The sequence below is a fragment of the Lycium barbarum genome, chromosome 10 (assembly GCF_019175385.1).
Source record: "Lycium barbarum isolate Lr01 chromosome 10, ASM1917538v2, whole genome shotgun sequence".
NCBI lineage: Eukaryota > Viridiplantae > Streptophyta > Magnoliopsida > Solanales > Solanaceae > Lycium > Lycium barbarum.
In genome coordinates, this window is record NC_083346.1 from 52,908,856 (window position 1) to 52,980,944 (window position 72,089).

The 72,089-nt window shown below is 37.0% G+C and overlaps 2 protein-coding genes across 2 annotated transcripts; one reads left to right on the top strand and one right to left on the bottom strand.

Annotated features, from left to right (window-relative positions):
- Positions 1-18,865: 18,865 nt before the first annotated feature.
- On the bottom strand, positions 18,866-29,372 carry LOC132615994 (patatin-like protein 6). Its single transcript, XM_060330591.1, has 4 exons — positions 28,241-29,372; positions 27,271-27,606; positions 23,673-24,001; positions 18,866-19,581 (listed from the first exon to the last, which is right to left on the bottom strand). Exons 1-3 carry the CDS (start codon positions 29,012-29,014, stop codon positions 23,717-23,719), a joined length of 1,395 nt encoding a protein of 464 aa, XP_060186574.1. The 5' UTR covers positions 29,015-29,372; the 3' UTR covers positions 18,866-19,581; positions 23,673-23,716.
- Positions 29,373-33,178: 3,806 nt separating this feature from the next.
- LOC132612999 (uncharacterized) lies at positions 33,179-35,555 on the top strand. The gene is made up of 4 exons (XM_060327062.1): positions 33,179-33,698; positions 33,786-33,860; positions 33,948-34,072; positions 35,420-35,555. Exons 1-4 carry the CDS (start codon positions 33,492-33,494, stop codon positions 35,553-35,555), a joined length of 543 nt encoding a protein of 180 aa, XP_060183045.1. The 5' UTR covers positions 33,179-33,491.
- Positions 35,556-72,089: the final 36,534 nt, after the last annotated feature.

The window sequence follows — 72,089 nt, forward strand, 5'->3', positions numbered from 1 at the left end:
CTGATCATTCGTTTGAAATTTGGATTAATCTTGTTCTCGCCGTTTACAAATTGATACGTATTTGTTCTTATTTTCGAATTCAACTAATAAAGTTATGAAACTATTTAACAAAAAAAAAAATCAAAAGTGAAAATATGTATGAAAAAATGTTTAGAATTGCCCCTGTGAATTACGAAATGGTCAGTTTTAACTTTTGTTAAGTAACCTAGGGTAATATTGTCCTTTTCTCTAACGGTTCCATTTTGTATCTCAATTTGTGCTTGTTAAAATCATAAAATGCCACTTATCTATTAGCATTTTCACGTTGAATCATCATGCTTTTTATAATAAAAATAATACAAACATAAGAATTATACTGACCGAGTAGCTCAGTAATTAATCAATATGTTATACTTAACAAATTTGCAATGTCACGAGTTTTAATCCTAAATGTTGACTTATCGTTGTCGTCATTTCGCCTTGCTTATTCTCATATTTACTATGTGAAAGAAAGAAAGAAAAAACCTTAAAAGCCGGAGTTAGACGCCCCATAACATGATGAGGTAGATACTCAAAGTATGGAAGACAAGGGCAGTAGTTCAAGTGATTCAAGGTTGAAAAAGGATTCTCCCATGAGGCATTTACATGATCTGGTTTCTCACAATATATCAGAGGAGGAGAGGAGGCAATTATCAGATGACAATGCAATTGCTTTGATAGAAGACAAAGAAGAGAGCATTCAAGATTCTCCAATTAGAGTTACAGCTTTGTCTCCAAACTCTGTAGTAAAGGGTGGAAGAAAAGGGAAAAAGCAAGTGGAAGCACAAGTTTCAGTCAGAGTGATGCCAAAGAGGGGTGCAGCAAAATCCAACTGTAAATGATGATAAAAGCCTTTATATGGATTATAAGATCTGTTAGAACTCAGCAAGCATTTCACAGGCTTCAAAAGCTGCATAGACATCATAAATTCACTTTCATAGCTCTGATGGAACCTTTCCAACAGGCTAGGAATGTTGAAATCTATAAGAGGAAATTGGGAATGAATATTGTTGGTGCAAATAGTACTGGCAAAATTTGGTATTTTATTGAGGCCAATGTAGATTTGCAAGTTTTGTCAGATACAGCACAACAAATCTCTTTAAATTAGTGCTTCTTGATCAGAATAAATCTTTGGTTATTACTTTAGTTTATGCTAAATGTAATGAATCAGAGAGGTTGCAATTATGGGATGACATTTATCAGGTGGCAGACTCTATTAATCTTCCATGGCTAGTTAGAGGGGATTTTAATGTGGTTTTACATGAAGATGAGAAGATAGGTGGGGATTCCAGTCCAACCTCAAGACTATGAAGATTTTGCTTTTTGTGTAAATTCCTGTGAATTGATGGAGATCAGTTTCAAAGGAAGTCATTTTACTTGGTGGAATGGTAGAGGAGGCTCAGACTGCATCTTTGAGAGGTTGGATAGAGTTTTCATTAATAAACAATTTCGGCAATGGTTTGCACAGGTAGAAGTTGAACATCTCACAAGGAGAGGTTCAGACCATGCTTCTTTGTTCATTACTTTGGGAGAACAAAGTCAGGCATATATTAGACCATTTAGATTTCTGAAGTTTTGGACTGAGCATCAAGGTTTCTTAAACATAGTTAGGGATAATTGGTCAAGTAATTTGGATGGAAACCCTTGTTGTTTAAACAGAAATTGAAGCACGTAAAGAAGATTCTGTCAGCATGGAGCAAAGAAGTTTATGGAGATATTTTTAAGTAGCTGATTATTAGAGAAGAAATTGTGAGGATCAAAGAAGAACTATTTGAAGGGGATCCTTCTCATTTGAACAGAACGGTGCTATAACAAGCAGATGCTGAACTAAAGAAGTATTTGCATTTTGAAGAAGAAATCTGGAGACAGAAGGCTAATGTTACTTGGTATGCTGAAGGGGATAGAAATACTAGATTTTTCCATAATCTGGTAAATGGTAGAAGGAAGAGGTTGTAGATTAAAAGAATTCCGAATTCAAATGGAGATTGGGTAGAAGATGCTACTCAAGTGGCTGTGGAGGCTGAAGAATTTTTCAAAAAAAAATGTTTTCTCAGGAGCAAGAAGCTACAGATTTTAGTTTACACAACCATGTTCCTTCATTGGTGATTGTAACACCTCGTAAATTCGGGTTAGGTGTGAAAGTGTAAAACTAGTAATAAGATGATATTTTAGCCATATTAATCCATTCCGAGGACATGACCTTAGATAGGAGGTTGTGGAGGACCCAGATTAAGATAGAAGGCTAGGTGGCTTATCCTTTCACCATAGTAGTCGTAGTTTTGCTCATTTGTCTATTACTATTTGATTTCTGCATTTGATTGCTGCTTATATCTGTTGGGCCGGTATACTTTGGTTATCTTATTTATCTATAACAGTTAATGCTCTTTTCTTTCCGGACTGTCCTACCATTACTTTCTCGCTTTCGTTATTCCTTAGTTTCATATTGTTTTCGATATGATTGGTTCTATCTGACCTTTGCCTTGTTTTCCTTGTTTCCCTCTCCTGTTCTCCTCTCTTGAGCCGAGGGTCTTTCGGAAAGAGCCGCCCTACCTTGCAAGGTGGGGGTTAGGTCTGCGTACACTTTACCCTCCCCAGACCCCACATGATGGGATTATACTGGGCTTGTTGTTGTTGTTTTTAATCCATTCAGGATGAATTTGGGTGATAAGTAGTCGTTTTGAAGTCAACCTAAATAGTGAAGTTAATAAGAGTTCCAAAACTTGTCTAAATTTCAGTAGGTTTGACTTCTAAACCATTTTTGAGAAAACAGGTTGGTAATTTGGGAACACTTCCTAATGAAAGTTGTAGATCTTTGAAATGCCTTTCCAACGGTTGGTCGCCCAGCTCCAATGGAGCTCTGTGGTAGGATTTATGCCTATTTTACTGAACATTATGTGTGCAGTGTAAAAATTAGGAGTGCGCAGCACCCAGGGCAGCGCCCCAGGCCAAATTTTCAGGAAATTCAAAATTTTGACGCTGTCGAAATAGATTCACTGTGTACGCCACCCTGGGCGACGCCCCAAGCGACGCACCAGGCCATTTTATGCCTGAAGCGATTTTTCCCGAATTTTATAAAAGCCTAACTTCGTTATATTCATTCCCACTTCGTTTTGGCTGACCTTTTTAGAGGAATAACCCTAGGGTTTCCCCAAAACTTATAAGGTAAGTTGTTGATCAATTCCCATCATTACTTCATCAATCTAGCATCAAATTAACACTAGTTCGTCTTCCAAAAACCCTAGATTCTTGAAACCCAAGAAAAAGAAAAAGAAAGGAACGTTTGGAGACATTGAGATTCCTTCAATAAGGTATGATCCTTGACTCTTCATATGTTATTGAAAGGGTTAGACTGGCGTAGGTTATCCTATGGGATTAGAATCCATGATTGATTCATGAAGTGTTCAAGAACACGTTCTAGTCATGAAAACCCTAGTTTTTCTATAAAGGGGGTATATGGGTAGAATTAGATTAAAGCTCTAATCTTTCTCATCTAAAACCATTGTAGTGTGATTGTAGAACCTTGGGAATAACGTTTGAGCGGGATTTGAGGTATGTCTATATTTCAAAAATCGTCTTCTCAAGTATGTCTACTTTTGAAGTACGTTTATATTGTGAAAGCATGATTTGTATTTGAGAATCCTTCCTTGATTGTTTGTATAAGTTATAGCTCTTGTTTGGTGGGAGTTCTTTTGGAATTAAAGATAATTTCTTTTAGACAATGTCATGCGTGTTTAGCGTCAAGCCGGCATCGAACCTTATATGAACTATACTACTTTGTGAAACTCGCTTTTCCCATTATTGGATGATTGAACTTATTTTTCTAAAGGTTGGACCTTAAACTTGTTTTGTTGTTGAATGGGTTCTTGAACTTGAAATTGAATAAGAGATTTGAATAAGATTCTAAATCGTTTATGACTTGAAATACCTCTATTTTGAGATGATGACTTAAGAAGTGAGATTCGGCTCTAAGCCATGATTGATGATTTGGTAATATGCCATAATTTGTATTTTGTTTGTGTTTGGGCCTGTATGGGCAAGCTGTGCTAGTCCAGAGGATGATTAGCCGTTATGAATCCTAACATATCAATACGAGTATTACTATGTCAGTCCAGAGGATGATTGACCTCCGTTGCATCCTAGACCGGAGTATCTATTGTTGTGTCAGTCCAGAGGATGATTGACCTCCGTTTCTTCCTAGTCCGGAGTATCTATTGTTGTGTCAGTCTAGAGGATGATTGACCTCCGTTGCTTCCTAGCTCGGAGTATCTATTGTTATGCTAGTCCAGAAGACGATTAGCCTCTGTTATTTCCTAGCCCGGAGTATCGACTGATTGATTTGCCTGTGAGTGGCTTGTTTTGTATCTTTGTCGCCTGTGAGTTGCTTGTGGAAACCTTGAGTTCGTAAATGAAACACAGAATGATGTGAACGATAACATAAGTGGAACTTGATATATTCCTGTATGTTGACTCTTATTAGTGATTTCCCTAATTTACTAGCTTACTTAATCCCTGGAGTTCGAACTGTTTCTTTTGATATCATTGTATTGATTTTACTACCTTATTTTGGTTTTTATTAACTATTGCCCCTTAGACACTCACTGATTACCCAGTACTCAGGCTTACCATTGTTGTTTTTGATGGTATGTTAGGTATCATTGAGGAGTAGGTTCGCGATACGCCTACGAATTAAGAGAACTTGCTACTTTCGAGACTATTCGGCGAGCCCACATGATTGTTCGTGTGGCACCATTCTATCTTTACTTTTTGTATTTTAGTTTTGGGCTGTGTCCCGATGTTTTTAGACACTCTTTATTATCTTAGAAGCTCCATAGACAGTTGTCAGATTGTGGGTAGTGTGTTGGAGTCCTGTGTGACTCGTTGGGTATTTTTCCATATTTATTTACTAAGTTTCTGATTTGACTTTCGCTGGATTATATAAAAGTATGATCGTTCTTTTATCCAATTTATTAATGAGTGGTTTTCATAATTATTAAAAGATTTTCGAAGTAGATTAGACGTTTATTGATTTTATAAGGTGTTTCTAGTGTTGTTCATTGTATCGGATGCCTGTTACGCCTAGGGTGGGTTTTGGGGCATGACAAGCTTGGTATCAGAGCCTAGGTTTATACGTGTCCTAGGTTGTGTCTGTGTCTGTGGAGCTACGTCTAGTGGAGTCTTCTTCATGCAGGCTGGCCACCTATATGGATGAATGACTACCAGTACATTTTAGGTGTTTCTCATTCTTCTTGATTCTAGATTGTGCTGTAGAGCTTGAACTTCCTTTAGGATCATTCTGACGTGTTCGTTACTCGTGTTTTATGGAGATGACTTTAACTCGTGTTGTAGATGTTAACCAAGTGAACAATGGTGTTATGGAGTGCACATTATTGTGATGTGTAATTTGATGGATGGTACAGAGTCATTGAAATTGTATTATAGGGGCTTGGTATATATGGACGATGTAGAGTTTCGTTGTTGATAAATTGAGACAGGTATAAAGACAAAAGTAGTCCTTGTTACAATGAAAACTCTGCCGAAATCTTGTTAGGATGAAAGGAATAATTAAGATGTGATATGTTTCAAGTACTGGAGGTTAGTATAAAATGAACAATTGAGGGTCTCTTGTAGTGAATTAAGAATTATCGTACATTGATATTATATTCTTATTGGGTTAAAGATCTGTGTTATTTTGATGTCTAGTGGAAGAACTATATTTTACGCTTGAAACTCGAAAACAACCGCTTGTGGAATCATCATTTAAGAAGATGATGGAATTGATTTAGGTTTTAATTTGTTATTCTCGGTTTTGGCATGAGGTAATTTAGGCCTGAATCATGTGTTGTTGAATTAGCCTATTTGTTGGAGTATATTGTCTAGATTGATATATTGTGCGCTTCCTAGTCGAAGCATATACATGTTGAACCTTTTGGGTATCTAACTCTTGGAAAGTGAGATGAATGTAGAAACCCCCTTACTTCGTGTTGAGATTTGAGTGTTCCAGTCGTTAGAATCCCCGTGAGGACTATGTTGTTCTTATTTGGTTGTTAGTTGTATTTTTGTCTTTCCGGGATCATTTAGTACAAAGGAAGCTCGACTTCATGAATTGGCTCGTAGGGAGGTGGTTGAAGCCTTAGATGTGTGGTCACAGGTATTAGGTATTCTCACTATATGTTCTTTTGAAGCATATTCGCTGATCAATTCGAGTTCGACTCTTTCTTATATAACTCAGCATCTTGCCCTTAATTTTGGTGTGGAACTCAAGCGATTGTTAGAACCCTATACTATGAATACCCTACTAGTATTCTCGTTATTGCTTCTAGAATCTATAGAGATTGTGTAGTCGTAATTAAGGGCCGTGAGACTACCTGTGAATTATTGGAAATAGGAATGGTGAACTTCGAAATGATTATAAGGATAGACTGGCTTTCCAAATGTTTTGAAATTTTAGGCTGCCGATTAAAAATAGTTAGGCTTGCATTTCTAGATGAACCCGTTATGATTGGAAGAGTAATATCGTTAAATCTCGAGGTAGACTACCTGTGTAAATCCCATATTCCATGCTTAGGTTTGTCTGGTGTAGTTGTGGGAGTCTCGGTGAGGGTCATATGGTTATTGTTATGGTATTACATGAGTTTTTTTTTAGATAGCTTGCAATACAAAGGAACACTAGCGAGAATATTGAAGACTTGAGGTTTAGTGAAAAATCTTAGGTCATGACTTTCATTCGGGGACGAATGATCCTAAGGGAGGGATAATGTAACACCCCGTGAATTCGGGTTAGGTGTGATAGTGTAAAACTAGTAATAAGATGATATTTTATCTATATTAATGTCACACCCCGACTTTACTAGGGTGTGATAGGCACCCGACCCCATATCTGGAACCGAGCGAACCCGCTGACTCTTATTACATAGATAAACTCTTGTATCAATTAAGAAATAAATACATGGTAAGCCCTCCAATATTTTTTTTCATAAGTAATGTCTATCATCATATGGGACCCGCGACATGAAACGTAATAACATTGTGACGGTTGAAGCCGTCTACCAAGCTGACACTCTATACTCATGACTCTGTCTGCAAAGTCTCTAACATTGAACAAACACCATAGCTCATATACTCTGACTCGGTAGCACTCCAGAACAAGTGGAGCCCGCCAACTCCGCTGGAACATCTTCTATGATAACTGTGGCTCAGCTGGTGTACCTGCGCGGCATGAACGCAGCCCCCGAAGAAGAGGGGTCAGTACGAGTAATGTACTGAGTATGTAAGGCATGAATAGTGACATAATAAAGGAATATACAGTATGAATAATAACGGAATAGACATATGGAGCTTATCTTGGGACAGAAGTAACCTGTACATATGAATGCCTTTCAGGCAGATGCCATGCATGCTTCGTCTTTTTTTCAGAAAACAATACTTCTTATTTACATGTACAGAAAACAGAACGTTTCAGAAAACGGTATCCTTTATTCACATTTGCAGACGCCGAGTACATCGGCTCTCCCACCCCCCTCCCCAACAGTGTCCCAACATATCATATATAAATATATATAACATATACAGACGCCGTATCCGGCTCTCCCATATCCCGCGTCCGGGCATCCCGCGTCCGGGATGAAATCCAGCTGAATCAGGTGGTGATGTAACAGTGGCCCTTCCTCTTTTCCTCATATACATATACATATACATATTCACATTCATATACATATGTCATACAATTGGCATGCATGAGAGCCCAAAGAAAGTCATGTGTCCATCGGAGTGACGTAAGGTCGGTGACCTCCGATTACATTATGGAATAATCATGGTTACTTTGTCTCACCTTGAAGGAACGAGTATTTTAAGGCGAGACTACCAACGGAAAATAGCCTTAAGAGAGAGCATAGAATGAAATCATGGACATTATAACCGCCAACTAATATGCTTTGAAGTCTTTTAGAAACTAGTGTCATAGCTAAGGAATAGAATTGAGGTTCAAGAACTAGTATAACACTTTCATATTCACATAGGATTCTTAGCTCAAGACTCTTAGTCATGGAATCATTCTTGTCGTACTTATCGTAGGCATATTCTCTTTCTCAACATCATCATTATCATTGTCATCATAGGAGTATCTTCGTTAGCATAGTTACAGTACTTGTCATTCGGTGAACGGAATACGGATCAAGGGTTTCTTTGGATTCTGCTTCAAAATAAATCAAACGGAACAATAAGGAAAATCCGGGGACCATGGGCCCACCTCGGGTCAAATGAGGCGGCGTACCAAATTTACATATGTTACATGTCATGGCGTTACTTGTGAGGGTTTTAGGGTAGTCGGGTCCTATTTATGCGAGTTCTAGAGGTTTAGGAAATTCTTCCAACATTTTGCACACTTTTTAGTTCAATTCTACTGATTGAAAAAGAGAAAACTTTAGGCGCGGATTCGGGAGGGTAGAGTTATTCCCGAGGCTCATATCCAACATATTCCGTCTAAGACATGCCATAGAAAGAAGGGTGAAGCCTTATATACTTTTTCTGCTTCTTATGCGACTCCAAATTCACGTTCCAAATCCGCCAAAATCTACAAATTGGTCATGTTTACCAAAACTTGATTAGAGCCTTTAGAAGTTGATTCTTTAAAGTAACACTTTGTCTGCCGAAATTTCGGCAGCATTTACCCTGTAAATATGCCACCCCGAGAATATGGCTCGGCCCAATTCAACAGCAACCCAACCAACAACCAAGCTATAACGTCAATAATCAATTCAAGAATACATTCTAACATTAAGCGCTCTTCCTACATAGTCTGACAACATTCACAATATTCACAATGATTTAATGCTACCCGAAAACTTCAACAAAAGTGTAACCACACATTTTTATTCTAGATTCATAACCCACATTAAAACCATGCATTGCTAATATCATATTCATACAAATATAAAGAAGCATACTAATATTACATTAACTTCTCCACCAATCTACAACCAATTTCCATTTCGTTCCAACCCTTTAATCCTTCATATAATAACATAGAATCCGCAACAACATCGACTAGAATATTACATGAAATCAATTCATCATAGCTTACCACACAATAACATTCTAGACCACAACAACTACACCCCTATTTTCATGAATTTCCATCCTTTTCCATACATTGCAACAACAACTAACATACTACATATAATTAATCCATTCTCTTCCAAATCACACTATGACCACACGGCCACAACTACATATACACGGACAACTATTCAACATCCATATTTTCATAATCTTCATGAGTTCCATTCACTCCCACACACCACAACATACACAACCATACATAACATATAAAAGAAGATTAAGTTTTTACCCTTTTTCTTCAATTTCCCACTTGGCTAGAATGTTGATCTTGCAACAATAAATGTTCTACTTGTTCCAATGACCTCTTCTCCTTGCTAGGGACCTTCCAATTAGTAGAGAGTAATTTTTGAGAAATTTTTTCCAAAGTTCTTGTTTCCTCCAAGCTTGGCCGAAATTGGCCCTTTGTTTTTCTCCCAAAGTGTCTTCTTTTTTCTTTGTTACTTCAACTCTCCAAATTGATGAATTAGTCCTCTCCTTTTATATATATATATATATATAGTCTCCTCCAATCTTATGTGGCCACCTATCCATCTCTAGATTCTTCTTAATTTGGTGGCAAAGATGACTTATTTGTCAACTTTTTTTTTTTTCTAGAGTTTTCTTGAAATTTTAACAAAGAAGACTAATGTCTTCTTTGGCAAGCTTTGCCCCTTATGTTGTTATAATTTACCATTAGCCCTTATTAATTAATAAAAATGTGGACATATAGGGGCATGCCACACGGCCAAGAGCCCTTCAAGAACATTCTTGATATTATTTTTTTTGTGAAATTCCCATTTTGCCCTTAGTCCTTCGCAATATTTCCATACTACCAATGTTCGTAAATAATATTCACAACAACTTATACATTATAATAAATTTTTGAAAATGGTCATTCCCTTTACTTCGTCACGACTACTTTGGGATATCCGAACGTACGAAATACGGGATATAACAATTAATCCATTCGGGATGAATTTGGGTGATAAGCAATCGTTTTGAAGTCAACCTAAGTAGTGAAGTTCGTAAGAGTTCTCAAACTCGTCTAAATTTAAGTAGGTCTGACTTCTAATCCATTTTCGTGAAAATAGGTTGGTAATTTGGAACACTTCTTAAATGGAAGTTGTATACCTTTGAAATGTCTTTCCAACGGTAGGTCGCCCAACTCCAATGGAGCTCTGTGCTAGGAGTTATGCCCATTTTACTGAACATCATATGTGCAGTGTAAACATTAGGCGTGTGCGACGCGGCGCCCCAGGCCAAATTTTTAGAAAATTCAAAATTTTGACGCCGTCGAAATAGATTCACTATGTGCGCCGCCCTGGGTGACGCACCAGGCCATTTTATTCCTGAAGCGATTTTTTCTGAATTTTATAAAAGCCTAACTTCGTTATATTCATTCCCACTTCGTTTTGGCCGACTTTTTGAGAGGAACAACCCTAGGGTTTCCCCAAAACATATAAGGTAAGTTCTTGATCAATTCCCATCATTACTTCATCAATATAGCATCAAATTAATACTAGTTCATCTTCCAAATACCCTAGATTCTTGAAACCCAAGAAAGAGAAGAAGAAAGGGACGTTTGGAGACGTTGAGATTCCTTCAATAAGGTATGATCCTTGACTCTTCTTATGTTATTGAAAGAGTTAGTCTAGTATAGGCTATCCTATGGGATTATAATCCATGATTGATTCATGAAGTGTTCAAGAACACGTTCTAGTCATGAAAACCCTAGTTTTTCTATAAAGAGGGTATATGGGTAGAATTAGATTAAAGCTCTAATCTTTCTCATCTAAAACCATTGTAGTGTGATTGTAGAACCTTAGGAATAACGTTTGAGCGGTATTTGAGGTATGTCTATATTTCAAAAATCGTCTTTTCAAGTATGTCTACTTTTGAAGTACGTTTATATTGTGAAAGCATGATTTGTATTTGAGAATCCTTCCTTGATTGTTTGTATAAGTTATAACTCTTGTTTGGTGGGAGTTCTTTTGGAATTAAAGATGATTTCTTTTAGAAAATGTCATGCATGTTTAGCGTCAAGCCCGCATCGAACCTTATATGAACTATACTACTTTGTGAAACTCATTTTCCCATTATTGGATGATTGAACTTATTTTTCTAAAGGTTGGAACTTAAACTTGTTTTGTTGTTGAATGGGTTCTTGAACTTGAAATTGAATAAGAGATTTGAATAAGATTCTAAATCGGTTATGACTTGAAATGCCTCTATTTTGAGATGATGACTTGAGAAGTGAGATTCAGCTCAAAGCCATGATTGATGATTTGGTAATATGCCATAATTTGTATTTTGTTTGTGTTTGGGCCTGTATGGGCAAGCTTGCTAGTCCAGAGGATGATTAGTCGTTATGGATCCTAACATATCAATACGAGTATTGCTGTGTCAGTCCAGAGGATGATTGACCTCCGTTGCTTCCTAGACCAGAGTATCTATTACTGTGTCAGTCCAGAGGATGATTGACCTCCGTTTCTTCCTAGTCCGGAGTATCTATTGTTGTGTCAGTCTAGAGGATGATTGACCTCCGTTGCTTCCTAGCTCGGAGTATCTATTGCTGTGCTAGTCCAGAAGACGATCAGCCTCTGTTGTTTCCTAGCCCGGAGTATCGACTGATTGATTTGCCTGTGAGTGGCTTGTTTTGTATCTTTGTCGCCTGTGAGTTGCTTGTGGAAACCTTGAGTTCTTAAATGAAACACAGAATGATGTGAACGATAACATAAGTGGAACTTGATATATTCCTGTATGTTGACTCTTATTGGTGATTTCCCTAATTTACTAGCTTACTTAATCCCTGGAGTTCGAACTGTTTCTTTTGATATCATTGTATTGATTTTACTACCTTATTTTGGTTTTTATTAACTATTGCCCCTTAGACACTCACTGATTACCCAGTACTCAGGCTTACCATTGTTGTTTTTGATGGTATGTTAGGTATCATTGAGGAGTAGGTTCACGATACGCCTACGAATTAAGAGAACTTGCTACTTTCGAGACTATTCGGCGAGCCCACATGATTGTTCGTGTGGCACCATTCTATCTTTACTTTTCGTATTTTAGTTTTGGGCTGTGTCCCGATGTTTTTAGACACTCTTTATTATCTTAGAAGCTCCATAGACAGTTGTCAGATTGTGGGTAGTGTGTTGGAGTCCTGTGTGACTCGTTGGGTATTTTTCCATATTTATTTACTAAGTTTCTGATTTGACTTTCGCTGGATTATATAAAAGTATGATCGTTCTTTTATCCAATTTATTAATGAGTGGTTTTCATAATTATTAAAATATTTTCGAAGTAGATTAGACGTTTATTGATTTTATAAGGTGTTTCTAGTGTTGTTCATTGTATCAGAGCCTAGGTTTATACGTGTCCTAGGTTGTGTCTGTGTCTGTGGAGCTACGTCTAGTGGAGTCTTCTTCATGCAGGCTGGCCACCTGTATGGATGAATGACTACCAGTACATTTTAGGTGTTTCTCATTCTTCTTGATTCTAGATTGTGTTGTAGAGCTTGAACTTCCTTTTGGATCATTCTGACGTGTTCGTTACTCGTGTTTTATGGAGATGACTTTAACTCGTGTTGTAGATGTTAACCAACTGAACAATGGTGTTATGGAGTGCACATTATTGTGATGTGTAATTTGATGGATGGTACAGAGTCATTGAAATTGTATTATAGGGGCTTGGTATATATGGTCGATGTAGAGTTTCGTTGTTGATAAATTGAGACAGGTATAAAGACAAAAGTAGTCCTTGTTACAATGAAAACTCTGCCGAAATCTTGTTAGGATGAAAGGAATAATTAAGATGTGATATGTTTCAAGTACTGGAGGTTAGGATAAAATGAACAATTGAGGGTCTCTTGTAGTGAATTAAGAATTATCGTACATTGATATTATATTCTTATTCGGTTAAAGATCTGTGCTATTTTGATGTCTAGTGGAAGAACTATTTTTTACGCTTGAAACTCGAAAACAACTGCTTGTGGAATCATCATTTAAGAATATGATGGAATTGATTTAGGTTTTAATTTGTTATTCTCGGTTTTGGCATGAGGTAATTTAGGCCTGAATCATGTGTTGTTGAATTAGCCTATTTGTTGGAGTATATTGTCTAGATTGATATATTGTGTGCTTCCTAGTCGAAGCATATACATGTTGAACCTTTTGGGTATCTAACTCTTGGAAAGTGAGATGAATGTAGAAACCCCCTTACTTCGTGTTGAGATTTGAGTGTTCCAGTCGTTAGAATCCCCGTGAGGACTATGTTGTTCTTATTTGGTTGTTAGTTGTATTTTTGTCTTTCCGGGATCATTTAGTACAAAGGAAGCTCGACTTCATGAATTGGCTCGTAGGGAGGTGGTTGAAGCCTTAGATGTGTGGTCACAGGTATTAGGTATTCTCACTATATGTTCTTTTGAAGCGTATTCGCTGATCAATTCGAGTTCGACTCTTTCTTATATAACTCAGCATCTTGCCCTTAATTTTGGTGTGGAACTCAAGCGATTGTTAGAACCCTATACTATGAATACCCCTAATAGTATTCTCGTTATTGCTTCTAGAATCTATAGAGATTGTGTAGCCGTAATTAAGGGCCGTGAGACTACCTGTGAATTATTGGAAATAGGAATGGTGAACTTCAAAATGATTATAAGGATAGACTGGCTTTCCAAATGTTATGAAATTTTAGGCTGCCGATTAAAAATAGTTAGGCTTGCATTTCTAGATGAACCCGTTATGATTGGAAGAGTAATATCGTTAAATCTCGAGGTAGACTACCTGTGTAAATCCCATATTCCATGCTTAGGTTTGTCTGGTGTAGTTGTGGGAGTCTCGGTGAGGGCCATATGGTTATTGTAATGGTATTACATGAGTTTTTTTTGAGATAGCTTGCAATACAAAGGAACACTAGCGAGAATATTGAAGACTTGAGGTTTAGTGAAAAATCTTAGGTCATGACTTTCATTCGGGGATGAATGATCCTAAGGGGGGTATAATGTAACACCCCGTGAATTCGGGTTAGGTGTGAAAGTGTAAAACTAGTAATAAGATGATATTTTATCTATATTAATCCATTCGGGATGAATTTGGGTGATAAGCAATCGTTTTGAAGTCAACCTAAATAGTGAAGTTCGTAAGAGTTCTCAAACTCGTCTAAATTTAAGTAGGTCTGACTTCTAATCCATTTTCGTGAAAATAGGTTGGTAATTTGGAACACTTCTTAAATGGAAGTTGTATACCTTTGAAATGTCTTTCCAACGGTAGGTCGCCCAGCTCCAATGGAGCTCTGTGCTAGGAGTTATGCCCATTTTACTGAACATCATCTGTGCAGTGTAAAAATTAGGCGTGTGCGACGCGGCGCCCCAGGCCAAATTTTTAGAAAATTCAAAATTTTGACGCCGTCGAAATAGATTCACTATGTGAGCCGCCCTGGGTGACGCACTAGGCCATTTTATTCCTGAAGCGATTTTTTCTGAATTTTATAAAAGCCTAACTTCGTTATATTCATTCCCACTTCGTTTTGGCCGACTTTTTGAGAGGAACAACCCTAGGGTTTCCCCAAAACATATAAGGTAAGTTCTTGATCAATTCCCATCATTACTTCATCAATCTAGCATCAAATTAACACTAGTTCATCTTCCAAATACCCTAGATTCTTGAAACCCAAGAAAGAGAGGAAGAAAGGGACGTTTGGAGACATTGAGATTCCTTCAATAAGGTATGATCCTTTACTCTTCTTATGTTATTGAAAGGGTTAGTCTAGTATAGGCTATCCTATGGGATTAGAATCCATGATTGATTCATGAAGTGTTCAAGAACACGTTCTAGTCATGAAAACCCTAGTTTTTCTATAAAGAGGGTATATGGGTAGAATTAGATTAAAGCTCTAATCTTTCTCATCTAAAACCATTGTAGTGTGATTGTAGAACCTTAGGAATAACGTTTGAGCGGGATTTGAGGTATGTCTATATTTCAAAAATCGTCTTTTCAAGTATGTCTACTTTTGAAGCACGTTTATATTGTGAAAGCATGATTTGTATTTGAGAATCCTTCCTTGATTGTTTGTATAAGTTATAACTCTTGTTTGGTGGGAGTTCTTTTGGAATTAAAGATGATTTCTTTTAGACAATGTCATGCATGTTTAGCGTCAAGCCCGCATCGAACCTTATATGAACTATACTACTTTGTGAAACTCGTTTTTCCTATTATTGGAAGATTGAACTTATTTTTCTAAAGGTTGGAACTTAAACTTGTTTTGTTGTTGAATGGGTTCTTGAACTTGAAATTGAATAAGAGATTTGAATAAGATTCTAAATCGGTTATGACTTGAAATGCCTCTATTTTGAGATGATGACTTGAGAAGTGAGATTCAGCTCAAAGCCATGATTGATGATTTGGTAATATGCCATAATTTGTATTTTGTTTGTGTTTGGGCCTGTATGGGCAAGCTTGCTAGTCCAGAGGATGATTGGCCGTTATGGATCCTAACATATCAATACGAGTATTGCTGTGTCAGTCCAGAGGATGATTGACCTCCGTTGCTTCCTAGACCGAGTATCTATTGCTGTGTCAGTCCAGAGGATGATTGACCTCCGTTTCTTCCTAGTCCGGAGTATCTATTGTTGTGTCAGTCTAGAGGATGATTGACCTCCGTTGCTTCCTAGCTCGGAGTATCTATTGCTGTGCTAGTCCAGAAGACGATTAGCCTCTGTTGTTTCCTAGCCCGGAGTATCGACTGATTGATTTGCCTGTGAGTGGCTTGTTTTGTATCTTTGTCGCCTGTGAGTTGCTTGTGGAAACCTTGAGTTCGTAAATGAAACACATAATGATGTGAACGATAACATAAGTGGAACTTGATATATTCCTGTATGTTGACTCTTATTGGTGATTTCCCTAATTTACTAGCTTACTTAATCCTTGGAGTTCGAACTGTTTCTTTTGATATCATTGTATTGATTTTACTACCTTATTTTGGTTTTTATTAACTATTGGCCTTTAGACACTCACTGATTACCCAGTACTCAGGCTTACCATTGTTGTTTTTGATGGTATGTTAGGTATCATTGAGGAGTAGGTTCGCGATACGCCTACGAATTAAGAGAACTTGCTACTTTCGAGACTATTCGGCGAGCCCACATGATTGTTCGTGTGGCACCATTCTATCTTTACTTTCCGTATTTTAGTTTTGGACTGTGTCCCGATGTTTTTAGACACTCTTTATTATCTTAGAAGCTCCATAGACAGTTGTCAGATTGTGGGTTTTACAAGAGGTGAATTTCCATTCAAGTATCTAGGATGCCCAATATCTCATAGCAGAAAGAAGAAGGCATATTACAATGATCTGATAAAGAAGGTGAAAGATAAACTCCAGAATTAGAAAGGCAAGTTGATGTCTTTTGGAGGTAAAGTTGTGCTCATCAACAGTGTTCTTCAAAGGATGCCAATGTATTTGTTTTCTACCATGGTCCCTACAAAGTATACTATTCAAGAGCGACATAGGATATTTGCCAGTTTTATTGGAGTAACAATGAAGATAAAAGGAATAGCCATTGGTCCTCTTGGTTAAATATGTGTTATCTAAGACAGGAAGGTAGGATGGGATTCAGATCACTATTTGATGTTTCAAAAGCACTCTTTGCTAAGCTATGGTGGAGGTTCAAGACTAGCTGCACTCTATGGTCCACCTTTATGTGGAACAAATATTGCAAAAGGAAAATTCCTAGGATCACAGCTGTGGCAGAAAATGATAGAAGCCAGGGATGATATTGAACATGCCATTTGGTGGGAGCCTAGAAATGGAACATCTAGTTTCTGGTTTGATAACTAGACTAGATTAGGTCCTTTAGTTAAGTTGATTCCTGCTAGTTTTCATCTCAATGAAGATATTGAAGAAGTGAAAGTAGTTATGACAGATGGAACATGGAACTTTGATCTGCCGCATCACACATTAGCTGAAGATATTGTTGAGCATGTCAGGTCTGAGTTAATTATCAATGAAAGGGGGATGATAAGTGACAAGGCTTGGTGGTTATTGATAAGTACAGGCAAATTCATAGTGAGTAGTGCTTGGGAGGCAATTAGACAGAAAAAACAGCATAGCTGGTTTTTCAAAATGATGTGGACCAAGGGCTTACCATACAAGATTTCTTTCTTCCTATGGAGGGTCTGGCATCACAATCTACCAATGGATGATGTTTTGGCAAAAATTGGTATAAATATGGTTTCAATATGCAAATGTTGTACCTTTCCCCAATAGGAGACAATGACTCACCTGTTCCTAACAGGTGAGTTTGCATCAGGTATCTGGCAGATTGTTTTTCTTCAGCAGCTGGATTACAAGGGCCATTTGTGTAGATCAATCAAACAGTTTCTAAATGGTGGACAGCAAAATGTGGTGCTAAGTTGAAACCTATCTATCAGGCTGCTCTTGCAATCATATGTGGTAGATATGGAAAAGAAAGAACACTATTATTCATGGAGGGGTGATGTCAAGAAATAAGGTGATTTTTTAGATCAACAGGAATTTATGGCAGCAGAAAAAGTTCAAGTTCTCATGGTTAGATATCCCTCACAGTTGGCCTCTTTTGGTTCAGTTTTTGGAGAAGTACAAACCACAAGTAACAAGCAAAGCAGTAGCATGGAATTGTCCTCCTAATGGTTGGTATAAGTCTAATACAGATGGGGCATACAAGAGCAGCACAGGTCAAAGTTCATCAGCATTTTGTATCAGGAATAGTGAAGGAAACTTAGTGCATGCATAGGCAAGCATTATACCAGAAATATCCTGCATTGTTGCTGAAGCAAGAGCAATCCTTGAGGGGGTAGAGTATTGTGTTACAAATCAGTTGCTTCCTCTGATAGTGGAAATAGACTCACTCTTGATGACAAAAGTATTGAATGATGAATAGGAGATACCTTGGAGGATTTCTATGATGGTGAATTTGATTCAAGATTGGAGGAAGAAAGGCACCATACAGATTGTCCATGTACTCAGAGAAGGCAACAAATTGGTTGATTTTTTAACTAACATGGTTGTTCATTTTGCAAGTACTTTTCACATAGCAAACTATCAGGAACTTCCATCAGAGGCTAAAGGAATTCTAAATGTTGATAAACATAATATGCCTAGCTTCAGATTCAAGAAACAGCATGTTAGAGAACCAGACTGAACTACAAAGGAGTTAGAAAATGCATGATCACTAATATCATGTAGACAACAGATAACAGTCAGGTTGGAAATCTTCTGTCATCAACTCATAGCTGTAAACTTAGTTGCGAGTGTAGTTCTATCCAATGTGTGGTATTAACTTTCAGTTCAGCCTATTGGAAGAACTTCCTTTGCAGCCTAGAATATGGAATTTAGCTAATTGTTCATAATCCCCTGGCCAGACAAAGAAGTATTCAGAAACTACACTTGACACTGAGATTGACTAACACAGCCTAATCCATGTTGGAAGGATTCTTCTGTTGGTATACTGATTCCATAACCACCTGGTGAGAGCTTTGAGGTGATTTGAAATGGCATAAAACCAAGACTGGATTAGCAGCAGTAATTAAGTCAATATTAGTGTTTAGATTAATGTTTCTAGTCTATTGTGAGGCACTTTTGGCCTTTGTTGCATTATTGCTTTTTTATTTTTTTTGCTTCTGTACAGATTTTTCTTATGAATAAAACACAACCAGTCTCATGTTGGTTGCTTTGATTAAAAATTTAAAAAAAAATAGATGCCCCATAACAAAAATTACAAAGAAAACGGAATTAAAATGCTTGATATTTCTTTATACAAAAAATCACATCAAGTATGGAATGTAGCATCGGCCATTCATCTACCCAAATATTAGGAGATCCATGGTGGTGCTATTGAAAAGAGAGAAACCAATCTCCATATCTTTTCTCCCATACACTAATTTCTATAATGAAGTTCATCTCATTCCAACCCCTACTTTCCAAAACAAAAAGAAAACAAGAGGAAAAAAGACAACTTTCTTTGGACTTTTTCCCAATAATGCCCTCCGTCCACAGAACAGACAAAAAGTAGATCCAACCACAATATTACTCTATCAAAAGAAAGAGTAATAACACTACTAAACCAAGGGCAAGAGAGGAAATCAAAGGAAACAACCCTTCCTAGCCCCAAATTCTAAGATATAAAAAATCAAAAAAAAGGATTTGAAATGGGACTCATTTTGTCCTTTGATCTTTTTCAAGAAGGAATGGCCAACAACAATGCCTGTCCTCCGGCAAGCATAAGAATCCCACAAAGATCATTTAACCCCTCCATCTTCCCCGCGCCAACCCCCCCCCCCCCCCCTTTTTTTTTTTTTACAATTGAGTGTCTCTATCATTTCAATACTGGCTTTCCCGTCTTACAAAACCAAAAAGTAAAAGCTGCTATTTTACCATCTTCTTCAATGCTTTTTCTTGTCCCAACCATAAATCAAAACATGTTTTTCTTTCCTGCAGAGGAAGATAATGTTATATTAGTTGCATATAATAGAAGCCTAGTGAGACGTATAAAATAAAATAAGAACTCATGCAAACATCTTATACAGGCACGAGGATTATATACTTGAGCTATTTAGCAATTGCGGCAATGATAATGGTTAGTTTTCAAGATAAAAAATACCAGTCCTAGCACTTAATACAAAATCACTCTGTTTCGTGGGACCCAAATCACCCAATTAAATAAAGTACTTAGAAGAAAAGAACAGTACGACGTATTATTTTATTTTTACGAAATTTTTTGTTTATCTTTTACCAACACAAAGCAATGTCTAGTAGTCAGACAATAATGCTCGACAACCAAAAGCACGGAGCACAAAGCAGGTCCTTTAATCCATGAATTTCAAACTATTCCAGGTGAATCCTGTTACTTCAATTAACTTCACAACTTACTAGTAGGCCAACCACTAATATTTTCACTCAAAGCAGTACCAGTAAATTACTTCCTTTTTCTTCACTTCTGTGCATTACGTATATTTTATCCTGCTTTCTCTTCTTTTTAATAAGACCATTCTTTTGACCCCTTCTTCCCTGTTGAATTTGGCTGGAAATATTTCACAGTATACATGCCGGCTCGCCAGTAACAGATAACTCTATCCACCAAGACTAAGGCAGATGGAAATAATTCACCTAGTGTTTTTGCCTCTATCGAGATTTGAACTGATCTCATGATTCTTAACCACTTTTTGACCATTAGACCACACCCTTGAGTGCGGCTCAAACCTTACATTTGTGTTAAAAAATTTATTCATATAAATAAACTATTTAAAACCCAATAAACAAAAAAAAAAAATTATGATTTAAAACCTCAACCAAAAATCTTAGCTCCGCCCCGACAGTAACCATTGAGATAGCAGGATACGGTAGGGATTGCAAGTCACCATCTGAATAGTGACTTGTATAATTTGTTGGGCCTTAGCTAATAATTTTGTCTAAAATATTATGCAATTGTTTATACCACCTTAACTAATTTTAATCATTGCACCCACGCTTCAATTATACACAGTTGCATAACAATTCTTCAGTCAAAACGATGTGACCATAGTAAATCAAATTCAAATCAATCAGTTGACTTCATCGGGACCCTGTTTTATGCAAGATTTGCCCGGTTCATAATCATAATACGGCCATTTTCAATCTTGGAAACAAATTTTATACTTAAATAATTCAAGATGTAACTTTGTACATGATAGTTATCAGGACCCATTATTTTGGATAAACTAAAACCTAGCCCCCTTAGGCCATCTCTAACCTTGCACCATTTTTTACACCAAATACTATTTTGGTGTAAAAAAATGATATTTTAAAGCTCCAACCTTGCATTATTTTTGCATGAATAGTATTACACCAAATTTAATGCAACACTATTCATCTACACCATTACTATTCATTAATATTTTATTTTTATTTTTTTATTATATAACACTTTTGATTTAACATATTATAATTTTAATTTTTACATTTAGATTCCTAATATACCTATTCATCTACACCATTACTATTCATTAATATTTTATTATTGTTTTTTTTTATATAACACTTTTAATTTAACATATTATAAATTTTAATTTTTACGTTTAGATTCCTAATATACCTAATTCTTTTTTATGTAATATCTTATAATATTAATTTTGGAGTATAAGTTTTATAAATTAATTTTCGCATATATTATTTTTATATAAAATTGTGAGTTAATTTTATTATAAGTTATAATTGTATAAAAAAATATAACCATCACAAAAATGAAAAGTGCAAATATAAAATATAATATGATGTTAATAATATGCCGTCGCGTTTTTGGAGAAAAGAAGTGCTACATGATATATTAACTACATGTATTATACTGCACAACATGGTAATCGAGGATGAGCGTGATCTTAATGCACCAATTCAAGATGCTTGGGAAGGTCCAACTCCAACAGAAGAAATGATGGTAAATGAAAATTATCGATTTGAACAATTTTTAGCTCGACACAAAAAAATTAAGAACAAAGATGCTCATTTTGCACTTCGTAATGCATTAATAGAGCATTTATGAGAGCAACATACTAATCATGGAAGTTGAATATTTATGTAGAAATTAAAATAAATTCTACCTTAATGTAATATTTATCTAATTATATTTTATCAATGATTTCACTTTTATTTGAATTATCCATTAATATGTATAACGTATAATATTTGCTTATAATTTATATTATTTAAAAATTTATGGTATAAAATAATTTTATATTAAATGGTTATATAACAAAGGATTATGAATTACATGGGATGGATATGTAAAAAAAAAAAGAGAATTTGTTTTATGAAATTAAAAAATAAAATTGAAGTAAAAGAAAATAATATAGTATAGAAGAGAGAGAAGAATATTCTTTTTTGGTGTAAAAAAGAGTGCAATGGATTGAAGTTAATTTGCACCATTTTGGTGCAAAAAATGGTGCAATGAGTTGGAAATGCCCTTAGGGATAAGAACAATGAAATAGAGAAATGCACAAGTTTGTTGTTGAAAAAAATGTTTTAACTGTCATGCTATGTAATCTCTACATCCAAGTTTGGGCTTAACTGACATGCTATATAAATACTTTATGTCACACAAATAGTTGAATACTTGTTCTTTCCAAATTCAAGAGAATAATCATCTAGGAGTGTGGTGACATGAATAATATTTCTTTACTCTTAATTAACGGTCTCGGTTTGAATTCTAGAATGGAAAAACTCATGATAATAAGCTCTTCCCATTTGATGAGCAGCCTTACATGACACGAATCTAGATTAGCTAAGCCACTGAATCGTTAAACTGAAACGAAAGTGAGAATAATGCAAAAAACAGATCCTTAGAATGTCAAGTCTATATTTACAAGTTCAATGTAATGATAGTGACAATTTACTCAAACAGTGTCAATTTAGTCAATGGCCATAAAGTCAAACGAGATAAAGGGGATTTGTGATTTATTCTATACATCCAAGATGATCCAAGTGATTCTAAAATATATCAACCCGACTAATATACCAAAAGCTAAAGGAAGGAAAACAAGAAGCAGAGGGAGTAGGTAAAAATAGTGACCACTCTGAAATCACATTTTAGTGGAACTTTGAGCTCTAAAAGCAAAGGTGAAACTGTGAAAGGCACATAGCATAGCAGAGAAAAAGAAAGTGCTTTGTCTAACAGTCAACCACAACATGATTTCAGGGTACAGAAAAAAAGTAGTGAGTAGGACCCTTTACTTTAATTCCTTCCGGACTACGGAGACTGTCCATGAACCCAAAGTGATCCCAAAATGACCACAGGGTCCCCCCACAACCTTATTACTACATCTGTCTCAATTTATATGGTCCTTTTCCTTTTTAGTTCGTTAAAAAAAAATGTCACATTTCTATAATTAATAATAGCTTAACTAAAAAATTCTCCATTTACTTTTAATGAAATGATTTATAATCATACAAATGTTTAAAGTTTGATTTAGAGCATGTCACATTTCTATAATTAATAACAACTTAACTAGAAAATTCTCTATTTACCTTTAATGAAATGATTTATAATCATACAAATGTCTAAGGTTTGATTTAGAGCACAAACTTCAAAAGTCTTCTTTTTTTTCTTAAATTTTGTGTTAAGTCAAATGGTGTCACATAAATTGGGACGGACGGAATAGTAAAATGACAACAAAGGCCTGAAAGAACCAACTGTCGGTGGACTAACACATTTCCTTACAACCACCAGCCAAGCTAGGCCTGGATTGAGTTTGATCTTTTCAAAGACAAAGAAGAAAAGGACATATGACGGAGCCCACTGATGCACACAAAAAAACAACACCCTATTACCCATATTACGTTCTCGTGATCCATGATTTTAATTAGACAACCTAACGTATTACTAAGGCAAAAGGGTTTTTGATTCATATCATTAATAATGTACCAATTATTAGTATTATGGGTCCTAGTTGATATCATCATCAAGCTTAGGTCACACAAGCTTGGAATTTTAAAATATCAAATGCACAGAAGAATTTTACAAAGTGGAAGGGTATAAGGAAAGAAGAATTTACCAATTTATTTGTCTTTTTTGTAATTTTTTTGCTCGTCTTGGTTACTATTTGAGAGATGTTTGGGAAGCTTTTGGTGTAGCTTGCTTAAACGCAACAGTGGGAGCTATTCGGCAACTCCTTTTCTGATGCTCTTGCACAAGTTCTCCAGCAAACCAGTCAAGTTTCTCAAAATTGCTTTGCTCTGCAATTCTCTTACCCCCAAAAAGCACGGACTCTACATTTTTCTGTTTCAACATTTCATCTGCTATTCTTACGAGCGTTTTCACATTGCTTGGACTTGGGTTCGCGTCTACATTCACCCCACAACGACCAAAGCTTGATCCGTTAGCCTGCAACCATAAACACTAACTGCTATGACCATTTAATTTTACTAATTAAGAAATCCAAGTTTAGCACATATTATAACACTTGAAACCAGCAAATAATTCTCTACTTTTACATGTTAATTTGAATTTACAACTCTTTAAGATTAAGAATAGAAAGTAAATATTCCTTGACTGGAAGAAAGCATCAGTGGATGACGAACTCAATAGTTTTCTGCCTGACATTTTATAAACCATGTGGCACTTGTTTAACTTATCCCTTTATTCTTCAAAATGATCAGTCTACTAAATTATTATATATTTCATTAGGCCAATTATCTCCACATAGTAGTCTCCTGCCACACATTCTATTGGTCAATTACATATCCCTAACATCCACTACACCATTTAACATCAACTGAACTGAAGTATATACTGTAAGCCTGCTGAAATTTACCCTCTTCAGTAAGTTATCTGTAAAGGGTAAAAAACCAGACCCCACCTTTGATAGCACAGTAATAAATAAAGCAAGCTCTCAAGGACAAGGAATTTGGTAAGAGAATAAATGGGAAGGTCTAAATAGTTGGGAGAGAGGTACTTGGTAATCAATGACTGTGAGGACCATCCTTGAGCCTTTTCTTTAACATACAGATGTAGGTGACCCAAAAAAAGGTTTTTTGAAAAAAAAACTTAAGTAACCATGTGGTCTCTTTCTATGAGAAATTTTTAAGTCACTAAGACGGTGCTGATTATGAATGATCACCCCTAGCTAGTTACAGCTCTGTACATATTTGCTGTACTAATTAGCATTCTTGATTTAGCAAATTGCCATCATCAGATATTACCAATTTCTCGTACCAAATTATCCAGTGCCAGTTAGACTTTAGTAAAGTACCCCCTCCCCTTTATTCTCAGGTGCAAAAATTCAATCTTTATCATTATTATCATCAATCACTGTAAAAGCTTACTTCATTCCAACAAATTAACTACTATATTCACAAAGAAAAAGAAGAAAGACACTCCTTCCAATTACACACATTGTGTGTGTTTAAGTGTTTTTGTGTCTTGAGTCTCGCCAACCAATAGGTTTTGTCTAGTTGTTAACTAAAGACAACATTGTTCCTAGTGGCCTCAATTTTGACTGCACAGTTTCTCTAGTAGCATACAAAACAACAACACTATCAATGATCTTAGCTTATAAAACCTGTAAATGAATCAATATTCTTCAAGAAATTAAATTGCATGCGCCCACAAACATCAAACGGCGCAGGTTAGAGGTTAGACCCACCCCTTCCCCTTTCCCATACCAAGACACCTTTCCACAGCCTGTCCCCTTTCTCCAGGCCCCTATTGATGAACTTTATCTAATACTCCTCCAGTGTCAATTTATGTGACATTTTTTTTTTTAAGCTAAAAAGAAATAACACCTTTCTAACTTTAAGCATCCCATTTTAAAGTTAAAATTCTTATTTTATCCTTAATAGAATGATGTACAACCACACAAATATATATGGGTTTATATTAGACCACAAGTTTCAAAAAAAATCTTTTTTTTCCTAAAATTTTGTGCCCAGTTAAACATCATCACATAATTGGAACAAATAGAGTACTCCCTCCATTTCAAAATGAGTGATGTTTTTAGCTTGGGCACACCCCTTAAGAAAATTATTTATTCCTGAAAAGTAAAATGTATTTTTCTTAATAAATATTTTGAAAAAGATATAGCTCTTGGTTATGTAAAACCCTTCTTATTTAAATAAGGGCAAAATTGAAAGAACATCGTTAGTGTCTTTTTGATTATGTGAAACACCATTTATTTTGAAGGGGAAGTTACATAATACTAGGAAATGAGTAACATATTTCATAATGTACAACTATTAACTATATTACATAATCTACAATATATACTTTATAAAAATATAGCGTATATATGATTTTGTACCATAAATCAAGAATGTTGCTATTAATAAAAGGCTAAAATTAAGGAGTTTCAACAATTAGTGATAACGAAATTAAATATTTATCAAACACATTAAATACTATTCTAAAAAGTTCCAACATACTCTGCTAGCCTTCTAATCCATAAACAAGTATATTATTATTTTTATGATATATATTATACTACAATTCTTCAAACAGGAGAGTATGGAGGACCCAGATTAGGGTAGAAGGCTAGTAGATAGTATCGTTTATCCTTTCATATTAGTAGTCGCATTATCGCGATATAAGTTCTTGTGCTTTGATTTCCGCGACTATCTGTTATTTCCTGTACTTTGATTATCTTATTTTATCTGTGATAGTTACTGCCCCTTTGCAAACTGCTTCATCATGGCTTAATCACTTTCGTTATTCTCATTTCCATATCGCTTTGAATTTTTTGGCCTTATCTGACCTCTTTTTATGCTTTCTATTGAGCCGAGGGTCTTTCGGAAACAGCCGTCCTACCTTGGTAGGAGTAAGGTTTGCGTACGCTCTACTAAGGTCTGCGTACGCTCTACCCTCCCCAGACCCCACGTTGTGGGATTTCACTGGATTATTGTTGTTGTTATTGTACAATTCTTCAAACAAGTATATACATTATTGTACTTATATATTATGTATATTGCACTATTATATACTATATATAATATGATTTGTTATATACCTTATATTTTTTTAGGTATATTTTCATGCACTTTTCTTATACCATATACCATATATCATATATTTTCATGTACTTTTCTTAATATTAATAAATTCAAATAATTTCTTTTAGTCACAAAAAAAAAAAAAATTGCATCAGTCATCAACTGAAAAAAAAATAAAGAGGAGGAAACGAAAGAAAAATAATCTTTCTAAAACGATAGATGGAATATGGGATTTGAAGTTGATTTGTTATATTTATTTTGAAAAAAATATTCTCTCTCATGCCTTTTTCATAGATTTTGGGAGGAGGGGTGTGGGGATGGGTGGGGGGTGATTTTGATAAAAAGAGGAAGTAAAAAGTGGATATGCATTAATAATAGTAATTCCTAAAATTAAGTATTATAGATATTTTAGGACTCCAAAAGTTGTATTTTTGTAATTAAAAAATTAAAATTTTGAATAAATTGTATTTATGTAATTTTTAGAAAATAATTGTAATCTTTTTAATTATCATTTTAAAAAGTTATATTTGTGTGAGTTTCCCTATTTTGAAATAAAATAAAAAATAAAAAACAGCACTTATTTTGAAATATCGAAATAAGATTTTGGAACAATTTAGAGAGTTAAATGCACATCCCCAACTCACTAAAAAAAAAAAAACAACGGTATACCTGAACGCGTACGTAATTACTGCTACGGTATTGTCCAAAAGCCATAGCGACTGAGTGGTCGACCATATCAGCCGAGCCATCCCCAGAAATTCGAGCCATTGGTCTAGCCCAGTCTTTTGCTTTCCAATTCTTGACTTGCTCATATTCAAAGCTTCCTTCTAGAAGCTGACCTGTCCCTAGTGAAAGTACCAATATATCCTCAACACCTCTCACGAACGGAAACTCCTGCTTATTGTGAAGCACGTGTGTAATCGCCGCCGCCGTAGGATTGCCCATAGCTAATCCGCCGTCAACCGCCACACACTTAGTTTTTCCGTCGACCGACTTCATACATACCTAGAGGTGACAAAATTAGCCATGAAAACATAATCTGTCCGACCCGTTCTAGTTTGGGTGGTGGGTCATTGATCGGCCTATTTATTAGCTCGCCCCATAAAAAATTGAGTTGATATGTAACCTAAATTGACTCATGAGAAATTTAGACCCGTTTGGCCATGAGAATTATTCATTTTTTTCTTAAATTTATTAAAAAATTGAGGTTTAGCCATGAAATTTTTTAAAGTTTGAAAATTAAAATACACCTAAAATTATGTTCACTTTTTTTTTTTTTTAAATTTTAATATATTTAAACAACAAAATATTTATTGTAAGAACTATAAACCACACACAACTCTATATTAACTAACCTTCAAACATTCCTAATAAAGTGAAAATATTTGATTTCCATAACCAAACGCCTAATTAGTCAAAATATTATTTTTTTTAAAAAAATTATTTAATATATTATATATAACTATAATTAAAAAATATTATAAGGTAATACTAAAAACTTAGAAAAGAAGAAATAAAGTAATTAAAACTTTTATTAAGAATTGATCGGATTGAGTCATCACATTTATTTATTAACTCAATCCATTTTGACTTGTTCAAATTTTAACTCAATCCGCCCATTTAACGCCTCCATACTTACCGGCTCGAACACTCCAGGCTCGGCTGACGTGGCTCTGCAAACCTCCCATAGCCGGAAATCAAAGCTGTCGGTTTCCAAAGCATCAGCTCTCGAAAACAAAAACGGCGCCGTAGATGAAAGGTCGTAGCATGGTATCAAAACCGGTTTCACCGTGTCCTTTAACGTTAGGGCTCGACCTGTTTTTTTATCTACAAACGCTTCCTTCATCGATTTATCCAAACCGGTCGTGACTGAACCGGTGTTGGACCGGAAAATCCGTTTAAACAACCCACCTTTGGTAGGGTTAGGGTAGAATTTCTTGGATTGTTCGGTTAGAAGCTTCCACGTGTCACCAGCGTGAAATAACGGGCGGTTTTGGTCATTTAAGGAGAAGAGCATGGCGGTGAATATACCTCCAAAGCCTGAACCGGCTGCCACATCGAAGTAATCAGCGATTCTTGCATCTGGATCTCCTGATTTAACCTTGAGTGCTTGTTCTAAATAGGCTAAAGATTTTCCTGATAGGATGCTTCGCATTCCACCACCATCTATGCTGAGGATGCAGATTTTGCCTCTCTGGTTTTTTATTGCCTGAACCGGTGATGACGTGTCTTTGTTGTTATTGTTGTGGTGTTCAACAGATGGAGGAGGAGGAGGTGTTTGTTTAGGAATCCATAGCTTCTGATCATCGTAACCGAATAAAAACTTGCTTTCTAATATCGAGAAAAGCTCGTAGCTCAACTTATCTGTATCTATGCTTGGCTCTTGCATATCTGTTAGATTATTACACGCCATTAATGGGTGGTTCTTGTTTTTGTATATATGAAATGGGTTGATGTTATTTATATATATATAACTTTGTAATCTCCGGTCTTCCACTAAACGTGTTTCTGGAAGAGCGGGAGGAGAAAATAAAGAAAGAAATTAATCTGAAAAGTGAAAAAGAAGGTTGACTAATCTTCTTTTATTTTTTTTGTGTATGTGTATATACGAAGAAAAAGTAGGCAAAGAGGAATAATAAAGAAAAGTGGGTAGTGAAGATCCTGTATTGAATATAGAAATACTATATGAAGACGTCAATAAGAGATGAAGAACAAAAGAAGACAAAGGAAGTGATGAAGAGGAAGCAACAACATAGCAGTTGCAGAGGATGTCTGTTTGCTTTAAAAAAAAAAAAGAAAAAAAAAAAAAAAAAACTCTCCAGGTCGCTTAATCCCACACTTTTTCCAACTTCCTCCATACCTCATTTCATTGTCCATATTTACGAATACTCCAAATATCCATATTTCTCTCTCTTTCCTCTTAAACCCTACCATCTTTTTATTTTACCTTTTATGGGTAAACATGTACTTTTCCCAAAGTATTAATTTTGCCCCCTTTCTGTAACTTGAATTGTTTTTTTTGTGAGTTTCATCTATTTCATCTGTCACAATTTAAGTATTTTTTTTTAATTTGTTTCAAAAAGAGTATTTTTGTTTACATTTAATAAGTTATCAATTCAAATATCCTATACGTTAAGTTTATAACCACAAGATTCAAAAAATGTTTTAGTACATTATACACATTTTTAATTTAAAATCATAAAATTTAAAAGTTTTTTTTTTAATTTCTTAAACATATACTTAGTCAAATTAAGATACTTAAATTGGGACGAAGGGACTACATCTTTATCTTCCTTGACCCCCGAGCATCGGATAATGTAATTGTGGATAAAACCTAAATATTTGTATCCCATAATTTTACATAAATTTTTTACCCAAGGGAATTGTTTTTTTTTTTCCCCTTTCTATAAAGATGGTATCAAGATTAACTTGCACGTATTTCAATTATTTAATTTTGTCCATCAAGATTTAAGAAAATGAGAATTACCTATTGTTTGGTTTTTCTTATAGAATTTAACTTTGTCCTTAAAACTTACACCCGCTACCAAATAAGCATTAGCTTAAACATACCTAAGCAAACTGTAAAGTTGGTAAGGAATTTTTTACACGGATGGTAAACTTAATTAACATGTGTACTTATGATCATTGATTCATTGAAAAATTATTTATTGGGTTACTTGAATGAAGTATGTTTTTTGTGCGAAATAATTGGTTGGCTATTTAAACTTTCACATTATCAGTGTGAATTAGCTTCTCCACCTTATAATACCATCCCCGCTACACCTTCTTGATATATTATTAAAATTTAGGGATAATTTCAGAAACCTCCCTTCACGTTTGGCTCTATCACATTCACCTCCCTTGTGGTTTACAATGTTACGCATACCTCCCTTATTTTGATTTTCTTGTAACCATACTTTAAACCTATTTAAAATAAATATAAATGAATTACGATTTGACAAATTTACCCTTCGTAATATTAATTTCTTCATATTAATGAACAATATCAAAAAATATCTTACTTAACAAATACTTCAAAAATAAACCAGCAAAAAAATCGCATTTTCCTTAAAATAAAAGTCCTCTTCCCTGCAAACTTCCAGTTATCATTACGGTTCAATTCCTCTTCATTCTTCTTCGCAAAAGTCAGCCATCTTTCCTGCAAAAGAAAGCAAATTAGGTATTCTCTGCAAATCTCATATCTTTGCTAATGCAGATTAAGTATTCTTATTTTGTGGGTTTTGATGCTACATCACATATATATTAGAAGTACAAAACCCTATAGATTAACCGTGGCTTTAACCCAATTGTTAAGAACTACATTTTGTATTAGCACGTCAATTGATGCAACCAAATATTAAGGAAACGGCATTCGAAAGGGATATCATGAACAAAAATTCAACCAATTTAATTGGCTAGTATATTATGAACAACAATTCAACAGGTATATTGACAGAAGTACCCTGAATTTTCTTCATCACTTTGCTGGCTGGATCTTCCATTAGGATCACCTTTGACATGTTTTTTACACCAGCAATGTGAAGCATTCAGTCTCATCCTTTTCTTTTCCTTGGAACAATAGTCTCTACACATTAGGATGTCGTGACTAGATTTTGTTCTTGTTTACTTGTTCTTCTTTTTCATTGTTTGTTTGTGTGTGTTTTTTTCCACTGTAGGATGACACCTCCCATGGTTTATCATGATATAACTGTTCACTACGAGAATCATGAGCACAAGATCTATGGTGTGAATCCATCAAGTTACTTGTACTCCCATCTTTTGAATGATGCATGTGAGAAAGCACTTCATGATGTTCCCGAACTTGAGTAGTTTGATATCTACGAAGTGTGAAATTCCTAATACTTATCTCAGTATGGATTTGAATTGTGATGAAGATTTGAAACACATGTTCAATTTTTATGCAAATCACAGAAGCATACATATTATTCTTTACAGTATAGATATAATTCCTTCTCCCCAACAAGTACATGATGACTCAAATGGAGAATTTAGCAGTTTGGCTCCTAGTGAATCAGCGAACATGAGTGACGATGCAGAATGGGAATCATCGGGTGATGAAGACTGTAATGATGATGTAGACCCATTTGACCTTTTTTCAGAGGAGAAAAATCAAGAAGTTGATGAATATTTTGAGGTAGATGATAAAATAGATGAAGATTCTGATTTAGATGATCAAACCCCTATGGAAATTTCATTGAGAGGGAAAAAGTTCGCCTATGATCCTTCTCAAAAAATTAATTATGTAAAGGGAGACTTGTTTACCTAAGTTGACGCCTTTAGGGCTGCATTGAAAGATTATGCTATCCAAGAAGGAATTAAGTTAATGAGAAATAAGAATGAAAAGTCTAGATGCACAGTTAAGTGTGCACTGCCCGGATGTTCTTGGAGAATACATGCTTATCCTCTCCCAGATGGAATCACATATAAGATTAATACCTTAACGGATCAGCATGGCTGCATAAGGGAAATGGAGAGAATCTATGAAGCTAATTCTACTTGGATTGCAAAAAAGTTGGTGGATATTCTTAGGGAAGACCCTGATATGACTAATAAGGGTATAATGGCAATTATGAAGATCTATGGATTAACACCTCACAGGATGCAACTTTGGAGAGCCAAGACCAAAGCATTAGAAGAGATTGAAGGAAGCCACAAGGAGTCATATGCAAAGCTTGCCAAATATGCTGAAATGTTCAGAGTATCAAACCCAAGAAGCATTTTTAAGGTGCATTATGAGAGGCCTGACTTTACCATTAGCCCTAAATTTCTGAGATGTTTCTTTTCATTTCCTGCTTCAAGGAATGGATTATTGGGAGGATGTAGACCTTTTGTTGGTTTTGATGGATGTCATCTTAAAGGGCCATATGGTGGAGTTTTGCTATCAGCATTTGCAATAGATGCAAATAATGGCCTATTTCCAATTGCATTTGCTATTGTTGAGAGTGAACAAAATGAAACATGGAGATGGTTTTTCTACTGGTTAAATGACTTTGTTGGTGCTTGGCCGCGTAACAAGCCATGGACATTTATGAGTGATAGACAAAAGGTGAGTAAAATGTGTTATGTATCTGTATTACATTTTTAGATATGTTTACATTCACAATCTGATTATTTATTCATTTATTTATTTATTTATTTAGGGACTCCATCAAGCATATGAAGAGATCATTCCATTTGTGAGTGGAAGATATTGTGCTAGACATATATATGCCAACTTCAAGGCACAATACCAGGACTACTTCTAGCAAACTACTTTTGGCAGCTGCCAAAAGTTATGAAGTTAAGTACTTCAATGAGGCAATGGAAATGATCAAGCAAATTGATCCAAAGGCATGGGAGTATTTATCAAAAATTGAGAAGCGAACTTGGGCAAGACATGCTTTTGACCCCAGGGTAAAGTCTGATCACATAACAAACAATATAAGTGAGTCTTTAAATTCTTGGGTAGATGAGTTGAGGGGAAAGCCTATTTTGGCGCTTGTAGATGGTATTAGGGCCAAAATAATGACTACACTTCAGAAAAGAACCCAGAAGGGTCGTGGCTGGGAAAGTGCAGTACCACCATCTATAATTGAGAAATTGAATAACGCCAAAAAGTACTCAAGGAAATGCACTTTGCAGGTTGCTGCTGCTAATGAGTTTGAGGTTATTGACAAAGATAGACATTATATAGTTAATCTTGACACAAGAACATGTCAGTGTGGCGTATTTCAGATTTCAGGCTTACCTTGTAAACATGCAGCTCTTGGCATTGCCCACAAGAGAGATAGGATGGAAGCATACTGTGATCCAATGTTAAAGACAGAAGCTTATCTCAAATCATATTCTGAACGCATACATCTGTTCCTGATGAAACTTTTTGGCCACCAATGAATGAAATCCTTCCTACAACCATTCTTCCTCCGGATCTTAGAAGGCGGCCTGGTAGACCAACTAGAAACAGAAAAAAAGCAGCTGATGAAGGTGCAACTTCCCAATCGAAGAGATCATGCACAGTAAGGTGTTCGACTTACAAACATTATGGACATAATAGAAGGACTTGTCAGGGAGCTCCAGTAAGAGCAAAAGAAAAGAAGGTACATAAATATCATGCCTTAAATTAGAACATATAATAGGTTGCATATGTATCAAGTTTACTAATTCATTTTCTTTATGACTCGAAGGGGAAGGGATATGGCCAAAAACAAAAAGGTGGCCCTGGGTTATCTACTGCTGGTTTAAGTGGAGCTGTTTTATGGGTAAAGTGTTCATTCAAGATTCTTTGTTCTTTTTTTTTTCTTCTGTTTTGGACAATACATAGATCAGCTAATAATAATTATTATCAGGAACATGCTACAGGAAATATTCCTATTGTTTTCTCTACTCAAGGAAATCAATCTAGTAGCACTCCTTTGTCTACAAATAAAACAGCTCCTAATGCATCACTTAATGGAGATACGATTCCTCCCAGGCAACCAAAGCATGTTGCCAAAAAAAAAAAAAAAAACTGTTGCAACTGGACAACCTAAAAAGGTCATTCTATATCGTCTTTGTCACTTAGTTTATGATACTTTTATTTGCTATTTCCGAAACATTTTTCATTTTCTAGAGAGGAAGGCCCTTGAAAACATCTACTTCTGAATTCTGATACTCAAGTGGAGCAAGGAAAGCGTGGAAGATTTGGAGACTATAATGCAGCTTGACAAAAAAATAGCTAGCTTAGGAGAAGATAACCTCGAGCATGAATAGAACAATTTGTGTCAGCTTGTTGCTAGAGTGAAATATCAAAACACATTGGTTTTATCACATGTTCCAGGGATGTTCTATGAACATTTTTCTTGACTCATGTACTGACAAAGTTTCATTTATTCCATTTCACTCCTATTTCTAATACTTTTACTTCAATACCAGATGCTTGCAGATATCAATCTTAAAGAGGATATTTGGTGATTGCTTTCAGATTTTTACAATCCGCTAAGAGTTAAGCTGGCATTTCAGATTGACTGATGTAAACAAAAACTTGCACTTAAACAAAAAATATTCCTATATAAGTAATTCATTCGATATTATAATGGCCCGGTTGCTCCAATGAAGAGAAGAACCTATGATTAGCTTTTCGGGAAATTTCCAAACGAACAATTTTAACAAAATCTCCCGGGCCAATGGCAGTTGAACTGTTCTTTCTAGCAGGTGCAATAGCGCACTGGGATTTCCAAATCTTAAAAACTAGAACTCCTCGGCTTGCGAACTGCCTAATCGGAAAGAGTGGGTGCTATCATTAAAGCTTTGTATTGGTTTGAGATCCACGAGCTACTCATTACTAATATTATCATTTCCGTTAAAGCCTATCCAATCTAAACAATATACGTAGCCATTAATCGTCCTACATGGTACTCGCCCAAGATGGTTAATGTTGTAGCACTTAATCTTCAACATACTAGAGACGTTTGGAGTATTAAGAGTGAAAGAGAGATGAATTCACTTACCTGCTGCAGCCAACAGTTGTGTCGTTGCTTTAGAACTTATAAATTCAATTGCTTTGACCAACAACTTCCTCCAATATTGACCGGTCCTGCAAGCTTAGATCTAATCTTGATTCTCCTCTTTCAAACCCGACTGTATTTTGTTGCCACTTAGCTGAAATTTTTGATTTCTTTTTACGTATACCCGTCTTTCATAAATGAAAAAAAAAACATATAGAACTCAAACTCGACTTCATTCGCTGGAAATTTTGGGATGATTTATCTCTATTTCTTGAATCCTTTTTTTCTCAGCTCACGCATATCTTTCATAAATCTTTTTTGATCGTTCTCATCAGCTTCCTCTTTTGGGGAGTCCATTTTTACCTTCAATTTGAAGAACTTGTTGCTGGAAAATGGTGGGTTGCCGTGAAAGTTCTATTCGCGGATGAATTGGTAAAGGTGCAGATGAAGAGTTATTACCTGGGTTATTAGTTCACTTACCTTAATGCCAAGACACGTGAGATTTGTTTTGTAAAAAGAAAAAGAAGCAAGTTGGCTTTACACGTGTAATAGTATTAATTTATTTTTGCTACTTTATTCTTAAAGTATTGTTCATTAATATGAAGAAATTAATATTACGAAGGGTAAATTTGTCAAATGGTAATTCATTTATATTTATTTTAAATAGGTTTAAAGTATGGTTAAAAGAAAACCAAAATAAGGGAGGTATGCGTAATATTGTAAACCACAAGGAAGGTGTGATAGAGCCAAACGTGATAGGACGTCTCTAAAATTATCCCTAAAATTCAAATAAGCTAGACAAAACAATTTAGAGAATTAGAATGCTGCTCACCGATATAGAAATAATTAGGGCGAAGCTAGAGCAGGAAAATTTGGGAGGGGGTTGGAGTTAATTACTTTTGGGAAAAGTGGATTATTAATTCCATTAAGCAAATTAAGTACGTGCCAAACCAGTTAGCCGATAATTATTCCGTTGATTATAGATTAGTACATGTTCAGGTGAAAACAAACAATCCTTTCAAAACGTGTGAACAAAATCTGTAGACAGGAAACGAAAATGGGTCAACTTTGAAAGAATTGTAATACTTAAGCATTCAATTCTCTATTAAAGAACTTTATTCATATAATATCTATAAAGGATTTAATTTAATGGGATGTAACTGTTTTCAGGGTTACAACTAGGGTGTCAATGATTTTTTAAAAAACCGGCCAAACGAGCCTTATTGAATAGATTATTAATTTTTAAGAAATAAATTCTATGTTTTGATATAAATTGATTTATAATTGTATTGAATAACTAGAATAGGATTTTATTTTTCAAAAAAACTAAAAAAAAAAAAAATACTGTATGAAATCGTAAATTGAATAATACTCTATGCAACCCTGGACCAATCTCTACTGCCTTTTGCATAAGAAATTATCTTGGAGACTTTGTGTATGCTAGTAAAATCTCATATACTACCAGCATATGTGTAGAGGAAAAAGCCATTCATCATGGAATTGAATATTGTGTGTGCAAGCAGCTTCTGCCTTTACTGATTGAAACTCTTTTTTTTTTTTTTTTTTAACTGATTGAAACTCATTCCCTGACAATGAAGAAATTGTTGGATGGCACTTGGGAAGTACCATGGAGCATTAGAATGGAAGTAAATGTTATAAACCACTGGAGGAGAAAGGGACATATACACATTGACCATATTTTGAGAGAGGACAATGTAATAGCAGATGTTTTCACTAACATGATTTTTGATTTTGCAGGTACAATTCAATTTTTATCTTTCTAGGAACTTCCAACATGCAAAAAAGTTGATCAATGTTGATAAAGCCCAAATATCAAATCTGAGGCTCAGAACTATCAAGAGAAGGGAACCAAATTAACATCAAGGGATTATTGCTACATTCCTGACTACAACTGATCAAATTTTAAGAAGTCAGGAATCATACAGTCACAACATAATTACAGAACATTCAGCAGATGACTTTGAGGATATGAACACTACGGAATTAGATTTCCTGAGTTGAACATAAATAAAACAGATGATAGATCTTCTACTCCTCTTCTATCCAATGTGTGGTATTAGCCTTGTTTTCATCCTATTGGAAGAAGATTAATAAGGGATAACATTCAGTAAAATATTTTTTGTTCACAGAAGTTTCACTTGGAACTATAAGTTGGCAGAGAGGCTGTTGGTTGATGACGACAGAAAAGATTTTGCACTATCCATTTTGCCTGAAGATTTCTTCTTATGGTCATTGATTCCATAGCACCTGGTGAAAGCTTTGAGGTGACTAGAAATGGTATCAAACTAAGGAGGATGGACTTAGCTGCAAATTCTCTTCAGAATCTACCAATTAGCATACATGTTCCTTTTGTTAGAACACTTTTGGTCTCTTGTAGTTTCTTTAGCTTTTCTTTCCGCCTTTTGATTTTGCAAACTCTTTGTTCTCTTTGATTTTATTTATGATAATGACATTTAACCTTGGTGATACATCCAAGTGCTTTTTATTTTGATGATTTTCAAACTGATTCAGAACCAGATAGAGACCTGGTCTGTGATCTGCTCTCTGTGCATCTTGCACGGTAAACCGAGACAGCTGTAAAGCCGAACTACTCACTGCACGCAAGTACAACAGTTAAGCTGGCCCATGCTTTAGGTCAAATATTGAATGAGTGGTCTCTATTCATCCCACATGCTTCCCACTATATATACAACATGTTGCAACATATTGTGCATCACTTGGAAAATCTAAAATCACTTTAAAAAGTGCAGCCGTCACAAGACTCTCCAAGTGTTCAACAAAGTTAATCACAAACTTAAGGATATGTTTCCAACACTGAAGATGCTTTATTCTCTTAGTTTGTTTTAAGTTTTGTTTCATGTGCTTTAACTTGTAAACCTACTCTTCTATTATAAGAAGCTGTTGTAAGTATTTCAAATTCTTAGTAGCTATTAGGCAGTTTGCCTTTCAATATATTAAGTGGTACCCTTGGCTAGTGTTTAGTCTAAGGTGTATTAGTTAGGTTTGGCTAGAGGTAGTCAACCTTAGTTTTCTTGGCTAGAGTTAGTCAAGTTGAGGTATTTACAATCGGTGTATTGCAAAAGGTTGAGGGACTACGGGAGTTAGTTCCTAGGTTACATAAGTGTTATTGTAAGGGTGAGCGGTTATGAGAGTTAATTCCTGGCTTACAATAGAGTTGTAATCTGAAGTTGCTCGGTAAGTGGAGTTGAAATCCTAATGGGGTAGGTTTTGATTTTTAATCCCTTAAGAAAGGAGTTTTCTACGGTAAAATCTTGCCTTCTATACTTACTGCATTTCATCACGGAACTGATACACAACCAGGTCCCTCATATATTGTTTGGTGGATGCACAGCCTCTAACATGTGGTATCAGAGCTGGTGCTTTCTAAAAGGTTAACACCTAGAAAGAATCTGTGAAATGGCAGCCCCACCAAACCTTGAAGAAGGTCAATCATTCACCAGACCACCCAGATTCAACGGAAATTACTATGGGTGGTGGAAGGCTAGGATGCATGACTTAATTATGGCTAAGGACTCAGAACTGTGGGACATTATTTGTGATGGTCCTCATGTTCCTGTAAACAAGGATGAAGCTGGCATGACAACCACTCCAAAAAGGAGGCAAGAATATAATGAGGCAAACAGGAAGGTTGTGGAGAAGAACTACAAAGCAAAGAAGATCTTGTGTGTTGAATAGGAGCTGATGAGTACAATCGAATTTTAGCATGTACAATTGCTAAGGAGATCTGGGAAGCTCTCCAAACTGCCCATGAAGGAAAAACTCAAGCAAAAACACTCCAAGATTGACATGCTCACTACAGAGTATGAATTATTCAAAATGAAAGAGGATGAATCTATCCATGACATGCACACTAGATTCACCTCTATAATCAATGAACTCAGCTCTCTAGGAGAGATCATCACATCTATCAAACTGGTAAGGAAGCTACTTGGAGTTTTGCTTGATTCTTGGGACAGCAAAGTAAATGCCATCTATGAAGCCAAAGATCTCGCTAAGCTGACTGTTGATGAGCTAATAGGAAATCTCAAGACATATGAGATGAAGATGACCATGAAGAAGGCAGAAAATAATGAAGTAAAGAAAAAGAGAAATCTTGTTCTTAAAGCTGCAAGAGGGGATTCAAGTGACGATGAATCTGAAATGGCCTATCTTACTCGGAGATTTCATAAGATAACAAAGAAGAATGGTGGATTCACCAAGACAAGAAGCTCTAGCAGAAACTTCAGAGGAAACGACAACTGCTGTCACAAATGTGGGAAATCTTGCCACTTCATGAAAGATTGTCCTCAAAACAAGTAGGACAATTATAACAGGACTGCCATGAGGAACCAAGTTCCCGACAGGAGATTCAGAAGAAAAGAAGTTGCTGACGAGCTGGTGAAGCAAGCGCTTGCTGTATGGGGAAATTCCTCTAGTGAATATGAAGATGAAAATGACCAAGGGGACATATGAATGATGGCCATTGAAGATGGAGTAACTGAAAATGAGTCAATAAGTTCGCTCATGGCTGAGTCTGACACGCATAATGAGAATAAGGAGAGAAACTTTCTTGACATAAAGAAAAACTTGAAAGTTTACTCTCAAAAGAAACTGATATCACTAGCAAGCGTGTTAATTGATGCGTATCACGTTCTGGTTGCTGAGAAGGGTGAGCTAAATCAAGTAATTGATGAGATAGAGCAAGAAAGGGAAGACATGTGTATATCCTCTGCAGAAATGAAGAAACAAATCCATGAGACAAACCAACAAAACATTTTGTTAGAAAGCCAAGTAAGAGAAGGGGTGAAAATGTCCTTCAAGGGAAAAGGTGAAGCAAATGAAACTGTTACACCTCGCAGCTTGGCACATTGAGATTTGCTAGGTGGTAGTCGTACTGTTGCGGACGCGGGGTTATAGTTAAGGATGTATGAGGTTATGTATGTTCATCCTATGATTATCAAGGTTAAGTTCATATAATAGGTCATGGAAGAGTTGGAGGACAAGTGAATCAGAGAGTTAAAGTGGGGCCCACATGATGAGGTTTTATAAAGGACATATGAAAAGTAATATGAGTAGTACATGGGAAGTTGAGCAAGTCTTAAAAAGGACCCTTAAGCCAAATATGGCATAAGCCCTCCAATGGGATTATTTAAGGGTACGTTTTCGGATGATCTGACTTGGAGAGGACAAAACGCCATTGTAAGTTTGGAATTTGGAATCACACCAAAAATAAAAGTTGTAGATAATTAAAATATCTTTCCAACCATAGGTCGTGGGCTCTCATACGATATCGGGATCACACGTTATGCACGTTTTAAGATCGGCTGTCACGGCAAGATATTAACCCTGCGCAAACGCGCTAGAAGGTGGCGCGAACACGCAGGGCAAGACCCCACAACTCAGCGCGAACGCGCCACATGGAGGTGCGAACGCGCTGAGTAAATTTTAAGTTGGTCCAGGCAGAACCTGGACCGTTATAAAAAGGAGGTCACCCCCCCCCCCCCCCCCCAAATTCTTTAGCCAAAAACACCCCAAATCCTCTCAAATTTTCTGGAAATTTCCCAAAAGTTCCCACACCCACTTTTAAGCCAAAATCAGGTATAATTCCCGAATTTCGGCCCGGATAGCGTATAGTTGCGGTTACAAAATCGTATAGCGGCATGTTGTGGCCTAAGCTTAAGGTGGAGAAGTGAAGATACAACAATATTAACGGGAGAAAGGTATGAATCTTCTATTATTAATATTAATCTTGGTTCCTTTACAGAGATAGAGCCACTAAATAGTTATAAAATAATTTGGTTGATGGAAATATGGGATAAACACCACATGGGATGCTTATGAAGTATTTTGGTATTGAGAATATTATGGTTAATGTTGGTATTGTTTTTGTTGTTGTTGGTTGCTGAATTGAGATTTCGGGCTAGACATATAAACAGGGGAGATGCTGCCCGACTTTCGGCAGGATATAAAATAGTTTGATTTGAAAACCTGGCATAAGTATATAACAATGAGTCTAATGATAGTATGCGTCCTATTGGATGTAGGTTTATGAGTTTGGGCGATTAAGCGTAGATAATAGGAGGCCAATCAGGTATGTTAAGGCTCGTCCCTTTCTTTCAAAAGCATGATTCCTATGGTATGATTCCATAAATGTTTCCATAACCTCATTGATTTCAAAAGCTAGAAGTTCATAATTCTTAAAGCTTCTCATGATATTAAAGATGAGAATGATTCTATGATGATTACAGTGAAAATGATGATTTTATGTTCAAAGGTCTCAAGTTATGATTTCAACGATGATATGAAAATGTTGAGCTATTTCATGATTTTCTCGATTTATTTCATTGTTGTTGATCTCACCTTATGAATTGTTCGTTCGAGGTGAGATATAGCGATAATGGTTGTTCCATAATGTGAATCGGAGGTTACCGACCTTACGTCACTCCGCTAAAGTAGTAGCTTTTATTTGAACTCCCATGCATGCTATAAGTATAATATATGTATATAGCTATTTTTTGACATTACCGAGTTCTATTATTTCATTTTGCTCATGCACTGCACTCATTCTCATTCTTCATGTGCATACAAAAGGCACAGCTGACAGGGGGTGACGCTGTGGCCTTTGTTGTGATGTGTGTATATATATATATAAGGCACAGTTGACAGGTGTTGACACCCAATTTTGTCCCTCCTTTATTTAATTTTATTTACTCGGGCTTCTAAATTTATTGACGAGCTAAATATTTTATTTTCAGTTTTTATCGCTACTACTATTAATATCGCTACTTTTATTTTCAATATTATGAGCATTACTTTATCACAAATTTTAAATGGTTCGCCATCGTTTCATTTTCGGGTGGATTCGTTAAATTAATTATAAGACAACATTTTGTTAAATCCTTATTTACATATTAATTATTAATTATCTTCACATAGTATATATTATACCAGTTATTAAATTAGAAGCCCAAAAATAATTAAATAGAGGAGGAAGGACCAATAATTTTCAGCCAAATTAATGGCCCAAAATACAAATACAATATTATTTCCCTACCCAAATAAACAGCCCACATTTTTTAGCCCACTATCCATTCAATATCAGCGGCCCATTACCAAAAAAAAAAACTACCCGGTCCAGCCCATACCCGAAATTGACCCGACCCGGTCCAACCCAATTCCCCTATTTTTCTTCTTACCCTAATCTTTTTCTCTCTTCTTTCCTTTTTCCCGAAAACCCTTCAGCCGCCCCCTTTCTTTGTTTTCTCTCATCTCTCTCATCTCCACTCATCTTTCCTTCTCCCTCACGTTCTCTCCACCCGCTTCCCTCCTTCCCTTCTCTCCTCACGTTCCTCTGCACCTCCACTCACTGCTGTCCCCCCCCCCCCCCCCCCACGCTTGTCTCCTCCATCCCTCTCTCATACGCTCCTTTTGTTTTTTTTTTTTTTTAAAAAGTACAGATGAAACCCTATAAAGGTAATTCTAGTTGAATCGTTTTAGGGGATTTGTTTTTGGGAGCAAGAAACCTAAGGAACTTAGATAAAAGATCTGGAATCTACAAATTTTCCTTACAAAAACACAGTTACTTTAATCGGATTCGTTCGAGTTCGAGTAGAGATCCGAGATTCATACCCCACTTCACTGTACCCACAAAAGATCGGTAAACTTATTTCCTGTCTTTTATTTTTCATTTACAGTTCTTGCTGTTTTCCGTATATATTTTTTTTAGTTTTCTTCGTTTGGTTTTGGTTTGCTGTTCAATTATTAGTTTAGTTGTTACTGTGTTTAGGCAGTACTGGATACTATGGCTGCATTTGGTTTAGTTGTTGTTCTATGATAGTTTTTTAACTAGTTCATCTCTGTTTGGATTCCGCATTGGTATTCATGCAATTCATGTGATCAGTGAGTCTCAATATTTATTTGCTGGGCTATTTGAAATAGGATAGATTAGAGTATTGAAATAGCTTATCAAAAAAAAAAAAAAACTGTTGTTTATGCATTAATTCGATGTACTGAAAATGTCAATATAGTTTAAGTGTCGACGAGAAATGGCTATCCGCACCATGTGTCCAAACTGCTAGCCCGTCCTCTCTGTTATATTCTCATTTGTTAAGCTCTGTGTGTTTTCGATTTTATTAGCTTAGAGAATGCTGTTAGAATTAGACAAATAATGTTCCTTGTCCATGCATTTTTAAGATTCCGTTTTCTTTCGTATGATTAAAGTTTATTGGCTATGTGATTAAGGTTAGAATTTCTTTAAGGATTCGTTAGTAGAAAATATGCAATTATGCCTACACTCTCTCAATGTATAGTAGTATGAGTGATGTATGCTTCATATTATTATGTTTTAGAAGGACATCGAATCTGTTAGGGTCTGTGATTATTAACATGGCATGGTTTTGAAGATCAAACCTATTAGAAGTTAAATAAATAGTCCGCACTCATTTTTCTTTTGCTGTTTACAGCGAGTTATAAGACCCTCAGGTTTAAGTATTTAATTTGTCCAGAATATTGGCAATACCCTATTTTAGGAAGGTTGTAGTCATTTGAAAACTGTCAATGTTGTCTAATGAGTAAAACATGCTTTTCTTTGTCTCATTTACACAGTTTTTCTCAGATATTAAGAGAGGATGAAGTTTCTGTTTTCTTTTAGTTTTTTCTAGTCTATCTACTCTGCTTTCAGTCAATCACCCTCCTCTTCATAGTTTTAGTTTTTGTTTATCTCTAAGGATCTGTTTGGTCGATATTGTGTTCGAATACCAGCTCCTATCATTGACTCCAATAATTCATCATGCTTAGATACTTTGCCACTGATTTCAGTCTAGTAACTAAGATATATTAGAAAGACAGGTCATGCCTCGTGTTATTTAAATCTGCTGATTTTCCATTTCTTGAGCTGGTGTATTTCACATCCAAAATTACATTTTTATTCGGTCCTCCATATCAATTAGCTTTGGCTTCTTGTTGCGAGTGAAATCTACGCATCAGAATTGATAGCTTTGTTATCCTCCATAAAAGGAAGGAAACAAGAATAAGACAGATTAAGAATAAATTTGATAATTTATTATGGAAATCTCGAAAAATAACTTACTAGTTCAAAGTTTGACAAATCTGATAGATAAACTTTCGTACATGGAAGCCACTGTTTCATAAAACGTGTTTATTACATGAATTAATAGTGTTTGCCTATTGAGGAGCAAATCCACTTTAAAGCATGCCTTTGGGGTGTTCGTTGTCTGCTACTTAAGATCTGAGCTTTTTTTTAAAAAAAAAAAATGTTTTCCCAATCAATTATAGCATGCTATTTTTTACATCTGTTTGGGTTTCAAAGTTTGAAAAGCTTCATGAGTTGATCTCTATCCTTTTACTATACAACATGGTGACTGATCTAAATTTGCAAGTTGACTGTTGCTTTATTTCAGCTTTCGTGTATTATTGGTTAAGGTTATAACTCCTAATCTTCTTTATTTCTCCTTCTTTTGCATGTACTATGGAGCCGAAGAGTCTCCAAGTGAGACTCGATGACATCATCACTAAGTGAGGGCCAACGTCTCCTTCTCATTTCCCTTCATCTAGTGTCCTTCGCGCCCTCATACGAATCGAAACTAAAAGAGGGGCGAGGAAGATGGCGAATGCTTCTCAATATTCCTTCAATCGCTAAGCGCATCATGTTTGCTTTGACGATATCTTTCGCTGGAATTATGTGACTATTGCTTGTCTTCTGGTTTATTTGTTTAAGGCTACTTTAGTTAAACAACAGGGTAGTTTTTGATCATATATTTTTTTTCATTTTATTAGCTGGTTTAAATACATTAGGCGGCGCTAAAGATATACTCGCATCACGTCTACTAAGTTTATTTTTATCAGGTCAAATCTTTGCTGGAAAATATTTTGCTCTAGTGGTCTGGAAGCTCTCACTTTTTGTTTACATCAGTAATCAAGAGTTTTTTTTTTTTTAAATGGAGATTTTCCTTTTGTTTATCAAATTTTCTACATATTTTAAGTTTGAGAGTTTGAACTAATATATTAATCCTATTTGAAGTAGTTTAATAAAACGTAAGCTTAATGTTTTCATCTGAAGTAGTTTTTCTTTTCGAACGTTTACCTCCCTTTTTTATTACCTTGAGTCTTTGAATACTTCATAGTTAGTTAGTCTTGTCTAAGTTAACTCGAAGCATATGAACGTTTTCTGATTTACTATCTTTTTAAAACTTTAAACAATAAATTCTACAACTTTACAACTCGCCTTTTAAATTAATCCTACAAGTTCTCTTTTAAACAACATTTTTATATATCTATCTATAACTTTAGCAATACTTACAAAGCTATTTTCTTTTCTACAATATTATATTTATACTTAGCCTAACTAATCGTAAGTCCGGTCGGTTAACCATTGTTAATGGGTCTTAAAGGATGCCTAATACCTTCCCTTTAGACTAATTGAACCCTTACCTAGAATCTTAAGTTTCGCAGACCTTAAACAGAGTTAACTTTAAAATAACTTTAATAAATTTAGGTGTCCTAATTCACCATAAATAATTAGGTGGCGACTCCTTAAAACAAACAATTTAGGAATCTCCAATATGTTGTACTCCGCTTCAACCCAGTTAAAATGGGGTATAATAGCTTGGCGACTCCGCTGGGGATAATTAGGTTCTAACCATAACGGACTTAGTTTAAATGGGCTTTGTGTGCTTATTTTAATTACTTTATTTATTTGGCAACGGCTTTTACATGCTATTAATTGTTTGTTTGATATAAATTGTTTGTTTGATAAAAACTGTTTATGTGTTACTTGCTTTGATAAAACTGTCATTCCGTTCATACTTCCTCCACTCCTGGAAAATTCACACAAATTCACACACTTAAAGCGGTTTCGCGGTTCGCGGACGTACACTACAAAATCACCCTTTAGTTGGATCGATCTTGTGGATTTAGTTGATCGGCGGTGCAGTCGACGGCCACGGACTTTCCACTCCCAAGTTATCCACTTGGGAGAACCTTGTGTCATAGGAAAACAACTCTTAGTCAGCCTAAGATAGAGATAAACCAACACCCTTTATTAAGAGCATACATTTCATGACCTAGGAGGTTTAATACCGTTGGTGTATTAAATTCATTAGATGACTTTACCCAAATGTCCAAGCGGGTTCACGACCCCGAGTGACACTAATCATACTTTATGTGCATGTTTGAAGGATAACTGTGCCTAAATATTGACTATTTGCTCTAATTAATTAAACTTTAGGAGGGAGGGAATGACTAACGTTTCTATGACAGGTATGGATTTGCATTGGAGTACAATGAATGACGAAGATCAATGACATCACAAAACGGAGCTGATTTTTAGACATAGGAAATTGTATTTACTTTACTTAGATTAGGAAACACTTTATGTTTTTTTCATTTGATATGTAAAAAATATTACACTACTTTTGTATTTTATTTTGGGGAAATAGAATTTGTTTAATTAATCAAAGCAACGGGATGACGTATTATGGCACACTTTACCCTTCAAATAAACGTTTGTCCTACCTCTGGCACAACGAGGTCACATGCATATTAGGACGCGTTATTATCGTTTGATATAATCGTTTACATTTGTTTGATAACTTGTTTGACTTTATTTGACGAATTATTTGTTACATGACTTACTTGACTTTACATGATCATGACTTTACCTAGATATGTTCATGAGACTAACATCATTTACACTTTATGTTTCTCTTATTTTATTCCCAACAAAAGTTGATTTGTGTTGACACTCGAGCTGGCTGACCATCCTTACCTCACAAGGTCAAAGACATCATCATTACCGCGACGTAGTTGGGCTATTCAAGGAAAAGAAATTATTATGTCTGATCCAGCCGCATCTATTTCAACTGGTTTGGAAAACATCGTGATCTCTAGTGATCCCCCCGAGACTTCCGAACACAGAACTAATATTCAACATGATGAACATATCGCCCGCCTGACTCAAGAAATTGAGAATCTACGTGGAGAACTAAATCGGGTTAGGGACTTGACCAATTTATCCCTCACACTCCAAAGTCCACCCCCTGAACCTAGAAATACTGCACCAAACCCGCCTCGTTTCCCATCACTCGAATCTCCAGTTCCTGAGCATTTTCCTCCACAAAACAATGCACCTACCAACAACTTACCTCCGATCACCCCCGCAAATCCACCAAATCCATCATCCGCCTATACTCTTCCACAAAATTAACCACCCACTTACACTAACTATACTCCTCCACAAAATCAACCACCCACCTACACTACCTATGCTACTCCTAATCCACCACCCGTCAACCCACCAAGTCAATCGCTAGTTCACACTCCCTATGTTCCTTTACCCACCAACACTAATCCACTACTCACAACTACTCCTCTAAACCTACCAAATCAACCACCTACAAACACCACTTATAACACACCACCTCTAGTCCAAAACACTCCCACTGTCCAGACTTACCCAATCCAGCATATAGAAGGGGGACATTTTGTCAGTCCAAATACACAATATATTCCTCCAGTATATGCCGCAGAAACACAAGCCTTTACCAACCCAGTAACAGTCAGGTTCCAACCCGAGGTAGATCAATACGAGGAAATGGAAAAGGATGCAAAAGCAGGGGCAGATAACATATTGCTAAAAGAGATCCACAGTCTCAAAGAAGCGATAAGAAACCTTCAAGTCGCCAGAGGAAGCAAAAGTGTAGAATACGAAGATCTGTGTGTTCAGCCTGACGTCGATTTGCCCGTAGGCTACAAACCTCCGAAATTTGATACGTTTAACGGAACAGGCGATCCTCATACACACTTAAGGGCCTATTGCGACAAACTGGTTGGAGTAGGTAGAGACCAGAACATAAGGATGAAGCTCTTCATAAGAAGCTTATCTGGTGAGGCTCTTACTTGGTATACACAACAGGACGTCCGTAAATGGGGTGGTTGGAGTGACATGACGCAAGACTTTATGGACAGATACAGTTTTAACACTGATATCACGCCAGATAGAGTCTACATGACTAAGTTAACCAAGAAGTCAACTGAGACGTTCCGCGAGTATGCGTTACGCTGGAGGTCAGAAGCGGCCAGGGTTCAACCTCCGATGAATGATAGAGAAATGACTGCTACCTTCATTGAATGCCAGGCTGGCGTATTTTATGAGAAAATGATAGGTATGATGGGACAGAAATTCACAGAAATTGTCCGAATGGGAGAAGCTTTAGAAGAAGGAATCAAATCGGGGAAAATTCAGGATCTTATTGCTTTACAAGCAATAAATAAAGCCATTCAATCTGGTTCTATCGGCGGGGTTAAAAAGAAGAAAGAAGATGTCGCTGGAGTCATGAATATCCAAGGGCATAAGCCGAGCCAAGCCATTACATACTTTAACCACCCACAACAACCCTTTTACCCTTACCACTACACTGAACCCTACCAAGATCCACTATCTCCTTACCCTATCTACAACACCCAAGCAAACTACTACCAACCCCGAACACCTTTACACCAAAACCCACGTCCATATCAACCCGTCCAAACTCCAACTTACCAAAATCGACCACATGCCACACCTAGAGCCCGACCAAACCCTGACATCAAAAATACCCGTAAGTACACTCAAATCGCTAAACCCTTATCTCAGTTATTCGAAAGACTAAAAGCTGCAGGTCTGATACGACCGGTTGAAGGGAAAATTCCCGATCCTATTCCAAGATGGTTTGATGGTTCCAAGCGTTGTGCATACCATTCTGGAGTTGCTGGGCACGACACTGAGGATTGCTTTGGTCTTAAAAACAAAATCGAAGCCTTGATCAAGGAAGGAGCGATCCAGCTCGCTGAAGCTAAGCCCAATGTGGTCCACAATCCTTTACCTACTCACGAAGAGGCCAAGATTTGAAAGAATCCAGTGTGTCAATTGGAAAGGTGGGAAGGGGACATGTCATCAACTTTTGTCGCTCCCGTAGGAACAATCCAAAGACAAACACACATGAAGATTACTACTACAACTACTCACAATACCGAGACATCGACCATATGGGGTGCCGAACTATGAGAGACTCTGAAGAATTGGACTTGTATTCCGTCCCTGATTCGCCGCGAGTCTTGGTAGTGTGAACATGTAGTGAACTTGTTTTTTAAATTGAGGCTTGAATCGTACCCAAAACTTTTGTTTGTTTTGCTTCATCTTTTGGAAGCTTAAATTGCAAAAACTATGAATGCATTTATGATTTTCCTTAATCATCCATTATTGTTATTTTCTACTTTATTTATCAAAACTGCCAACTCTACGATTGTGACATAAAATGAACGATGAATAACATAGTCTCGAGAAAATAATAAAGAATTTAGAGGATAAAACGAGATTCCAGATGAAAGAGATCGAAATAGCCGATAGACAATGACACAAGCATCAAGGCTATCAGTCAAGAAGAAATCAAGGACGACATTAGGTTAGACAACCTAGTTTGCAACCTTTCCTTTAATACGCGTACGAACTACGTTCCGACCTGATTCCCGAGGTGGGATACGTAGGCAGCCCACGTAGGGTTCGGTTGCACTATAACAGAAAATCAAAAATCATTAACAAAGTACGAACTACGTTCCGACCTGATTCCTCGGTGGATACGTAGGGTTCGGTTGCACTATAACAGAAAAATCCGAAATCCTTATGCAAGGAGAACTACACATGGCTGGATTCCCTCGGCGGTATTCGTAGACTATCAACATACAGGTCCGTCACACCTAGATAAAAATCCAACAAATCTTTTACCATTTATATACGAACTACGTTTCGACCTGATTCCCGAGGTGGGATACGTAGGCAATCCACATCTGGTTCGGTCCCTTTATTAGAAAATTTCAAACCATTTTTATGAACCTTACGAACTACGTTCTGACCTGATTCCTTAGCGGATACGTAGGAAACCTATACAAGGTTCGGTCACACCATAACATAGGTTTAGTACGCCCTGCTGAATCAAAACTGGGGCATATTTTGAAAGATTAGAGTTAGATATCGACAAGATTAAGGCTACCAGACAGGAAGTATTATAGACCAATTACTTTAGAAGTGTCACAATCTGAAGTTGGCAGAAATATTTTACAATGTACATATGTTTACATATATATTTTTCCTTACATACATATATTTTCATATGTATTTTTCCTTACATAGATATATTTACACATATATTTTCCTCACATACATATATTTACATATATATCTTTTCTTACATATATATACTCACGTATATATCTTTCCTTATACATATACTCGCATACATACCTTTCAAATGAAACACTTTCTTTCAATTGTTTCACTACTGTTCATCTCCCGAGGCTTAAACGGAGATCACGAGATCCAAACAAACAGGATGAATGGACCGCCAACAGTGTCAAGCTTCGAGTCAACACGAATCAACTTCCCCCTCCCAAACTAAGAATTTTTTTTTGAGTGCAGGAACCAAAAGGCTGCGAGGTCAACAGTCAAGTCTATCGATCACGGCGAAAAGCATCCTTTGGCCCATTATAGCCTCGCCTTAAAAGCCAAGAGGCTTTATTTCTACTTTATCTTTAATTTTATTCTATCACAATAACTTTATGACTTTATTAACAAATACACTTGTTTTGTAGGTTGCCGAGATTAAAGGCGAATTAAATCGGGATTACACCAAAGACGTCATAAATTTGGCTTGTCACAGTCTCATCAACATCATTAGCTAACTGGCTACGCTTACTTTACTCCATACTTTATCATCCACTTTACTTATTTCATTTACCTTTATCCTGAACTTTACAGGGTTTTCATTAAATCTCCAAAGACAACTGGAGACATCATCCTGAACTTTACAGGATTTACATCAAGTCTCCGAAAACAACCGGAGACATTATCCTGAACTTTACAGGGTTTGCATTAAATCTCCGAAAACAACCGGAGATATCATTTACATTTTATCCTGAACTTTACAGGATTGCATCGTGTTTCCGAAAACAACCGGAAACATTATCCTGAACTTTACAGGGTTTGCATTAAATCTCCGAAAACAACCGGAGATATCATTTACACTTTATCCTGAACTTTACAGGATTGCATCGAGTTTCCGAAAACAACCGGAAACATTATCCTGAACTTTACAGGGTTTGCATTAAATCTCCAGAAACAACCGGAGATATCATTTACATTTTATCCTGAACTTTACAGGATTGCATCAAGTTTTCGAAAACAACCGGAAACATTATCCTGAACTATACAGGGTTTGCATCATTAAATCTCTGAAAACAACCGGAGACATCACATAACATCATTTATCATCAAGTCCCAGAAGACAGCCGGATGCCTTATCACTATCATTAAAATCTCCAAATACAACTGGAGATATTATTACATCCTCGGCATACGCATCACACATTCATTCAAGTCCCTGAAGACAACCAGAGACGATATTTGGACACACGAACTCATTATAAACCACACGGCTTCATCCTCACTCTCACACTCATATTTATTATCATTTTTACATTCTTTACAAGTTTTACACTTTCAACTTTATCCCAGGCTTTATTAATGATTTTAGCATGAATTTCAGTTTTGACAGAAAATACAGTCTACATGCAGAAATGCAGCGCAACGTGGAACTTTATCTTACGCAGTGAACTGGGGCAAATGCTGAAGAGGAATATCAAACTCATAAGCAAAGGTCACAAATCTACTCTCGAACTCGACTCCGCCTACGTCCACAAACATGTGATACGTAGGTTATCCAAAAATCTTCTTTCATATACACCGCCAAGACTCTACTCGATCAATTCTTTTCATAAATCTCGTATCTTTTTCTATAGCCCAGCGTCTCCATAATTCAACACTGGGGCATTTTTTGGAGAATTTACATCGTGTCTGGTAGAGTCCTACTTAAAGGTGTGTTGCGCGCCACATTTATAATTAGGAGGCTATAAGCATATGTTCGATTCTTAAATGTTCTCGTCCCCTGTCCACAACCCTTGCAAAGTGATAAATCCATAAATAACATTCTCTCAACAGGTTCGACCATAATTCCTTCTGCCCTCATAATATTTTCACCAAATCTTCTAATCCATATTTTCTCAAGTTCGTATAGGTTGGCCGAAACAAAATTGGCTACTACGTCAACTTCTTAGCCCGAAGACTCTTACATCGTCTCCAGTCGAAGAGGGGCATCTGTTGACACCCAATTTTGTCCCTCCTATATTTAATTTTATTTACTCGGGCTTCTAAATTTATTGACGAGCTAAATATTTTATTTTCAGTTTTTATCGCTACTATTATTAATATCGCTACTTTTATTTTCAACATTACGAGCATTACTTTATCACAAATTTTAAATGGTTCGCCATCGTTTCATTTTTGGGTGGACTCGTTAAATTAATTACAAGACAACATTTTGTTAAATCCTTATTTACATATTAATTATTAATTATCTTCACATAGTATATATTATACCAGTTATTAAATTAGAAGCCCAAAAATAATTAAATAGAGGAGGAAGGACCAATAATTTTCAGCCAAATTAATGGCCCAAAATACAAATACAATAGTATTTCCCTACCCAAATAAACAACCCACATTTTTTAGCCCACTATCCATTCAATATCAGCGGCCCATTACCAAAAAAAATACTACCCGGTCCAGCCCATACCCGAAATTGACCCGACCCGGTCCAACCCAATTCCCCTATTTTTCTTCTTACCCTAATCTCTTTCTCTCTTCTTTCCTTTTTCCCGAAAACCCTTCAGCCGCCCCCTTTCTTTGTTTTCTCTCATCTCTCTCATCTCCACTCATCTCTCCTTCTCCCTCACGTTCTCTCCACCCGCTTCCCTCCTTCCCTTCTCTCCTCACGTTCCTCTGCACCTCCACTCACTGCTGGCCCCCCACGCTTGTCTCCTCCATCCCTCTCTCATACGCTCCTTTTGTTTTAAAAAAAAAGTACAGATGAAACCCTATAAAGGTAATTCTAGTTGAATCGTTTTAGGGGATTTGTTTTTGGGAGCAAGAAACCTAAGGAACTTAGACAAAAGATCTGGAATCTACAAATTTTCCTTACAAAAACACAGTTACTTTAATCGGGTTCGTTCGAGTTCGAGTAGAGATCCGAGATTCATACCCTACTTCACTGTACCCACAAAAGGTCGGTAAACTTATTTCCTGTCTTTTATTTTTCATTTACAGTTCTTGCTGTTTTCCGTATATATTTTTTTTTAGTTTTCTTCGTTTGGTTTTGGTTTGCTGTTCAATTATTAGTTTAGTTGTTACTATGTTTAGGCAGTACTGGATACTATGGCTGCATTTGGTTTAGTTGTTGTTCTATGACAGTTTTTTAACTAGTTCATCTCTGTTTGGATTCCGCATTGGTATTCATGCAATTCATGTGATCAGTGAGTCTCAATATTTATTTGCTGGGCTATTTGAAATAGGATAGATTAGAGTATTGAAATAGCTTATCAAAAAAAAAAAAAACTGTTGTTTATGCATTAATTCGATGTACTGAAAATGTCAATATAGTTTAAGTGTCGACGAGAAATGGCTATCCGCACCATGTGTCCAAACTGCTAGCCCGTCCTCTCTGTTATATTCTCATTTGTTAAGCTCTGTGTGTTTTCGATTTTATTAGCTTAGAGAATGTTGTTAGAATTAGACAAATAATGTTCCTTGTCCATGCATTTTTAAGATTCCGTTTTCTTTCGTATGATTAAAGTTTATTGGCTATGTGATTAAGGTTAGAATTTCTTTAAGGATTCTTTAGTAGAAAATATGCAATTATGCCTACACTCTCTCAATGTATAGTAGTATGACTTATCGGTTTAAGTTATAGTAATTGGCTTTGTTAAGTCATGGTAATAAGAAGTCTAGTTTCATTTCCATCCCTTCATGTGATTAGTGATGTATGCTTCATATTATTATGTTTTAGAAGGACATCGAATCTGTTAGGGTCTGTGATTATTAACATGGCATGGTTTTGAAGATCAAACCTATTAGAAGTTAAATAAATAGTTCACACTCATTTTTCTTTGGCTGTTTACAGCGAGTTATAAGACCCTCAGGTTTAAGTATTTAATTTGTCCAGAATATTGGCAATACCCTATTTTAGGAAGGTTGTAGTCATTTGAAAACTGTCAATGTTGTCTAGTGAGTAAAACATGCTTTTCTTTGTCTCATTTACACAGTTTTTCTCAGATATTAAGAGAGGATGAAGTTTCTGTTTTCTTTTAGTTTTTTCTAGTCTATCTACTCTGCTTTCAGTCAATCACCCTCCTCTTCATAGTTTTAGTTTTTTTTTTATCTCTAAGGATCTGTTTGGTCGATATTGTGTTCAAATACCTGCTCCTATCATTGACTCCCATAATTTATCATGCTTAGATACTTTGCCACTGATTTCAGTCTAGTAACTAAGATAAATTAGAAAGACAGGTCATGCCTCGTGTTATTTAAATCTGCTGATTTTCCATTTCTTGAGCTGGTGTATTTCACATCCAAAATTACATTTTTATTCGGTCCTCCATATCAATTAGCTTTGGCTTCTTGTTGCGAGTGAAATCTACGCATCAGAATTGATAGCTCTGTTATCCTCCATAAAAGGAAGGAAACAAGAATAAGACAAATTAAGAATAAATTTGATAATTTATTATGGAAATCTCAAAAAATAACTTACTAGTTCAAAGTTTGACAAATCTGATAGATAAACTTTCGTACATGGAAGCCACTGTTTCATAAAACGTGTTTATTACATGAATTAATAGTGTTTGCCTATTGAGGAGCAAATCCACTTTAAAGCATGCCTTTGGGGTGTTCGTTGTCTGATACTTAAGATCTGAGTTTTTTTTTTTAAAAAACAAAATGTTTTCCCTATCAATTATAGCATGCTATTTTTTACATCTGTTTGGATTTCAAAGTTTGAAAAGCTGCATGAGTTGATCTCTATCCTTTTACTATACAACATGGTGAGTGATCTAAATTTGCAAGTTGCCTGTTGCTTTATTTCAGCTTTCGTGTATTATTGGTTAAGGTTATAACTCCCGATCTTCTTTATTTCTCCTTCTTTTGCATGTACTATGGAGCCGAAGAGTCTCCAAGTTAGACTCGACGACATCATCACTAAGTGAGGGCCAGCGTCTCCTTCTCATTTCCCTTCATCTAGTGTCCTTCGCGCCCTCATACGAATCGAAACTAAAAGAGGGGCGAGGAAGATGGCGAATGCTTCTCAATATTCCTTCAATCGCTAAGCGCATCATGTTTGCTTTGACGATATCTTTCGCTAGAATTATGTGACTATTGCTTGTCTTCTGGTTTATTTGTTTAAGGCTACTTTAGTTAAACAACAGGGTAGTTTTTGATCATATAGTTTTTTTCATTTTATTAGCTGGTTTAAATACATTAGGCGGCGCTAAAGATATACTCGCATCACGTCTACTAAGTTTATTTTTATCAGGTCAAATATTTGCTGGAAAATATTTTGCTCTAGTGGTCTGGAAGCTCTCACTTTTTGTTTACATCAGTAATCAAGAGTTTTTTTTTTTAAATGGAGATTTTCCTTTTGTTTATCAAATTTTCTACATATTTTAAGTTTGAGAGTTTGAACTAATATATTAATCCTATTTGAAGTAGTTTAATAAAACGTAAGCTTAATGTTTTCATCTGAAGTAGTTTTTCTTTTCGAACGTTTACCTCCCTTTTTTATTACCTTGAGTCTTTGAATACTTCATAGTTAGTTAGTCTTGTCTAAGTTAACTCGAAGCATATGAACGTTTTCTGATTTACTATCTTTTTAAAACTTTAAACAATAAATTCTACAACTTTACAACTCGCCTTTTAAATTAATCCTACAAGTTCTCTTTTAAACAACATTTTTGTATATCTATCTATAACTTTAGCAATACTTACAAAGCTATTTTCTTTTCTACAATATTATATTTATACTTAGCCTAACTAATCGTAAGTCCGGTCGGTTAACCATTGTTAATGGGTCTTAAAGGATGCCTAATACCTTCCCTTTAGACTAATTGAACCCTTACCTAGAATCTTAAGTTTCGCAGACCTTAAACAGAGTTAACTTTAAAATAACTTTAATAAATTTAGGTGTCCTAATTCACCATAAATAATTAGGTGGCGACTCCTTAAATCAAATAATTTAGGAATCTCCAATATGTTGTACTCCGCTTCAACCCGGTTAAAATGGGGTATAACAACAGGGGGTGACGATGTGACCTTTGTTGTGGTATATATATATATATATAAGGCACAGTTTATAGGGGGTGACGCTGTGGCCTATGATGTGATGTTTATCTATAAGAGGCACAGTTGACAGGGGGTGATGATGTGGCCTATGTGGTGATGTTTTAGAGGTGACGATGTGGAGTATGTTGTGGCATTTTTTATAGATATATGCATTTCCTTGATATAGCCGTACTGATTCATTTATCTTGCCCATTTATTGACATGTCTCAAATGTCTTCCAGGATTTTATGTACATGTTGATTTCATGCCTTACATACTCAGTACACTATTCGTACTGACCCTCTTTATTCGGGGGCTGCGTTTCATGCCCGTAGGTACAGACGCTCAGTTTGGTGATCCTCCAGCCTAGGACTTCTATTCAACTGCTTGAAGAGCTCCATTGTTTCGGAGCTTGAGCCACCTTGGTACAGACCCTTTTGATATATACTTATGCATATTCAGGGGTACGGCGCCCTGACCCATCATTTGTCACTGTTATACTCTTAGAGGTCCGTAGACATGTGTGGGTTGTATATATGTTTTGGTCAGCTATCTCGATGTAGTTCGTTTTGGATACTCCTGTATATAGTGACAGCCTTGCCGGCTTGCATATTTGATTATGTTTTATAATTTCCATATTGTCCTTGGTTTCGGTCTGATTATATTTAGCAGTTTCGTATACGAGTGTCTAGCTCGGGCACTAGTCATGGCCCGTCGATTTGGATTGTGACAAAAGTGGTATCAGAGCAGTTCATCCTCAGAATGTCTTCAGATCGTGTCTAGTAGAGTCTTGTTTATCAGTGTGTTGTGCACCATATCTATAAAAAGGAAGCCACAGGACATTTAGGAGGTTATCTTTCCTTTCTATTTTAGATCGTGCGATAGAGCTATATTATCAGGATAATTCCCCTCCCCCACCCCAACGCATTGTGGTGTTTTCAGTTATGCCTCCAGAGAAAGCGACAACTGCCCAGAAGGGAAAATCAGTAGCAGGGGATACTAGTCAGACTCGGAGAGTTACTCGGTCCCATGCCCAGTTTATACCTGAGACGGTAGTCCAGACAGCGAGTTCTGCTACATCGCCACCTCCAGAGGAGCTTGGAGCAGCAGCAGCCCCAGTTCAGGGGGGAAGCACCAGCGCCAGCTCCCGAGGCCCCGGTACCTGAGCCTCCGGCTCCTCAGCCAGGGGCGGAGGATAGGGCCATGAGAGATGCAGTTCAACTGTTGACCAGATTAGTGGCAGGGCAGGCTCGCTGGCATAGACTAGGAGTTGACTATGTGGATAGGTCTGATAGCTTGAGGGTTCGTGACTTCTTGAATTATAATCCTCCAGAGTTTTTCGGGTCAAAACCCAAGGATGCTCCGCAGGAGTTTATTCGGCAGATGCAACGTACATTAAGAATAATGAGGGCTTCTAAGACTGAGTCTGTTGAGTTGGCTTCATATCGATTGCGGGACGTAGCTGTTAATTGGTATGAATCTTGGGAGTTATCTAGGGGCGAGGATGCTCCTCCAGTGGTATGGGATGAGTTTGTGGAGGCCTTCCTTGGCCACTTTCTGCCCCCAGAGATGAGGCGAGCTAGAGTTGATAGATTTTTGCATTTAAGGCAGAATGGCAGGAGCGTTCAAGAGTATAGTCTTGAGTTTGATTCGTTGGCTAGATATGCGCCGACTATTGTAGCTGATATGGCGGATAGAGTACATTATTATGTGATGGGACTAGATCGTTATTTGATTGATGGTTGTATGGCAGTGGCTGTTCAGCTAGGTATGGATATTGCTCAGGTACAGGCGTACTCACAGGGGGTAGAGGATCGACACAGGGGACGTTAGCCAGATAGAGACCATGACAGAGGCCAGCATAAGAGGGCTAGATCAGCGGGTTATTCTGGTGAGTTTCGAGGCGGGCAGCCTTAGTAACATGTTAGATATTCTTCCCAGCCAGCATGGAGTGCACCCCCACGGTTCGTGGATAGGGGATTCGATCGCACGGGGTATTCAGGAGCCGGTCAGAGCTCCAGGGCTTCAGGTTCACAGATGAGCAGGGGTTCGATTTAGTCGAGGCCACCTTTGCCTTAGTGCTCTCAGTGTGGTAGGCCCTATTTTGGGGAATGTCATTGGGCTATAGGTGCTTGTTTTTCTTGCGGCCGGCTGGGCCATATAATGAGAAATTGTCCTTATGGAGGTGGTGCAGATGGTATGGCTCAGCCTACTGGGTCGGTTGCTGGTTCATCTTCTTCTGTAGCCATGCACCCTACGGGGCAGGGTATACAGACGCCAGCAGGCCGTGGTAGAGGTCATGACGGAGCTCCTTGTTCTAGCGGTCCCTTGAACCGCATATATGCTTTGGCTAGTAGGCAGGATCAGGAGGCATCATCGAATGTGGTTACAGGTATATTATTGATTTTCTCCCGGGACGTATATGCATTGATAGATCCAGGTTCCACCTTATCATATATATCCCCCTTTGTTGCCAGTAGAATTGGAATAGAACCTGAGTTGATAGAACCATTTGAGGTGGCTACACCGGTAGGAGATTCTATCATAGCTAGGCAAGTATATAGAAATTGCTTAGTAGGCATATATAGTCGTCATACCATAGCAAAACTGATAGAGTTAGACATGATTGAGTTTGATGTTATCATGGGTATGGATTGGCTGGCTTCGTGCTATGCTCATATTGATTGTAGAGAAAAGATAATTCGGTTTCAATTTCCAGGAGAGTCGATTATAAAGTGGAGAGGGAATACAACATCACCGAAGGGTAAGTTTATTTCATACCTCAAGGCAAGGAAGATGGTTAAGAAAGGCTATATTTATCATCTGGTTCGAGTGCATGATACGAAAGCAGAGGTACCGGCTCTTCAGTCAGTGCTGGTAGTTAATGAATTCCCAGATGTATTCTCTGATGAGCTTCCAAGTCTCCCTCCAGAACGGGAGATAGAGTTCACTATTGATGTATTGCCAGATACTCAGCCTATATCTATTCTTCCTTATAAGATGGCACCTGCAGATCTGAAGGAATTAAAGGAGCAACTGAGAGACTTGTTAGAAAAAGGCTTCATCAGGCCTAGTACATCACCTTGGGGAGCACCAGTACTATTTTTGAGGAAGAAAGATGGATCGCTGCGGATGTGTATTGATTATAGGCAGCTGAATAAAGTAACGATAATGAATAGGTATCCCCTCCCCAGGATTGATGACCTATTTGATCAGTTGCAAGGTGCTAGGTGTTTTTTGAAGATAAACTTGCGGTCAAGTTACCATCAGGTACGGGTAAAGGAGGCAGATATCCCGAAGACGGCATTTAGGACCCGATACGGATATTACGAGTTTAGAGTGATGTCTTTCGGGCTAACCAATGCTCCGGCGGTGTTTATGGATTTGATGTATCGGGTGTTCAAACCATTCCGAGACACGTTCGTTATCGTATTTATTGACGATATTATAGTTTATTCATGTTCAGAAGAGGAGCATGCAGACCATTTGAGGACGGTCCTTAGGGTACTCCAGCACCAGAAGTTGTATGCTAAATTTTCTAAGTTCGAATTCTGGTTAACTTAAGTAGCATTCTTGGGGAATATTGTTGGAGCTGACGGTATTCGGGTAGATACGCAGAAGATTGAGGTGGTAAAGACTTGGCCCAGACCTACGACACCTTCTGAGGTACGTAATTTTCTAGGGCTTGTAGGATATTACAGGAGATTCGTAGAAAAGTTTGCCTCGATTTCAGTGCCTTTAACAAGGCTAACTCAGAAGTCAGCTAAGTTCTAGTGGACTGACGTTTGTGAGCAAAGCTTCCAGTTGCTGAAAGATAAGTTGACGACGACTCCAGTTCTAGCTCTCCCTGAGGAACCAGATGGCTATTTTATCTATTGTGATGCTTCAGGTGTTGGACTAGGCTGTGTATTGATTCAGAATGGAAGGGTTATAGCCTATGCCTCCAGACAGCTCAGAAAGCATGAGAAAAATTATCCTACTCATGATCTGGAGTTAGCGGCAGTGATACACGCCTTGAAAATACGGAGACATTATTTATATGACGTTCATGTTGATATCTATACAGATCACAAGAGTCTCCAATATATCTTTAAGCAGATGGAGCTAAATTTACGATAGAGACGGTGGCTAGAGTTATTAAAAGATTATGATGTTGACATTCTATACCATCCGGGAAAAGCGAATGTTGTAGTTGATGCTCTTAGCCGTAAATCTATGGGCAGCTTGATGGATGTGAAACCAGAAAGAAAAGAGATGGTTCGTGAGATTTATCAGCTAGCTAGCCTTGGGGTCCGTCTGGCTAATTCTGGAGGTAGTGGAGTTTCTGTTCGAAAGGTTGTTGAGCCTTCTATCATAGAAGTGGCGAAGAGACGTCAGTATGAGGACCCTGTTCTGGCACAATATAGGGATACAACCCTTCAAAAGGAGAAGACCCCATTCGAGATTACACCTGACGGAGTGCTACGATACAGGGGCAGGTTGTGTGTATCTAATGTTGCAGGGCTACGACGGCAGGTTATGGGAGAGACACATTACGCTCGTTATTCCGTTCATCCGGGGTCAACGAAGATGTATCATGACCTTAAATGCTTATATTGGTGGGATGACATGAAAAGGGACATAGCAGAGTTTGTTGCTCAGTGCCCGAATTGTCAACAGGTTAAGGTCGAGCATCAGAAGCCTGGTGGATTATTGCAGGAGATAGAGATCCCAACTTGGAAATGGGAAGTGATTAATATGGACTTCATTATCGGTTTACCTCGCACTTAGCAGAAGTATGACTCTATATGGGTCATTGTAGATAAGCTGACAAAATCAGCCCATTTTCTTCCAGTCAGGACTACTTATTCAGCTGAAGACTATGCGAGGTTATACATCAAGGAGATAGTAAGACTTCATGGGGTTCCCACTGCCATTATTTCAGACAGAGGAGCTCAGTTTACAGCTAACTTCTGGAGATCGTTCCAGAGGGGATTGGGGACACAGGTGAGTCTCAGCACAATATTTCACCCTCAGACTGATGGACAGGCAGAGCATACTATTCAAACGCTAGAAGATATGTTGCGAGCATGTGTTATTGACTTCAGAGGTAGCTGGGAGATCATTTTCCACTTATTGAGTTTGCTTATAATAATAGCTACCATTCTAGTATTCAGATGGCACCGTACGAGGCCTTATATTGGAGGAAGTGCAGGTCACCTATCGGTTGGTTCAATGTTGGTGAGACGAAGTTGATCGGCCTAGACATGATTCAGTAAGCTGTTGATAAGGCGAAGCTTATTCAGGAGAGATTATTGGCAGCCCAGAGTCGACAAAAGGCATGCGCAGATAATCGACGTCGAGACTTAGAGTTTCAGGTTGGTGACTGGGTATTCCTGAAGGTATCACCTATGAGGGGTGTGATGAGATTTGGCAAAAAGGGGAAGCTCAACCCGAGGTACATTGGGCCTTATCAGATTATTCGTAAGGTAGGCAAGGTTGCCTATGAGTTGGACCTACCATCTGATTTGGAAGCGGTACATCCAGTATTTCATGTATCAATGCTTCGTGAATGCATTGGTGACCTTTACAGAGTATTTCCTATAAATGTCGTCCAGGTGATAAAGGGGTTGTCTTATGAAGAGATCCCCATAGCTATACGTGATCGCATGGTTAGAAGGTTACGTACGAAGGATGTATCTTCTTTCAAAGTCCTGTGGAGGAATAATAATATGGAAGAGATAACTTGGGAAGCTGAGGAAGACATGAATTCAAATACCCGCATTTATTCCCACTCCCAAAAGACGTGCAGACAGAGCCATCAGCACCCTAAGGTACGTAAGGTGTTTTTAAAATAACTTCTGGGTCGTGCGTGGTCAACTCAATATAAATGTCGATGCCCGATGAGGCCTTGTATATTATGGGTTATTGTGACAAGACAGTAGTGGTGCAATTACAGGGAGAATTTGGCAAAATTTTCATAGAAATCCCTAAGAGTTTAACATTCGAGGACGAATGTTCCTAAGGGGGGAGAAATGTTACACCTCGTAGCTTGGCACATTGAGATTTGCTAGGTGGTAGTCGGACTATTGCGGACACGGGGTTATAGTTAAGGATGTACGAAGTTATATATGTTCATCCTATGATTATCAGGGTTAAGTTCATATAATAGGTCATAGAAGAGTTGGAGGACAAGTGAATCAGAGAGTTAAGGTGGGGCCCACAACTGGGGTTTTATAAAGAACATATGAAAAGTATGAGTAGTACATGGGAAGTTAAGCAAGTCATAAGAAGGACCCTTAAGCCAAATATGGGCATAAGCCCTCCAAAGGGATAATTTAAGGGTACGTTTTCGGATGATCTGACTTGGAGAGCCCAAAACGCCATTGTAAGTTTGGAATTTGGAATCACACCAAAATGAATTTGTAGATAATTGAAATAGCTTTCCAACCATAGGTCGTGGGCTCTCATACGATATTGGGATCACACGTTATGCGCATTTTAAGATCGGCTATTAGGGCAGGAAATTAACCCTGCGCGAACGCACCAGAAGGTGGCGTGAACGCGCAGGGAAAGACCCTGCAAGTTAGCGTGAACGCGCCATGTGGCGGCGCAAACACGCTGAGTAAATTTTAAGTCGGTCCAGGCAGAACTTGGACAGTTATAAAAAGGGGGTCACCCCCCTTCCCCCCCCCCCCCCCCATTCCTCAGCCAAAACACCCCAAATCCTCTCAAATTTTCTGGAAATTCCCACACCCATTTTTAAGCTAAAATCAGGTATAATTCCCGAATTTCGGTCCGGATAGCGTATAGTTGCAGTTACAAAATCGTATAGCGGCGTGTTGTGGCCTAAGCTTAAGGTGGAGAAGTGAAGATACAACAATATTAACGGGAAAAAGGTGTGAATCTTCTATTATTAATATTAATCTTGGTTCCTTCACGGAGATAGAGCCGTTAAATAGTTATAAAATAATTCGGTTGATGGAAATATGGGATAAGCACCATATTGGATGTTTATGAAGTATTTTGGTATTGAGAATATTATGGTTGATATTGGTGTTGCTGTTGTTGTTGTTCGTTGCTGAATTGAGATGTTGGGCTAGGCATATAAACAGGGAAGATGCTGCCCGACTTTCGGCAGGATATAAAATAGTTTGATTTGAAAACCTGGCATAAGTATATAACAATGAGTCTAATGATAGTATGCGTCCTATTGGATGTAGGTTTACGAGTTTGGGCAGTTAAGCGCAGATAATAGGAGGCCAATCAGGTATAGACGCTCAGTTTGGTGATCCTCCAGCCTAGGACTTCTATTCAGCTGGTTGAAGAGCTCCATTGTTTCGGAGCTTGAGCCACCTCGGTACAGACCCTTTTGATATATTCTTATGCATATTCAGGGGTACGGCGGGGCCCTGACCCATCATTTGTCACTGTTATACTCTTAGAGGTCTATAGACATGTGCGGGTTGTATATATGTTTTGGTCAGCTATCTCGATGTAGTTCATTTTGGATACTCCTGTATATAGTGACAAGCTTGCCGGCTTGCATATTTGGTTATGATTTACAATTTCCATATTGTCCTTGGTTTCAGTTTGATTATATTTAGCGGATTCGTATACGAGTATCCAGCTCAAGCACTAGTCATGGCCCGTCGATTTGGGTCGTGACAGAAACTTTTCTAGTGCTTGAAAAGAAGTTAAAGATGGAAAAACTAAGCCTCATTGCTGAGATTGAGAAGAATGAGTTACTAGAAAAGGATTTGAATAGGGTTAAGTTTGATCTTGACGAACCTCTCAAGTGGACCTGGTCCTCTGATGATTGCCTCTATGTACATGAGTACATGAGATTAATGAAAAAGGATTGGTTTAAAAAGAGATAAAATACCCTATAATCCGCACAACAAGTGTGTCTCCACAACTGAGAACTGGCTGTGCACTAACTGTGGGAAACCAGGACATTACAAGGAGGGATGTAAAGCAAGGATTAAGGCTTTTCAAAGGAACAAAGACTTTGTCAAAAAGGGAGTCAGAATAGGAGGAACTGGTCCTCAGAAGAAAGGTTCTAAAAAAAGAACCAAAGGAATAGGTCCTCAAAAGAAAGGATCTCGAGAAGGAACAAAAGAAGTGCTACGCACATGGGCTGAAATGAGCTTGATTCATCCCTTCTATAATTACAAGGGACCTAAGATGGTTTGGGTTCCCAAATCCAATCACTGACATCATGTCAGGCTAAGGAAAGAGAGAAGGAAGGAAGCTATCAATAACATTGACAAACAGGGACAGAAAAAATCTCATGGGTTAGTTAAAGAGGTCTTTTCTCAAGGCCTTCACGGCAGGATATATGTCCTTGGTATCTAAAGGAAAGGACACATATCAGTGTCAGATGCTGCAGTTCAGGATTCACAGTTACTCCAGGCAGAAGTAAGAAAGGAAGATGAGTAAAATGATGAAGCAGAAAATGCAAATGCTGGGTCAAAGGTAGATGTGACAGGAGAAGGGGTATACACATATGAGAGGTACAGGACAACATGTGAACAATTTTTCAGAATTTTTGCTCGAGACCGTCAAAATTGTCCAGAGACCCGGTCTTTCTGTGGCTCAAGTTAGTAGTCCTTTCAGTATTTTCATATGTTCTGAACTACTTAAGTGCGAAGTCGGTCAAACGTCTCCTAATTCAAAATTCAAACCTTAAACCTTTCAATCGAAGCTTCACTTCTGAACCAATATGTCCTTCTTATTACATATGTCCTAAAATGCCATCTCGGATTCCTTAAATCCACCCCTCTCGCCTTTCTCCCTCTCTTCACTTACCAAAATCTTGAGACCGACAGAAACTCTCATTACCTCATTTGTTTTACACAAGGCTGTATGAACCAACTCATATCTCTGTATTCTCACCAAGTACAAGCATCACCAAACCCTTTTCAAACTAAATCAAGATGGCCATCATCCTTAGAGCACTCAATCTACTTTAACCAAAGTACCTCTGAACCAATTCCAAAATCCCCCATACTCATCCCTTCAGAAACTAGTAGACAAAGAGTTTTGAGAAAATCTACTTCCTTATCTGGTTTCTTTGACCAAAGAAAACTTTTCGACCTCATGGGAAGTGATGCAGATGTATACATGCTATCATCAGACTCTTCTTCGAGAGAATCAGACAAAAAAAGTGGTGGGGATAAAATGAAAAGATCTAACATCAATAACTCTGCAAGACACCAGATCGAAAATCCTAACAGAGAAGAAAATCCTGCTAATATCTTACCTGTCTCCCACCCTGAGAAGAAAACCTGGTGCCCCATCTGTGCTGAAGTTACCAAGTGCCTCAAAGGAAAATAAGAAAAGGAAAGCAAAGGGAAAGACAGAAGGAGAGGAGGAGATAGGAGGAGAGGAACGTGATACTCAGTCTACTTCTCAAAAGAAGAGGAGGATAAGTACAAGTAAAGAACCAAGTGCCTCCAAGGGACATGAAAGTGGACGGAGAGAGGGACATCTCCAAACACAGAAGATTCTCTTTGGAATGATGATTGATGTAGACCTGGGAGAGGAGAATAGGATGAAAGAACTGTTGGAAATGGTGGAATTACAAGATTGGACTCATCTTCTTACTCCGCCGGCTCCGAGCGTGTATGAAGCTGAAGTGCTTGAACTATTTACAAATCTACGTCATCTTGATGACAGTACTCTGGTCTAACAGTAAACGTGACAGAGTTTGTTTTGACTGAATCAATCTGCCAGCTATCATGATCAATGCAGTGAGCACGGGGGAAAATAAGCCTGGTCTTCCTTATGGCTTTCTCTTGACAAAGGTGCTTGAGCATTTCAATGTAAGAATCGGAAAAGCTACCTTAGGAACAGAAGAAAATTTCCTATCCAGAGCTACTATGAAAGACTGTAAGTGTGTGGCTGAAGGAGCGGATTCTACCATTCTTATCCTAACCGAAAAACTAGAGGCAACCAATGGAGAAATTCAACAGCTGAAGGCTGAGAACGCTCTTCTGAAGGATCAGTTGAAAGCTAAGGTGGAAGATCATCAAAACCAACTGCTCCAGAATCAGGGTACACATATTGAGAAAATTGAAAAAATTCTTAATGATCTGGATCCTCCCCAGTAATCAGTCCCTAGCATTTCTCTCCAGTCCGTGGTCCCCCCTCCCATGTCTGACTTTTCTCTTTCTGACTGGTATAATATGTTTGTACTGTTTGAACTAGTATCTATTTTTGGGCTATTACTTATTTGTGTGTGCTATTGATCTCCTTTCCTTTTTGATGATGCCAAAAAGGGGAATATGTGTTGTGATTCAATGATTCAAAGAGGGAAGATATGCTAAAATCAAGGGGGAAAGATTGATATGTGCTGTTTATAATTGAAGGACCCTTTAGTGGGCAACAACCTGGTCTTCTAGTTTCGCAAAGGAACAGGTATTATGTTGCTAACATGTTACAGGTGCATTGAACATGATGGTATGCATCACAGGGGGCACAAGTGGGAAGCTGGTTCTCGGGGGAAACATAGTCTATAAGTTTGTCATCATTAAAAATGGAGAGAAATTGATACGTCCAAGTGCTTTTTGTTTTGATGATTGTCAAACTGATTCAGAACTAGATAGAGACCTGGTCTGTGAATAGTTTTCTTACATAGTAGGACTGGGCTTCAACATCCCGAAGGACGGCTTGCCACAAACCCGACTTCAACAACCCGAAGGATGGCTTGTCAAGTTAGTCGGACAGTTTGAAAGATCATAGATATGAAAGTTTTTCTGAGTTGAGTAGCTTTGGAGTTTGTAAGGGGAGAGCCATTGTGCCCATCTGAGAATCTGCAGATTTGGGATATTCTTTGGATTTATCTGGATCATCTTCGGGAAAGCCTTCATATCCATCTCGATAAGAAACTCTGTGTGAATTAAAAAGAAATTAAACTTTTTAATCCCAATCTTTACAGCAAGAATTTCTTTGAATGTGGAATGATAGTGTTGCTCAGCATCTTTGAACTTTCCACTAGCATATCCGCATATTTTCCGTTGGCCATCTTTTTCTTCAAAAAGTACCGCACTACAATATTCGTTGCTGGCATCCGCCTGTAATATCTTTTTCCAGTCTGACGGAATATGGAGGGCTTTGATTTCTTTGGAGATTTATTGTATTCTCCGAACTGCTTTATCTTGTTCCTTTCCCCAACCTTGGGCATTCTTCTTGAGCACTTTTGTAAGTGGAGCAATGTATGTAGAGACATTAGGGATAAAATCTCTAACATAATTAATCAATAGTTTTCCGAAGCTTTGAAAGTATGTCTGTAGTAGCCTTCATATCCATCTCGATAAGAAACTCTGTGTGAATCAAAAAGAAATTAAACTTTTTAATCCCATTCTTTACGACAAGAATTTCTTTGAATGTGGAATGATAGTGTTGTTCAGCATCTTTGAAAGCAAACATTTTGTGCTGACATACTGTCAAAGATATTTTCCCGGACGGCTCAGTGAACCGATAGATGAATCTCCTTCTTCATACCTTGTTCGGAACTCTCTTTCAGAGTTTCCCCCTTTTTTCTTTGATTTTGATCTTCTTGTATGATATTCATCCAATTCAATTTCATCGTCAAGACATTCTTGACAGTCACATTGGATATCCCATGGCCAGACTGCAAGCACAATAGTTTTCTTACATTGTAGGACTGGGCTTCAACATCCCGAAGGACGGCTTACCACAAACCTGACTTCAACAACCCGAAGGATGGCTTGTCAAGTTAGTCGGACAGTTTGAAAGATCATAGATATGAAAGTTTTTCCTACAAAATGGGCTGGCTGCCTGGCTAAGCTACTCAACTCAGAAAAACTTTCACACTACTACAGACATACTGTCAAAGCTTCGGAAAACTATCGTACTTGTCTTAACTTGCTCAATATTTCCTAACCCTATACTAACTTAGGATCAGCCTTGTTGTACCCTATTTTAACTGGAGTCAAAATAGTTTGCAACATTCCGGTAATTCCGTGGTTAATTAAAGTTAGGGAGTCGCCACCTAATTATTATGGTGAATTAGGGCACCTAAAGTTGATTAAAGTAATTATCTAAAGTTAACTCTGTTTTAATGTCTACGAAACCAAAAGATTCTAGGTAAGGGTTCTATTAATCTAAAGGGAAGGTATTAAGCATCCTTTAAGATCCATTAAAAATGGTTAACCGACCGGACTTAACGTTAATTAGAAGACCTTGTAGAATATAAGTAATAATGTATAAAATAATTGATTAATTATAAGGAAGAGGGGATTAGTATTTAAAAGTGAAAGGCAGTGACTAACTTTGTATTTGAAGCCAATTGACGTTATTAAAAAATGTGTTGTGGAGTTAGAACACTCTCACGTTGTACTCGAGAATCAAGGTGGATAACAAGATGATTTAAAATCTAGTTTTGTGTAGAAAATCAGTTTCCTCGTCAAATTATTTAATTAAAAGAAGAAAAATCATTAAAGTTATTCCGCTGCCAAGTTAAACCAACGTAAGACCTTCTACCATTTGCAATCAATTTTTTGATGACTCAAAGATTCCAAATTTTATTTGAACCAAACTTAAAAAAAAAATATGTCGAACGCAAAATGATAATCTAAACAGCGAAAATAAGTTTAGTCTTTAAGATTAAAACCTCTTTAATGATACACACTTAGAAGTGCTATGTGATAGAATAAGTACTTTAGTTACTAACTGTAGGTAAAACTTAGTGTGACCAAATAAATCCAGCTGTTAATCATTATGTAACAATTCTAGCTCTTCCAACAGAAAACACATAATTAAAGATAAAAGTCATTCCAACGTAAGTAAAGTGAAAACAAGCTCAAATGAATGAGTTGACCCATAGCCATGTCTGGCTTCAACAGAAGGACAAAATCTCTTATGTAATTCGATGTTCAAGCAGTGCAAAGGCGAGGAAGAGTGAGGATGTGCAGACTCCTTGCAATGGCGGTGTCGTTGAGTCTCAAAGTGAAACTCTTCGGCTCCGGTATATCATGCAAAATAATAAAAGCATTGTGGTTAGAAAAAGAGATGTGATTTTTTCATGAAAAAGAGTAATGGAGAGTAACTATCATCACTAATACATTAGTTAGCAACAAGATTTTTTATTAGCAGCAAACTAGTCCTTTATTGCTCACAGATATTCTTGAAAGCGTGTGTGGTGTTAACTATTTGAATTACGGACATAACGAGATAGATTAATTAACATCACCAACTACGACTCAGGCCATAATGCATCAAGACAGTATGAACTACATGAGCAGGGAGGTCATGGATCATTTTTGGTGTTGATTAAAAGATTAGCCATTACTACTAGTATAATAATGTCCAGTCAAGTTCATAAGGAAAGTATCATGACTTAATAACTAAAGCTTTGAACAGAGACCTAAGAACATACTTCTACCGTACGGAAATATAAATCGAGACAGTAACATATAGAAATGTGAACCAAGACGGTAACATTTTATTAAACCTTCATACATGTGATTAAAGGGATGAATAAAAAATAACCCATCAAAATAAATCTTCTAAGCCATCCTAACATTTATGCTTATCCACGTAGTAAATGAAAGAAACAAGAAATAGGATTTCCAGAAGATTTAAGAGTGACAAAATTGCGCAGAAGAAAAACAAATTAACTTAACCAAAGCAGAATCATACTCATGCTTTAAACATTCATTATCAGAACACACAAAAATAAAATCATGAACATGGATTTTTCTAGATAAGCAAAGACACTAGACACGGAGGGTGTAAATGAACAAAATAGAATCGGATTTACCTGTTTGTGGTGCAGTGAACGTGGATGTCGGTGGCCTCGAATATACTCTCTCGTTATGAACAAATCGAAACCTCGACACGAATGAGTTCTAAATCTCCATCACAGCTAAAGATTAACCGAGATAGAAAGAGCAACTCTAGAAATTAAAGATTCTTTAGAGTTAAAAATGAGCAGATGGTATTTAGTGTGGTGATATTTCAAGATGTTCCAAAAAAAAAAAAATCCTCCTTCATCTGAGTATTTAGATTAGTAGTTATAGAAGAAAATCAGGTTAGAGTTTTAGGCGGGATAGTGAGACTAGAAGTTTTGAAATCTAGTCAAAACTTTTTCGAAATTCGAACGTTTTAGGAGTTTCGGATGGTCTTGACAACCTTCACGTGACTGATACGAGCAAAGCAAGGTAGAGACAAAACCATAGCATGAAAATAGAGTGGGAAACTTCTGTCTATGGTTGATGGAGCTTTGTTATTTTGCTGAAAATGGAAGGGAGGAAGAGGAGTGACTATGCGGCTGCTGAGGAAAATTGAAAACCTAGTTGTTTATATCCATTTAAGGGTAGTTTGATCATTTGGGGTGGTTGAAGAAGGGGTAGTTTGGTCTGTTCAAGGACCTGGCGGGTTTGGGCCTATTTGGGCTACTATTTATGGACCTTTTTCTCCTTTAATTAATTTATTTGGACATCTTCATCTTAATAGTTTGGACTAGGATTAACCACTTTCAAATATATAATACAACTTCTTATTAACATAAATAGTCGTGCAATAATAATATTTGAAAATATTAATATAGTGCTTTGTTAAGTAAATTTGTTGATAAAGCTAAAAATAAAATAAAAGAAATTGCGTGTCAACAAGCCTTTCCATGCCTTTCAAAAAGAAGAACAAGAGAAATTTAGAAAACAAACATTTTATTGATATCGAAAAATTTACAGGGAGATTGTTTTATGCCTTCTAACTATTACATAGTCTCTTATTTATAGGAGTTGGAGGCTTCCACAAGACTTATCTTACATGGCACACGGGCCCCGCTAGACATGTGAAGGGCCTAATAAAACAAGCCTAATAAAACGAGCCTAATAAGACAAACTAATAAAAAAAGCCTAATCAAGCATGCCTAATAAGACAGCCTAATAAAACAGGCCTAATAAAACAAGCCTTATATGCTCTCTGTGCATTTTGCACGGTAAGCTGAGCTACTCACTGCACACAAGTACAACAGTTAAGCTGGCCCATGCTTTAAGTCAAATATTGAATGAGTGGTCTCTATTCATCCCACATGCTTCCCACTATATATACAGCATGTTGCAACATATTGTGCATCACTTAGAAAACCTAAAATCACTTTAAAAAGTGCTGCCGTCACAAGACTCTCCAAGTGTTCACAAAGCAATTCACAAACTGAAGGATCTGTTTCCAACACTGAAAATGCTTTATTCTCTTAGTTTGTTTTAAGCTTTCTTTCATGTGATTTAACTTGTAAACCTACTCTTCTATTATAAGAAGCTGTTGTAGGTATTTTAAATTCTTAGTAGTTGTTAGGCAGTTTACTTTTTAATCTATTAAGTGGTACCCTTGGCTAGTGTTTAGTCTAAGGTGTATTAGTTAGATTTGGCTAGAGGTAGTCACCTTAGTTTCCTTGGCTAAAGTTAGTCAAGTGGAGGATTTGTAATCGGTGTATTGCAAAGGTTAAGGGACTATGGGAGTTGGTTCCTAGGTTACATAAGCGTTATTGTAAGGATAAGGGGTTATGGGAGTTAATTCCTTGCTTACAATAGAGTTGTAATCTGAAGTTACTAAGTTTGTGGAGTTGAAATCCTACTGGGGTAGGTCGTGGTTTTTAATCCCTTGAGCAAGAAGTTTTCCACAGTAAAATTCTGCCTTATGTACTTGCTGCATTGCATCAGGGAACTGATACACAACCAAGTCCCTCATATATTATTTGGTGGACCCACAACCTCTGACAC

Bases quoted from the DNA above. Each gene is read 5' to 3' on its own strand.
- LOC132612999 (XM_060327062.1), top strand. From the start codon at position 33,492: ATGAATGAAATCCTTCCTACAACCATTCTTCCTCCGGATCTTAGAAGG. The intron at 33,699-33,785 runs GTACATAAATAT...TATGACTCGAAG, and splicing joins TAAGAGCAAAAGAAAAGAAG to GGGAAGGGATATGGCCAAAA. The intron at 34,073-35,419 runs GCAACCAAAGCA...CGTTCTCATCAG, and splicing joins GGAGATACGATTCCTCCCAG to CTTCCTCTTTTGGGGAGTCC.
- LOC132615994 (XM_060330591.1), bottom strand. From the start codon at position 29,014: ATGGCGTGTAATAATCTAACAGATATGCAAGAGCCAAGCATAGATACA. The intron at 27,607-28,240 runs GTAAGTATGGAG...TGTCACCTCTAG, and splicing joins AGCCTGGAGTGTTCGAGCCG to GTATGTATGAAGTCGGTCGA. The intron at 24,002-27,270 runs GTATACCGTTGT...TTATGGTTGCAG, and splicing joins GTAATTACGTACGCGTTCAG to GCTAACGGATCAAGCTTTGG.